Raw genomic sequence first — 72,089 nt, 5'->3', positions numbered from 1 at the left:
ATGTGTAAACTTCTCAAATCACTGTGTTGTACACTTGAAACTAATGTAACACTGTGTCAGCTATACTTCAATAAAATTTTTTTGATCTAAATGGATAACCTATTAAAATAGAATGCAAATCCAAATTCTCCATTTCATTTTCCTCTTAGGCACGAATCCTACAAAACTCAGTATAGAGCAATGTTTGTGATGAATTGTTCTGTCAACAAAGAGGAGGTTCTAAGATACAAAATCCCAGAGAACAGGAAGAAAAGGCGAGGCCATAAGAAAATGAGGTCTAACCATGAAGATGCTGCAGAGCAGGCCGAGGCACAAGTGGAAGAAATCTACCACCCAGTCATGTGCACCGAATGTTCCACTGAAGTGGCAGTCTATGACAAGGATGAAGTCTTTCATTTTTTCAATGTTTTAGCAAGTCATTCTTAAATAGCTGAGTTGGCATTTAATTGCCCAATACAGTATATGAGGCAAATACGGACAGTTATTTTCCTCCTGCCTATTCATATCAAGTGACATTCTGAGTGGTTATTTGAGGACGCAGTGTTTATCTTTTTGAAAGAGAATGGTTGTCAACCTTCATCCCTCCACCCCCTTAAAAAATTTTTTTCCCCCCGGCTCTGATGGGACTGATTATTCATTCCCTTTTTGAGGGGCACTTGGAAATGATGGGGCTTTTTATATATTAAAGCTCTTTAGAATTAAAATGTTCTGGAGTTACAAGTAATCTTTGTTTCAATGTTATTTTTATTTTGGTTATACTTGTGGTGTGATTAAACAAGAAACTATTTCCTGGCTTCTGTGTATATATATATATATATATATATTTTTAAGATTTTATTTATTTATTTGACAGAGAAAGACATAGTGAGAGCAGGAACACAGGCAGCGGGAGTGGGAGAGGGGGAAGCAGGCTTCCTGTGGAGCAGAGAGCCCGATGTGGGACTCGATCCCAGGACTCTGGGATCATGACCTGAGCCGAAGGCAGACGCTTAACGACTGAGCCACCCAGGCGCCCCATGTGTATATTGTTTTTGCTAAGAAGTATCTTTATTTATTTTCTACCCCATAGTATGGAGTGACAATATTTAGTAACTATTACAGTTACATGGAGTTAATATTGCCAGGTGCTTTGAGTAATTAATATAATATAGGTCTTTCCCTAAAAGGATTGCGTAGTTAACAGTATTCTAAATGTAGTGAATTAACACAGTAAATAGAAATTTATGGTGAGGAAGAGCAACCTCACCCTCGACCCTTAGACTTAAAAGTCCTGTTGCTGCCTCTTGTGCCCCCATTTGTTCTGGAATTTCTGTTGCCAGCAACCAAAGTATTGTTTTTCCTTTTTTGTATTAATAATATAAAAATCATTAGTGACAGCTTGGAGGAAATTGCATTGTAGGCATCTGTGCTTTTGAAAAGAATGATTGGACTGTTTCCAAAAACATTAGGAAACTCAGGGTCCTGATATCTAATAGAGATATGGTAGAGTGGAATAAAGTCAGAAACTATATATTTTTTAAAGATCTTATTTACTTGAGAGAATGAGCAGGGGAAGGAGCAGAGGGAGAAGCAGACGCACTGCTGAGCAGGGAACCTGATGTGGGACTCGATCCTAGGACTCCGGGATCATGACCTGAGCCAAAGGCAGACAACTGACTAAGCCACCCAGGTGCCCAGGAAATATTTTTTTTTAAAGATTTTATTTATTTATTAGAGGGAACACGAGGAGGGGAAGGGGGAGAAGAAGACTCCCGGCTGAGTGGGTAACCCAACATGGGGCTCAATCCTAGGACCTTGAGATCATGACCTGAGCTGAAGTCAGATGCTTAACCAACTGAGCCACCCAGGTGCCCCAGGAAATGTTTTTTTTTTTTTTTTTTTTTTTAGATTTTTTCATTTTTGAAAATTAATCTCTAATGTGGGGCTGGAACCCATGACCTTGAGATCAAGAGTCACATGCTCTACTGACTGAGCCAGCCAGGTGGCCCAGGAAATATGTTTTAATTCAGGTTCTATCACACTAATCTTGGTCAAGTCTGTTCCTTTGAGTCCCAGTTTTCTCATCTATAAAATGAAAAGATTGGACTAGAGCAGTGATTACTCACAGAGGTCAGGGCTCAGCAGAGCTTGAGGGGGACCTCTATATACTCCCTCAGAGAATGATATACTTCCAGAAGGGAAAACATGTTCTTCCCACTGCCTTGCCTTCTGTGCTTTCTAAAAGCTACACAGAAGGAGAGCTGGAACCAGTGATGGTGTGGTGTTCGTATGAATTGGGTAGAGGCAGAAAAATGACAGATTTTGCTTCTACGGAATTTCCAATGTCTTAATAGCATATTTTATAATTTTTATAATATGCTGATATCTGATTGGAAGCAGTATGTATATATACTTTTAAAAGTTTCAAAATATTGCCAGATGATATGTTACAAAATATACTACTAGTCTATTTTAACCTTGTTTTTGCCATATTACAGCTTTGGAAGATCTCTTTCCTACTTACTATTGTTGCAAACCCTACTTTCTTCTCAGATCCTACAACCACCCCTTCATTGTATGCTCATCTCTACTTCACTGCAAGGTTCTCAGTAGTCTTATACATAAAGACCACCGGGGGCAGATATGTAAAAGGCCATACTCAGAATGTGACTCAATAATAAAAGTGAGGCAGGAAACCAATATATAAAGATATAACTTCTGGCAATAACATAAAGGGGAGGGACAGAACTGTGTAGAAGCAGAGTTTTGTGTACTATTGAAGCTAAGTTCAAGCTAGTTTGTTAGAAATTTAAGATGGCGGGGTGCCTGGGTGGCTCAGTCGGGCGTCTGCCTTCCGCTTGGGTCATGATCCTGGAGTTTTGGGATCGAGCCCCTCGTCGGGCTCTTTGCTCGGCGGGGAGTCTGCTTCTCCCTCTCCCTCTGATCTCCCCTCACTTGTGCGCTCTCTCTCTTGCTCACTCTCTCAAATAAAATCTTAAAAAAAAAAAGAAAAATTTAAGATGGCAATTGTAATTCCCAGGGTAACCATGAAGCTGTTGCAACAAGAATATTTAAAGTGATCCAAGAATAGAGTATAACATATTTGAGTATTATAAAATATAAAGCTGTACAGCTCTTCTTTATGTCTTTATTTCTTATTTTATTTATTTTATTTTTTGGGAGAGAGAGAATGAGTGAGCAGTGTGGGGGAGGGAGGGGCAGAGGGAGAGATCTCAAACGGACTCCTTGCTGAGTGCAGAGCTTGTGACTGAGATAACGTATGACCTGAGCAGAAATCAAGAGTTGGATGGATGTTTAACCAACTGAGCCACCCAGGTGCCCCATGTCCTCTTATTTAAAAAAAAAAAATTCCTTGAAATATCACTTAAGGAAATTGGTGGTGAACACTGTTCTGGCTTGAAGCACAGTGGGCTGTGATAGTTTTCCCACCTCATTTTTTTTTTTTTTTTAAAGTAGGCTCCATGCCTAGCGTGGAGGCCAACATGGGGCTAGATGACGTGAGCCGAAATCAAGAGTCAGATGCTTAGGCCGCTGAGCCACCGAGGTGCCCCCACTGCAATTTTTAATGCATAGCTTTGAATATATTTTCTGTTCTTCTGTTTTCTTTTTCTTTTTTTTTTTTTTTGAAGATTTTATTTATTTGACAGAGAGAGACACAGTTAGAGAAGGAACACAAGCAGGGGGAGTGGGAGAGGGAGAAGCAGGCTTCCTGCTGAGCAGGGAGCCTGATGCGGGGCTCCATCCCAGGACCTGGGATCATGACCTGAGCTGAAGGCAGACGCTTAACGCATAATGACTGAGCCACATAGGCGCCCCTGTTCTTTTGTTTTCTTAGGATGCTATCTATAATGTGATATCTACAGATTATTCAACAATCCGTGCTTTTCAGCGTAGCCTTTTCACATTTTGTAATTGTAAATGTTTTTCTCTTATCTCTGTTAAAGAGCTACATAGGAGCCTTTAAAGAACCACTTGTGGTTTTAATCTGTCCCCATTCCCTTTATTTATTTATTTATTTATTTATTTATTTATTTATAGTATTTTTTTTTTAAAGATTTATTTTTTTATTTGACAGAGAGAGAGCACAAGCAGGGGGAGTGGCAGGCAGAGGGAGAGGGAGAAACAGACTCCCACTGAGCTGGGAGCCTGATGTGGTGCTCGATCCCAGGACCCTGGGATCATGACCTGAGCGGAAGGCAGTTGCTTAACCAACTGAGCCACCAAGGCGCTCCCCCTTCCCTTTTTAAATGAAGCACAAATTATTTAATATTTCAATGAAGTTTAAATAAATATGTGGGCCTGGGGCTATGGTTTGGTGATCCCACTGAAACTAACTGTTCTTTTTCCTGATCAGCTTGGCTCACTGTATTAGTTTTTATTGCTGTGTAACAAATGACCACAAACTTAGTGCATAAAAGTGGCACATTTATCACCCCATAATTTTTGCGAGTTGGGAGTGTGGGCACAGCCTAGTGTCTTTTACTCAGGGTCTCAGAAGGTTGTAATCAAGTTGTCGGCCAGGTTGCATTCTCGTCTGGAGACTTGACTGGGGAAGATTCTACCTCCAAGCTCCCTTGCAGGAATACTGCATCAGGCTTTCTGAACTATTACCAGGGATTTGGAACTAAAGGAGACAGGCAGTTAGGGAGCGGAAGGAGAAAAGGGAGACCCTACCCTGTCAGATAGTAAGATGCACCTATATCCAATGTTGAATATTTTTCTTCTAAAACCTTTTGAATGGATTATTCTTATTTTTGAAATTATTGGACTATATTGACTCATTTATGATTTGATAGGATTTTTATTTTATTTTTATTTTTTTTAAAAGATCTTATTTGTCAGAGAGAGAGAGAGAGAACACAAGCAGGGGCTGCGGCAGGCAGAGGGAGAAGCAGGCTCCCCGCTGAGCAAGGAGCCCGAGGCGGGCTCGATCCCAGGACCGTGGGATCATGACCTGAGCTGAATGCAGATACCCAGCCGACTGAGCCACCCAGGTGTCCCATGATTTGATATGAGTTTTAAACAGTCATTGTGCATACATGGGAGTTCTTAAGAAATACAAAAATCTAATGTACTAATTTTCAAACATAATGAAAATCGTATATGTTTTAAATTTAAAAATTAATGAAGTTTATATGTGAATTTAATTAAACATCTCTTACTCTTGTAGTTTTATTTAGAACCAGGACCTGCCCATTCCCTGCCCAGATCGCAGACATTTTTTTCCCTGTGCATTTTCTTTTCCGGAAAAGCTCATAGGCCCTGGGCGCTGTGCCTGCAGTGCCAAATGGATAAACTGGTTTTGTTTGACTCTTCCTGTGGATCAGTAAGGGGACAAAAGGTTGGCAGCAGTTTACCAACATCCCATACTCAGAAAATTAAGCAATTTCATTAATTCTTAATAGTGTGACAGATTTTACTTTGACTTAATAGGTGTTAGTTTATGGGACTTAGGGAAGCACAGGAAAATTTTTCTTCATACTAAAGCAATTCTAGGCAGAATACTTTTCATTTAGATCAGTGCATTAGTTTGCTAGGGCTGCCATATAAAATACTACAGATTGGGTGGCTTAATATACATTTATTTCCTGATAGTTCTGGAGGCTAGAAGTTCAAAATCAGGGTGTGAGCAAGTTTGGTTTCTTCTGAGGTTTCTTGCCTTGCCTTGCAGAAGGCTGCGTGCTTGCTGTGTCTTCGCAGGGTGGTTCCTCTGTGTTCACAAGTGTTGTGTTCTAATCTCCTCTTGATAAGAACCAGTCGCAGTGGATTGGGGTTTACCTATATGACCTCATATTACCTTAATTATCTCCTTAAAGACCCTGTCTCCAAGTATAGTCACATGTTGAGGAATAGGGGTTAGTGTAGGGGTTAGCTTTCAGGCAAACAGGCTTGAGGGATGGAATGTAGAGAGGTCCTACAGCGACCCCCTCGCTGAATAGACGGGCCCATCAGGTAACCCACCTCAGAATATCCGCAGGCCCTAACTAACCACTGGGCTTCTTACAACCAGGCACAGTTACCAAAAAAGGGGAAGATTCCATACTCGTCATACCCCTTCACATTCCCCCTTTAAAAACAGTCCCCACCCACTGCTTCCTCGAAGACAGCCTGTCCTCTGCTGTCCTATCCTCTGCTCCCTTGCGGTGCATTCGATAAACTTCTATCTGCTTTGTTCTGCCTCGGGTGAATTCTTCAACTGCCCACGCCACTGCTTTCCACCAAAACATCGCCCCACATTTGGGGGCCCCCATCTGATCGGACAGACACCCTGTTTAGATAGCACAGTTAGGACTTCAACATATGAATTTTGGGAGGATGCAATTAAGCCCCTAACAATTGTCATCCTTCATTTTATGAGATGAGCAAAGTTGATGATAAAGCACATTTCAGTGAAGGTGAACCTTATTTTCCATTGTCTTCTAATAGGACCCCCCCACCCCCCACTGATGAAGCGTATCAATAGTGGGAGTAATAGTGTAAGCTAGAAAGCAGGAACAATTTTTTTATAAAAGATTTTTTTTTTTAAGTTTTATTTAAGTAATCTTTACACCCAATGTGGCGTGGGCTTGAACTCACAATCCTGAGATCAAGAGTCATACTCTTTGGACTAAGCCTGCCAGGCACCCCAAAAGCAGGAACAATTTTGAAGAATTTCTCAGTATATTCCAGAGCCTGGGTGACTGAGCCACCCAGGCACCCCCCCCATTTCCCCTTTCGTGTGAGATCTCAATGAACTCTCCTTCATATGCCTTGCCCTTCCCACTTGTGATTTCTCTCCCTCCTTCCCTTTATTTTCAATGTCACTATGTGCTAAGGCCTAGAGATACAAAGTAAGAAGAGGCAATATTCTTCTTTTCATGGAGTTTACTGTCTCGTGGGGAAAAGACAGAACCTTAAAAAATGCGTTGATTTCAGATAGCAACTGATAGTTGTGTCTTGATGTAAGTGTACCTGCTAGAAGAGAGTGACTGAGTGTGGGTGTGTGTTTTAAATTTAAATAAAGCTTGGAGAGGGATGCCTGGGTGGCTCAGTTGGTTAAGCGTCTGCCTTCGGCTTGGGTCATGATCCTGGGGTCCTGGGATCGGCCCCCGGTGGGGCTCCCTGCTCAGTGGGGAGTCTGCTTCTTCCTCTCCCTCTGCCCCCCTCCACCCCCCAGCTTGTGCTTGTTTTCTCTCGCTCTCTATCTCAAATAAATAAATAAAATCTAAAAAAAAAAAAAAAGCTTGGAGAAGGCCCAAGGAAGTGACATTTGAGCTGAAACTTGCCCATTGAGAAGAGTTATTTTTCTGCTGCTTGATATTTGGGTTGCTTTTATTTTTATTTATTTAACTTACTATTATAGAATTAGTGGAGCCCAACGTGGGGCTTGAACTGAGGACTGACCCTGAGATCAAGAGTTGGAGCTCAACTGACGGAGCCACTCAGGTGCCCCCTGTTTATCTTGCTATTATAAACATTGGTATCATGAACATTCTTATACATGTTTTTTTTAAAGATTTTATTCATTTATTAGAGAGAGAGAGATTGAGAGAACAAGTGCAAGGAGGGGCAGAGGGAGAAGCAGACTCCCTGAAGATAGTGAGCCTGACTTGGGACTCGATTCCAGGACCCTGGGGTCATGACCTGAACAGAAGGCTTAACCGACTGAGCCACCCAGGTGCCCCGGTGCAATTGATTTTAAATAAAAAAGGCGAATTCCCACTTTAATCATTCTGAATTGCTTACTTTTGGGTTAACATCTATGTTTTTATAAGGCACAACTAACTATATTAGGTATTATTAATTCTTAAGGTTAGTAAGATTTGAAATCCATATGTAAGCAATAGATATATTAATTACATATATATGACTAGCAGCTGATTAAAATTCACACCTTTATATAAAATATTTTTAAGTATTTATTGATGATAAATTCAGACCTAAGTTTCCTTAAAATATATTAACTGACATTATAGTAGGGCTAATGGGGTATTAGAGAAGTACTTCCTGTGTCACTGATTTAATATAAAGTGATTATTTACACAGACACACATGGGCATTCACATAGCTTCCTCCCATTCATTGAACAAAAATGCTGATCTCTCAGTTTCACTGTGTTTCTGTTTGAGCAGATGCTGTGTTCTATAGGAAGATGCTTGAAGTTGTTGGGAAACATACCAGTTATCAAGACTTACTATAAGCATGCACAGTGGGCTGCTAGTACCACTACTTCCTGATGCTGCTTGTGGAATCTATTTAGACCTTTTGCTTTTCAGCTGCGGGACTTAATATTTGTTAGTGGTTTCCTTATGGGCTCTGAAGTGAGAGAAACCCATTTTGGTGTGAGCTGATTAATTTATTGGCTGCTATAGCAGCAGCATCTCTTGGGGTCCCCAAAGTACTACATTTTGATTTAGGTGGATTCTTCTCCCTTTCTTTACTGGGGCTTTTCCTTTTCCTTTCACAGAAACCGAAAGACTTTCATTTTCACTCATAGTGAATTCGTCATTTTCTTCGCTTTCACTGAAGTCAGATCACTGATAGAGAGTCTAACGTGTCCACTTGAAAGAATGGTCCTCTGTCCTACCCAAGCATTAACCATCATGAAAATCATCTCCTCTGTTATTTTATCCAAATTTAAATAATCACTACTTGTGCTGCAATTAGAGAAATGGGAAGGCTCATTCATTCTTATTGTTTTGGTGATGCTGTATTTTTCAATTATTTTACCCCAGAGTCTCTGCACACCAGTGGAGACTGTTGATGGTTCCTTCCCGATAATGCTGATGAACTTCTTTTTGTTTTAATGTAAGTCTTTATTTTAATTCCACTTAGTTAACATGCAGTGTTATATTAGTTTGCTGATTAACTTCTTAATCTCTCTGGTAGAGCTTGTCATTTAAGGGTGGAGTTTTCTCTTGAAGTGGAGCATCTTCCTCAGGTTTTTCAATTTTGAACTTAGTGTTTGTCTCCAATTCCAGATTATTTTTGGATTTTTTATTTTTTTATTTTTTTAAAGGATTTTATTTATTTATTTTTGAGAGAGAGAGAGAGAGAGAGAGAGAGAGAATGAGAGGGGTAAGGGTCAGAGGGAGAAGCAGACTCCCCACTGAGCAGGGAGCCCCATGCGGGACTCGATCCCAGGACTCCAGGATCATGACCTGAGCCGAAGGCAGTCGCTTAACCAACTGAGCCACCCAGGTGCCCTATATTTGGATTTTTTAAAGGTACAGTTAAACAATATCACTATCATGGTCTCTGTTTGAGTGCCTTAACTTTAGTAATTGTCTGGCCTAGCTTTTCTATTTCTTTTCTATTTTTACTTGAAGTGTAATTGCCATATATTATGTTACTATATTGGTTTCAGACATATAACATAGTGATTTGGCAAGCCAAGTGTTCAGAAATATGGGAGTTTAGCAAGACGACTAAATGGAAGATATATATATATATATATATATATATATATATATATATATACACACATATATAATTTGGCTTTAATGGTGTGTTGTATGGTATATGAATTATATCTCAGTACAGTTGCTGTATTTAAAAAAAAAAATCTGGTATTTGCTTTTGGATGAGATGCAAAGCCATTCCTGTTGTTAGCACAAGCTATAAATGTTCAGTCACATAGTCCCCACTCACCAAAGCTCTATACTCACCAGCCCTAGTTGATTTATAAAAACATAATGGCTGTATTGAGATATAATTCATATACTGTACAATTTGTCCATTTAAAGCCAATTGATTTTATAAATCAATCTTATATTCAGTCATCTTGCTGACTCTTGTGTTCCTAAACTTTTGTCTTGGCTTTTTTTTTTGGGTAGACAACTCTATCATCTATGCATAATGGCATTTCTTTTTTCCTTTCCAATCCTTATACCTTTTATTTCTTTCTCTTACTGGACTGGTGAGGATCTCCAGTAAAATGTTGAATAGAAGCATTGATTGTAGGCATTCTTTTTTTTTAAATTTTAAAGATTTATTTATTTATTTATTTGAGAGAGAGAGAATGAGAGAGAGAGAGCACATGAGAGGGGGGAGGACCAGAGGGAGAAGCAGACTCCCCGCTGAGCAGGGAGCCTGATGTGGGACTCGATCCGGGACTCCAGGATCACGACCTGAGCTGAAGGCAGTTGCTCAACCAACTGAGCCACCAAGGTGCCTGATTGTAGGCATTCTTGTTTGTCCCTGACTTAAAGAGTATGCTTCTAATGTTTGTTTTTCTAAGATTTTATTTTATTTATTTGAGAGAGAGAGAGAGAGAGGGAGAGAAAGAGCAAGCTGGAGGGAGAGGGAGACAGACTCTGAAGCAGGCTCCATGTGGATTGCAGAGCTGGTCATGGGGCTCAATCTCATGACTGCAAGATTATGACCTGAGCTGAAACAAAGAGTCGGCTGCTTAACGGACTGAGCCACCCAGGTGCCCCTGCTTCTAATGTTTTAAGAAATCATGTTTGCTATAGGGGCGCCTGGGTGGCTCAGTCAGTTAAGCATCTACCTTGGGCTCAGGTCATGATCCCAGGGTCCTGGGATGGAGCCCTGCATTGGGCTCCCTGCTCAGCTGGGAGCCTGCTTCTCCCTCTGCCTGTCACTCCCCCTGCTTGTGCTCTGTCTCTCTCTTTCTCTGTGTCAAATAAATAAATAAAATCTTAATAAAAAAAAAAAGAAATCATGTTTGCTGTAGTTTTTTTTTTTTTGGTGGATATATTTTATCAGATTAATTATGCTTGGCTAGAAGTTTTTATAATTAATGTGTATTGAATTTAATCAAATACATTCTCTGTTTATTAAAATGATTAGTTTCTTTTGATTAGGGAATGTTATTTATAGATTTTATAAATGTTAACTACCCTTACATTTCTGGGATAAATTCAACTAGTTTATAGTATTGTGTGGAAAAGAGTTAACATAGCTGGCTTGACTGCTATCCTTTGAAAGGCCTGTTTACCAGGTTATTTCTTGGCTAGCATCTGGGAACCAGGAATTTTGGGAAGGTTCTAACACCCTAACTGATAAGAATGGCTCACTGTGCCTAAACTGTTTGTATAAACAATGTGATTTATGCTAAACACTTGCTTTCCTTCAGAGGGTCTGGAATTTTGGTACTGCTAGGCAGAGGGTACCTATGTGACCAACCCCAAATAAAAACCTTGGGAACCACGTCTCTAATGAGCTTCCTTGGTAGAGAACATTTCACACATGTTGTCACAACTTGTTGTTAGGGGAATTAAGTGTGTCCTGATGATTCCACTCGGTGACTCTTAGAAGCTTGTGCCTTGTTTCCTCTGGACTTTGCTCATGTGCCTTTCTCCTTTGCCTATTTTGCTTTGTACCCTTTCACGGTAGTAAATCATAGCCACGAGTGTGACTATATGCTGAATCCTGTGAGTCCTCCTTATGAACCAGTGAACCTGGGTGTTATCTTGGGAACCCACCCCTGGCACAATTACAATTATTATTATTTATTATTATTATTTTTTATTTTTAAATAGGCTCCACACCCAGCAGAGCTTGAACTCACAACCCTGAGATCAAGACATGAGCTGAGATCAAGAGTAGGACCCTGAACTGACTGAGCCACCCAGGCACTCCTAGTTTTTTTAATAGATAATTTTTTAGAATAGTTTTAGGTTCATGTTACAGTTTTTATATATTTCTGGATTTGCTTTGCATATTTAAATATTATTTAAAAATTTTTAAAAGATTTTTTTTACACCCAGCATGGGGCTTGAACCTACAACTGCAACATCAAGAGTCATATTTTTCTACTGACTGAGCCAGTCAGGCGTGCCTTGGTTGGCATATTTTTAATGTTTTTATAGCTTTATTGAGGTATAAATGATGTACAATAAATTGCATACTAAAGCGTTCACTTTTATTAATTTTGACATATGTATATATCCATGAAACTATCACCACAGTCAAGGTATTAAAGATATCTATCATCCCAAATAGTTTCCTTATGCCCCTTGGTTATCCATTTCTTTGTCCCAACAGCCCCCCACCCCAGGCAACCACTGATCTGTCACTATAGTTTGCATTTTTGCATTTTCCAGTATTTTACATGAATAGAACTCTTTGTCTGACTTTTTTCACTTAGCCTACTTACTTTGACATTTATCCATATTGTTGCATGTATAAATGTTCCTTTTTATTGCCAAGTAGTATTCTATTGTTTGAATTTCTTATGAATTATTATTATTATTTTTAAAGATTATTTGACAGAGAGAGAGAAAGTACAAGCAGGGGGAGTGGCAGGCAGAGGGAGAGGGAGAAGCAGACACCTCGCTGAGCAGGAAGCCCAATGTGGGACTCGATCCCAGGACCCTGGGGTCATGACCCGAGGTGAAGGCAGATGCTTAACTGACTGAGCCACCCAGTCATCCCTGAACTTCTTATGAATTATATTACAATTTGTTTATCCATCACCTGTTGATAGACACTTGGATTATTTCCAATTATTGGCTATTACAAATAAAACTGCTATACATATTCATGTACAAATCTTTGTATGGGCACATGCCTTCATTTCTCTTTGGTAAATCTAAGAGTAGGATGGCCAGCTAGGTTGTATGGTTGGTATATATTTAATTTTTTAAGAATCTGCTGAACTATTTTCAAAAGTGATTGCAACATTTGGCATTCCTACCAGCTATGTACTAGAGTTTCAACTGCTGCACATCTTCAACATTTGATATAGTCAGTCTTTTTAATTGTAGCCATTCTTTTTTTTTTTTAAGATTTTATGTTTAAGTAATCTCTACATCCAATGGGGAGCCCAAACTCACAACCCTGAGATTAAGAGTTGCACGCTCTACTGGTGCCCCTAATTGTAGCCATTCTATTGGGTATATAGAGATTTCTCATTATGGCTTCAATTTGCATTTCCCTAATAACTAATTGATATTGGTCATCTTTTTTTATGCTTATTTGCCATCTTTGGTGAACCGTCTGTTCATATTAATTGATTCGCTGGTTGATTTTATTTTTAAGTAATCTCCACCCAATGCGGGGCTCGACCTCATGACCCTGAGATAAAGAGTCCCTGACCTTGGAGGTTCTAGTAAATTTATCCTGGATTCTGCTTTAGGCAGTTGGAAGTCTTTCACCTGCTCAGTGAATTCTTGGCAATACTGTCCCTAGTTTGTTTCTACTTCTTGGTTTGTCTTGTTGATTTTACCCTATGCAGTTTTACACACACACACACACACACACACACACACACACACACACACACCCTTTACTCAGACTAAGCGTTTTATGAATTTAGTAACTTTACTAAGGTCTAGGGTAGGATATTTGTGTAGTCTAGGCCTCCACCTGCTTCCCTCCATGGGCTTCTTTGTTAAAAGGAAACAAAGTCCAGAGCTTCCTTTTTGTCTTCCTCTCAGGTCCACACCCAATCTCATAATATCGCATAATAAAAGTCTTATATGAAAAATCCACAGCCAATGTCAAACTCAATGGTGAAAAACTGAGAGCTTCTCCCCTAAGGTCAGGAACAAGACAAGGATGCCCACTCTCACCACTTGTATTCAACATAGTCCTAGAACTCTTAGCCACAACGACCAGACAGCATAAAGAAATAAAAGGCATCCAAATTGGTAATGAAGAAGTAAAACTCTTACTGTATGCAGATGACATGATACTACATATAGAAAGCCCTAAAGACTCCACCAAAGAACTACTAGAACTGACAAATGAATTCAGTGAAATTGCAGGATACAAAATCAATGTAAAGAAATCTGTTGCGTTCCTATACATTAGTAATGAAGCAGCAGAAAGTGAAATGAAGAAAACAATCCCATTATAATTGCACCAGAAAATATCAAGGAATAAACTTAACCAAAGAGGTGAAAGACCTGTACTCTGAAAACTATAAAACACCAATGAAAGAAATTCAAGATGACGCAAAGAAATGGAAAGACATTCCATGCTCATGAGTTAGAAGAACAGATATTATTAAAATGTCTGCTGCCCAAAAGAATGTATACATTTAATGCAATCCCTATCAAAATACCAACAGCATTTTCCACAGAACAAACAATCCTAAAATTTTGTATGGAACCACAAAAGACCTTGAATAGCCAAAGCAATCCTGAAAAAGAAAAAACAAAACTGGAATCATCACAATTCTAGATTTCAAGTTATATTACAAAGCGGTAGTAATTAAAACAGTATGGTGCTGGCATAAAAATAGACATGTAGATCAATAGAACAGAATAGAAAGTCCAGAAATAAACCACAATTATATGGTCAATTAATCTTTGGCTAAGGAGGAATGAGCATGCAATGGAAAAAGACAGTCTTTTCAACAAATGGTGTCAGGAAAACTGGACAGCAACACACAGAAGAATGAAACTGGACGACTTTCTTTTACCCTACACAAAAATTCAACTACATGTGAGACCTGAAACCATAAAAATCCTTGAAGAGGGCACAGGCAGTAATTTCTCTGACATTGGCCACAGCAGCAACATTTTTCTGGATGTGTCTCCTGAGGCAAAGGAAATAAAAGCAAAAATAAACTATTGGGACTACATCGAAATAAAAAGTTTCTGCACAGCAAGAGAAAACAATCAAGAAAACTAAAGGCAGTTTACTGAATGGGAGAAGATATTTGCAAATGACATCTCTGATAAAGGGTTAGTATCCAAAATTTATAAAGAACTGATACAACTTAATACCCCAGAAATAAATAATCCAATTAAAAATGGGCAGAAGACATGAACAGACATTTTTCTAAAGAAGACATACACATTGTCAACAGACACATGAAAAGATGCACATCATTCATCATCAGGGAAACACAAATAAAAACTACAATGAGGTATCACCTCATACCTGTCAGAATGGCTAAAATCAACAACACAAGAAACAACAAGTGTTGGCAAGGATGTAGAAAAACAGGAACCCTCATGCACTGTTGGTGGGAATGCAAACTGGTGCAGCCACTGTGGAAAACAGTATGAAGTTACCTCAGAAAGTTAAAAATGGAACGACACAATGATCCAGCAAGCACACTACTGGGTTTTTACCACCAAAATACAAAAACACTAATTGAACACACGCACCCCTATGTTTATGGCCACATTATTTACAAAGTCATCAAACTATGGAAGCAGGCCAAGTGTCCATCAGTAGATGAATGGGTAAAGAAGAGGTGGTATATTTAGATAATGGGATATTATTCAGCCATAAAAAAGTGAAATCTTACTAATTGCAACAACATAGATAGAGCTAGAGAGCCTAATGCTAAGCGAAATAAGTCAAAGACAAATACCATATGATCTCACTCATGTGGAATTTAAGAAGCAAAACAGATGAGCAAAGGAGAAAAAAGAGAGACAAACTGAGAAACAGACTCTTAACTATAGAGAACAAATTGATGGTTACCAGAGGGGAGGTAGATGGGGGGATGATAGAAATAGGGGATGGGGATGGATTCAAGAGCATACTTATCATGATAAAAAAAAAAACAGGTCAAGGAAAAAGCAAGCCCAAGAGCATTCAAACATTCATCCTAATACAGACACCTGCTTTTGGTCAGGTGGGGTGTGTTTCTTCTACTTCTAGAGCTGGAACAACGCTAGCCCCAAACACACTCCAGGTGTGGAAATTTGGCTTATCAGTCAGTGCCAAACATGGCCTGGTCGTTTTTTTTTTTTTTTCTCTTGATCCCATTTCTTAGCCAGGGCTAAGGGTTTGCTGTATTACAAGACTTTGAGAGGGGTTGTGAAATGTGAGGATGTGCAGTGTGGATTTGCTTACAGCAAGATTGTGGAGAGCATTGATGGATACTTACAGATGATGCATCTGCACAGGGGATGGAAATGTTTTGAGCTAAGGGGAAGAAAAATTGCAATGGCCTTACCACAGATCCAAGGACTGAGGAGGACAGTTTCAAGGCTGGGATGCTTGGGCTCTAGGAATCATGGTTTGTTCAGAATCCTATCTAGCAAGCAAACATTTTTTCTATAGTACAGCCTTTGGGCTTATGGCTGGAAAAATTTTCTACCCTTTTTTTCCTCTTTTATACTTGTTTTATCTGTTTTTCATATATTTCATTGGTCTACCTGGAATTTATTTTGGCTTGAAATTGTATTAAATGTATACATATAAAGTAATACATGTACACACTGTATGAAGTATATACATTAAACGTATACAGTGCCAGGTCACTGACATTTCATGTTTCCAATTCACCAAGCCTTCTCATTCTTAAGATCCTCTTTCAGTTTTTGTAAATTCATAAAAGTCCCACACATTTTCAAAGTTTATCCCTAGATATTTTTGTTTTGTTTTGTTTGCTATTGCAAATGGGATCTTTTGTCCATTATATTTTCTAACAGGTTGTAGTTGGAGGAAAGCCATTGATTGTTGCAGGCAATTGCTTGCTGGATTCTGTAACCCACCACCTTGCTGAGCTTTGAGTTCTAATAGTTTCTCAGGTGATTCTCTTGGGTTTTCTGCCTCTCGTCTGCAGGCAGTACTTCTCCACTGGCGTCTGGGATATTGCACAGCCTCGCTCCTCCACGAACACATTCTTCTTTGCTACCTTTTTTCTTCTTCCGTTCCTCGAGGCCTTTGCGTTCTCCAGGTTTCAGTCCTTCAACTATTCAAAGCATAGTCTCTTCCTCGGAGAATTCATCCACATTTTAAATAGTTTCAGCCTCAATGCCAGTGGCTCCCCAGTCTGTTTTGAGCCTTGACTCTCATTCTGAATGTGCAACAGCATAGTGGATTTTTTGAGGACCTCACAAAACCTCCCTCTCTAAAGCTGCACAAACCGGCTGCCCTAGGATTCCTTTATGCCGGTTGTGGTACCCGCCTCCTAGCTGTGTAGGTTTAGAAGTTAAACACCTTCATGGTGATTCCTTTTTCTTTGTTTCACACTTCCCCTTAGTTAACAGATCTTTCTAAATTTTATTTTACTTATTTGAGAGCAAGAATGAGAGAGAGAGAGAAAGAGAGAGAGATCATGCAGGAGCACACAAAGCGGGAGGGGCAGAGGGAGAGGGAGAAGCAGGCCTCCCGCTGAGCGGGAAGCCGGACGCGGGGCTCGATCCCAGGACCCTGGGATTTTGACCTGAGCCAAAGGCAGGTGCTTAACCGACTGAGCCACCTAGGCGCCCCAACAAGTCTTTTTTTCGTCTCACTCTCAAATGGCCCATATTCATCTATCTTTTCCTTCTAGTCACACTGAGTGCAGGTCATTTTCATCCTTTGTGGACCATTACAACTGCCTGCCAACTGGTTTTCTTTCTTCCAATCTTCCTTTCTTGCATTGGTTTGTCTACTCACCGGTAACCGAGCTCCTTCCATGTGCAGGGACTGTGCCGGGTGCTAGGAATTTGCAGGTCAGTGACGGGCCTGCTGTCAACGAGTTGAGTGAGATGAGATGGGTCGGGGAAGCAGGTAACCAGCAATCAGGGTCTTGTGTGACAGGTGCCATGGCAGCAGTGTAACAGCAGGTGCCACCAGAGTATAGAAGAGGAAGGACTGGGGACCGCGCTGCATGGGACCTGAGTCCTAGGGCATTAGTACCAACTGGCCAGGGATGCAGCCCTTCGAGGTTGTTAACTCTTTGTTTGACCAAACTCTTCTTTGGGAAATTCTTTTGTCTGAATGCAAGTTTTCCATATATCTTTTTCTTTTTCTTTCTTTCATTCTTTTTTTTTTTTTATAGTAGACTTTAAGGTTCTTAAAATGCTATTTTCAGGTTTCAATCATCGTAATCCAGGTACAGGACCAAATTTCAAGCTACCAAATGACTATATTTACTAAGAAACTAAACGTCAGGTATGGATTTGCTAATTACCCCCAATACTATGCTATCTAGAGTGTAATAATGGCATTTTGGATATCAGCAAGGTTCTCACAGATTCGATGCTGTCCTAGCTCATCTACAGACCTACAATCTGACCAAGTCAGGTTTATTAACCCACTGCAATGGGGGAGGCCACACACCAGAGGGCCAAACAGAAGATAGGAGTTAATATAAGATATGGGGGAAGGGAGGAAATAACATTTATTTATTTATTTATTTATTTATTTGACAGAGAGAGACACAGCAAGAGAGAGAACACAAGCAGGGGGAGTGGGAGAGGGAGAAGCAGGCTTCCTGCTGAGCAGGGAGCCCAATGTGGGGCTCTATCCCAGGACCCTGGGATCATGACCTGAGCCGAAGACAGATGCTTAATGACTGAGCCACCCAGGCGCCCTGGAAATAAAATTTAAATAAAGCAGTATTTTGATAGGCTAGAAGCAAAACAGACTCATGTAAAGGGATCGATGTTAGTTCTAAACTGCTGTGTTGTTTTCTTGGAAACCATAGAGTTTAGATGTGGAATGCTGCATCCACAACCCCTTTTCTGAAGCTTTGCACCTAGGTTGTAAATCAAGACTGCTTCTCTGTGTCCGGGAATGGACGTTTCCTTTTTACTGATAAAATTTTAAATAGCAAAAATTTTTTTTTAAAGATTTTATTTATTTATGTATTTATTAGAGAGAGCGTGTGAACGAGCGTGAGAGAGAACACAAGTGGGGGGAGGGGCAGAGGGAGAAGCAGACTCCCTGCTGAGCAGGGAGCCCAACGTGGGACTCGATCCCTGGACTCCGGATCATGACTTGAGCCGAAGGCAGACGCCTAACCGACTGAGCCACCCAGGCGCCCCAAATAGCAAAATTTCTGATAATCTATGATTCTGATAATCTATCTAATCTCTAAAGAGAACAAAAGCTTTCAGTGAGGTGGAAAGCAGTAGTCAGCCAAAGAAGGGGTTTTGATACTTTAAGAGCTATAATGTGTCCTTGGGAGAGATACTTTTCTCTTTATTTTCTGGCTGCCTTCATCTGTAACTGTTACCCTAGCCTGGGCAATGGCAAGGCAGATTTTTAATTTTCACAGTCCTACCAAACTTGGGCTTTTTCAGTGCTCACATTACAATAAAACAGGATCTGTAGACAAAAGGCAGAGGGGTCCGATGAAGGCAGGCTCTCCTCAGTGAGGCCTGTGCTTGGGGGCTACTACTCCTGGCATCAGCTGCTTACCTCTGCACTCATAAGGAGGTGTGTGTCCTCACCTGTTCTGTGTTTGGGCGGTGAGCTTCTTGAGAACTGAGCCTTTCAACGATTACCTTGGGACGGCCAGTTCCTGGCACATGACGTTGAGTGAATTCACACATGAATCATCAGGATTGCTCACCTCCAAGTTTTCACCAATCTGTCACTCTTTCAACATATGCAAGGTGGAGGTAGCAAGTGCTACCTCTCTTCTGAGCAGTGTGTCTCCAGAATCCCAAGGACTGTAAGAGTGCTTTTGACTCCCCCTATTGCTTAATCAGTGAAGGAGGAGGATAGGTGAGTCATTTGCATATGTGTCAAAAGCAGCTAACCCAGAGTCTTCATGCAGAGCCTTAAGTCATATTCTGAGCTTCTTGCAGAATCTCTGGCCTGGGCCTTTAAAAACACCTCCTGTCCTTCAGCTGTGGAGGAGGGGCACCAGCGCTGGCTCCCGGTTTGAGCTGCTCTGGGGAAGTGTGACCATGCTCTCTCCTGGAACATCCTTAAATAAAATGCAAATAGGTAAGCAACAGTCATGAATTTGTCAACCCACTGAGTTTAAAAGAAGTAGTATCATATTTAGATGAACTCTTAGCCTCTTAAACCACCTTCACTGGGTGTGTAATCTGTCTGTATTGTTGTAGGAGCAGTCAGCATGAGTCACTTTAAAAAAAAAATTTTTTTTTTTTCCAGTAATCTCTATACACCCAGTGTGGGGCTCAAACTCACATGCTCTTCCCACTGAGCCAGCCAGGCAACCCTAACATGAGTCACAGGCCCTCAAACCGAATCACTTCTTGGGTTTTTATTATATTTATTTATTTATTTATTTTTAAAGAATTTATTTATTTATTTGACAGAGAGAGAGACAGCGAGAGAGGGAACACAAGCAGGGGGAGTGGGAGAGGGAGAAGTAGGCCTCCCGCTGAGCAGGGAGCCCGATGCGGGGCTCTATCCCAGGACACTGGGATCATGACCTGAGCTGAAGGCAGATGCTTAATGACTGAGCCACCCAGGCGCCCCTATTTTTTTATTTTTAAAGATTTATTTATTAGGGAGAGAGAGAGAGAGCACAAGCAGGGGTAGTGGCAGGCAGAGGGAGAGGGAGAAGCAGGCTCCCTGTTGAGCAGGGAGCCCGATGCGGGGCTTGATCTCAGGACCCTGGGATTGTGACCCAAGCTGAAAGCAGACACTTAACTACCTGAGCCACCCAGATGCCCCATTCTTAGGTTTTTAAATTGCCAGGTGGGGTGTGCTTAACCCAGGGCTCCTATGCATATGCAGAAATGCCAGCTTTCGTGGGGCTCTAGGTACTAGGACCAGAGGGATCTTTCTCTTTTTACTGTAGTAACCTGCTTTATGAAGTAACTTCAGCTTTCAAGTTTCAGCTTTTGGTTCAGAATGATTTTATCAAATCAAATATCGTGGTCCCTGCTTATTAACCATGTGCTTCCGTAGCATGACCATAATACACCCGTTGCCAAGGCAGGTTTCTGCTATATAATAACATGATAAATAATTCGTAGGGAGGATCATAGTCTGTCAAAATATACTTTGTGCCTTTGTTAGCTTTTACCTGGAGATCTCAAGAGAGATTTATTATACAGATGATCTAGACTTGCATGAAAAGTGTCCTTTGCCAATGTGTCTTGAATAAAAGAATGATCTCCGTCTTAAATGCCTAAAATTTTGCCCTTTATCATTGCAAATCTTGGAATTTAAAAAAAATTTGGGAATTTTTAAATTTTAGTTTTTATCAAGTTAATATATAAACTGTTTTAAGAATAATACTAATGTACACAAAACCAGTGTTTCCTCCTCCAGCTATGGTGTTGTACCTAGAGACACCTCCTTCCAATTTAGCTGTTTTTTTCTGGTATTTACTTCTCCTACCTATATGATATGCTTATACCATGGGTTCTTGATTCATCAACTTTAGATAATAGCGTTTACTTTCTATCTGGTCAACAAAGACCTAGAGCAACAAAGAACCCCTCCCCCCCCCCCGCCCTGTTCGTGAGTGCGTGCACATGTGCTTTCTCTAAAATAAATAAATAATAAAATCTTATAATGTATTTTTTTGAGGGGGGGCGGGGCAGAGGGGGAGAGAGAGAGAGAATCTTAAGCAGGCTCCACACCCAGTACGGAGTCCTATGTGGGGCTTGAGATCATGACCTCAGCCAAAAACAAGAGTCAGCTTAACCGACTGAGTCACCCAGGTGCCCCTAAAGATAAAATCTTAAAAAATATGGGCGCCTGGGTGGCTCAGTTGGTTAAGCGACTGCCTTCGGCTCAGGTCATGATCCTGGAGTCCCTGGATCGAGTCCCACATCGGGCTCCCTGCTCGGCAGGGAGCCTGCTTCTCCCTCTGACCCTCCCCCCTCTCATGTGCTCTCTCTCTCTCTCATTCTCTCTGTCTCAAATAAATAAATAAAATCTTTAAAAAAAAAAAAAAAAAAAAGTAAAAATTACCTTTATTCATTTGCTTAATTTTCTTGAACATCTAAGCAAGTCTTCCCACATCTTTAACTGCTTTTCAATGAATCATTCCATGTGGTCAAACCTGTCAGATAATCTAATCTATCCCTTCTAGGTTTTCCTAGAACCCATGCTCCTGGAATCCTTGATCTTACTCTATCTCTCTCTAGCTCCGTCATACACTTGCCATTCTGGGACTTCCCTTTTGCCATAGTATGGGGAATTCTCTTTATTTCTCTCCTTTGTTGGATCTTGCTTCTGGGATTCTATGTCTTAATCATTTTTGGTTTAATCCCTCATTTTTTTGCTAGAGTATATATTTCTGAGAAAGGGTATATGGGACCTAATATGTAAGAAAGTTTGGCCAGGGGCGCCTGGGTGGCTCAGATGGTTGAGTGTCTGTCTTCGGCTCAGGTCATGGTTCCAGGGTCCTGGGATCGAGTCCCACGTCGGGGTCCCTCCTCCTTGGGAGCCTGCTTCTCCCTCTGCTTCTCTCTCTCTCTCTGTCTCTCATGAATAAATGAATAAAATCTTTAAAAAAAAAGAGAAAGTTTGGCCAGTTAAGAATTTTGATGAGAGGGGCACCTGAGTGGCTCAGTTGGTTAAGTGTCTGCCTTCGGCTCAGGTCATGATCTCAGGGTCCTGAGATGGAGCCCCATGTCATCGGGCTGTCGGGCTCCCTGTTCAGCAGGGAGTCTGCTTCTCCCTCTCCTCCTGGCCCCCCTCCCCCGCCCCCTCCTCTGGCTCGTGCTCTGTCTCCCTCTCTCTCATTCACTCTCTCTCAAATGAATAAACAAAATATTTTATTTTTTATCTTATTTTATTTTAAAGATTTTATTTATTTATTTGATAGAGAGAGACACAGCGAGAGAGGGAACACAAGCAGGGAGAGTGGGAGAGGGAGAAGCAGGCCTCCTGCTGAGTAGGGAGCCCGATGCGGGGCTCGATCCCAGGACCCCGGATCATGACCTGAACCGAAGGCAGTCGCTTAATGACTGAGCCACCCAGGCGCCCCTAAATAAAATATTTTAAAATAATTTTGATGAGAAATAATTGTCACTAAGAATTTTAAGGGCATTGTTGTCTGTACTCTAGTGTCTGGGGTTGCTATCAGATGCCATTTTGATTTCTTTGTACATGACGATGCAGATACTGTTAGTGCCCATTTGTAACCCCTCCACTATGCCCTTTCCCCTCATTCTAAATGCTTCTCCCTGTACATGCCTGGGAAGCTCTGCCTCAGAAAGCTCTGCTTTCTCTAGTGCTTGGATCCCGCAAGGCCCATGCCTACTGCATGATGAAGTGCCAGGCAGATTTAATGGCTTCAGAGTAGCCTGCAACCAATGATTACAGGAGTGGGTGGTTAGTACCCCTTGGGTGGGACAGCTCTGAAGTGTGTTCTACACTGTCTCCAAAAGATCCCTTGTGGGACGGAGTTGTCCACATTAAAGCTTCTTTCTCTCTCTGTCTCACTGCTTCCCTACTAAGGTTTTTTTTTTGGATCATCTCCCAAATAAACTACTTGTACTCAGGTTCAAGGTGTGCTTCTGGGGTTACCTAACCTACAACAGCCCGTATTCTACCCCTCTTCTTTTTCCCATGATATTCTGAAATTTCACAGTGATGTGTCTTTAGTTTAGTTGCTGTTGTTGTTTTTAATCTGTAGAGTGGGTCACTCAGATGGCCCATTCATTCTGGATCTTCAGCTGTAGAAGTGTTTTATTTCTTTATAATTTCCCTCCCACTAGGCTCTCTTCTCTTTTAGGATCTCTTGTCAGATGTAGGACCTTCTGGATTTTTTCTTATTCTCTGAGGTTCTATTTATAAAATGAATGGATAAAAATTTGTTCATCTGTTTGTCTTTATTCCAGCCAGGATAAGGATTGTCCATCTCTTTTTTTTTAAATTTTTTAATTATGTTCAGTTAGCCACCATATAGTACATCTATTGTCCATCTCTTTGTCATTTTGTTCTTTCTGGGAGATTTCCTCAACTTAATCTTCTAGTACACCCATATTGTTTTCTGTTTTATACCTTAGTGCCTTGCCCGGTATTAATAGGTGTTCTATAACAACCATCACCATAACAGCAGAGATGCTTTGGTCAACTACGTTTGGGACACTCTGGGTTGAACAAAGGACTTCTAAGAGCAGCTAATATGCTAATGTGCATTATAACTGTCCAAGAAGGACCCACCCCCCCCACCCCTTTCTTTTGAGAATACCAGTATTCCTTGGAACATGTTGGGCAATCCTGAACTTGGTCATTTCAATAACTTCCTAATGGGGTTTTTCCTGCCTCCATCTCTCTTATCCTAAATCCACGATTTATAGTGTTGCCACAATTTTATTTCTAACTCAAAACCGATCTTGGCACTTCAGTTCTCAGAAAGCTTCCCCATTTTCATGAAAAATATGGTCCATACTCAAGATCTTCAAGACTTTCTATGTTTTGACTCTAACAGGTTTTCCTATTCATTCTTCCACCATTTACCTTATGCATCTGCACGTTTTAGCCATATTAATCACGAGTTTTTACCTTGGGCTCACAGAGTAACTGAAAGGTCTTGCTCCTGTTCTTCCTTTACCCAGAATGCTCTTCCCTTACCTCCCACCATCTTCCATGAAGCCCTCTGTGATCTCCTTTCCCATTTGCCACACATGTTGGAATGACTTACTCCCTTCTCTGTTCTTCTACCATTTTGTTCATGATTCTGTTAGACCTATTGCATTTAGCCTTCCAGCTTGTTGTCTCTCTGGTGGAGTCTCAGGGCAAGACACTGTCTTTCTTGTCTCATAATTCTAGCATGTCTTGTATTGGGTACTCAATGAAAACTCATTCTGAAAGAATTAGAAATGGAGGGGCACGTGGTGGCTCAGTCAGTTAAGTGTCTGACTTTGGCTCAGGTCATGATCTCAGGGTCCTGGGATCAAGCCCCACATTGGGCTCCCTGCTCAGCAGGGTCTGCTTGTCCCTCTTCCTCTGCCCCTCCCCTGACTCGTGCTCACTCTCTCTCTCAAATAAAATCTTAAAAAAATAAAAAAAAATAGAAATGAAAGTACTCTTTGGGGATCTAATGTTATACAATAAGAGGTTGCTATACTTAACATTATTGAGGAGTTGATTTCTGAATTTCTAGGTTATCTGGGCACCTTATTAATTTTTCCCCACCTCAATGGTTTTTTAGCAGCTTCATTCTTTCCAGATCAGGGTGAAAGGGAACTGAGAATGAGATTACTGTCAGTTTTGCTATTTAGCAATTTTTAAAAATGTAAGTATTTAATTGGAAAAAAGGTTGAACTTAGGGTTTTAGATTCCATTAATTTTATTCATGAATTCCTACCCCTCACTAGCACAAATTGTCAAGGTCTAATTGTATGTTGCCAGATGCATCTTTATTTATTAAGCTACTGAGATGCTAGCCTCAAACTCTTTCTCACTGATGCCCTAACCTGTAGAACACTGTGACACTAAGGCCTGAAAAGAATCTAAAATTAGGTAGACTTTGTTTTTTTAAATGAGCATGATAAATTTGAGTGTCATAAATGAAAACACCCACAAAATCTAATTCTGATTGATACTCACATCAATGTGGCTAATTTTGAAGTGGAAAATTCATCAGGAAAAGATTTTACACTAATTCAAAATATAAAAGCAGTACTTTGTTCATCCTATAGGATGCCTGTATAATTAGTTTAGGCTCTTCACTTCCTAGTGCTGAGGAGATGTGGACAGCAAGAGGATGGGCCTCCTGGTCAGTCTTGCAAGTTGGCTGTCCTTTTCTTGAAAAGCTTTCTTGGTTTTCTGCCTGTATGTCTGGCCTCCCCTTCTCAGTTTCTTATTGGTTCTTCCATCCCTTTTGACTTAGCATGTTGGAGTCAGAGTTTCCTGGGTGTGGTCCCAGCCTCCCTGTCTGGGCTCCAGACATAAACCTCTAATGGCCCATGTGGTTTCTCCACCTTAAGGTCTCACTCATCATGGCCAACTCAGCTCCCCTGATGTCTCCCCCCTGCCTCTGCACACTTTAGCTGGATAACTTTTATTTATCCTTCAGGCTTCCCCTTTATTTATCTAATAAATACTGAATGCCTAATATGTGGGTTTTTAAAAAACATATAATGTATTATCAGTTTCAGAGGTAGAGGTCAGTGATTCATCAGTCTTATATCATATCCAGTGCTCATTACATCACGCACCCTCCTTAATGTCCATCACCCAGTTACCCCATCCCCCTACTTCCCCTCCAAGCAACCGTCAGTTTGTTCCCTATGATTAACAGTCTCTTATGGTTTGTCTCCCTCTCTGATTTCATCTTTTATTTTTTCCTCTCTTCCCTATGATCCTCTGCCTTGTTTCTTAAGTTCCACTATGAGATTATATGATGATTGTCTTTCTCTGATTGACTTATTTCGCTTAGCATAATACCCTCTAATTCCATCCACGTCATTACAAATGGCAAGATTTCATTTTTTTGATGGCTGAGTAGTATTCCATCATATATATATACCACATCTTCTTTATCCATTCGTCTGTCAATGGACATCTGGGCTCTTTCCATAGTTTGGCTATTGTGGATGTTGCTGTTATAGACATTGGGGTGCAGGTGCCCCTTCGGATCACTACATTTGTATCTTTGGGGTAAATACCCAGTAGTGCAATTGCTGGGTCGTAGGGTAGCTCTATTTTCAACTTTTTGAGGAAACTCCATACTGTTTTCCAGAGTGGCTGCACCAGCTTGCATTCCCACCAACAGTGTAGGAGGGTTCCCCTTTCTCCGCATTCCTGCCAACATCTGTCGTTTCCTGAGTGGTTAATTTTAGCTCAGTGGGGGTCTGCTTCTCCCTCTCTGCTCTCTCTCTGAAGTAAATAAAATCTTTAAAAACAAAACAAAAAACAAAAAAACAGTGCTGAGTGGACATCCCAGCCGTGTTCCTGACCTTAGGGGAAAAGGCTCTCAGTTTTTCCCCATTGAGAATGATATTCACTGTGGGCTTTTTGTATATGGCTTTTATGATATTGAGGTATGTTCCCTCTATTCCTACACTGTGAAGAGTTTTAATCAAGAAAGGATGCGGTACTTTGTCAAATGCTTTTTCGGCATCTATTAAGAGGATCATATGGTGGGCGCCTGGGTGGCTCAGTTGGTTAAGCGACTGCCTTCGGCTCAGGTCATGGTCCTGGAGTCCCAGGATCGAGTCCCACATCGGGCTCCCTGCTCAGCAGGGAGTCTGCTTCTCCCTCTGACCCTCCTCCCTCTCCTGCTCTCTGTCTCTCATTCTCTCTCAAATAAATAAATAAAATCTTAAAAAAAAAAAAAAGAGGATCATATGGTTCTTGTCCTTTCTTTTATTAATGTGGTGTATCACATTGATCGATTTGTGGATGTTGAACCACCCTTGCAGCCCAGGAATAAATCCCACTTGTTCATGGTGAATGATCCTTTTAATGTACTGTTGGATCCTATTGGCTAGTATCTTGGTGGAATTTTGGCATCCATGTTCATCAGGGATATTGGTCTGTAATTCTCCTTTTTGGTGGGGTACCTAATGTGTGTTTAAAAGTCCCATCCTCAGAGAAGCTTTGTCTGATGCCCTGGATCAGTTTAGGTGCCTCTGTTATCAGGTAAACCATGTTCTTCCTATTAGAGCATTTATTACAGTGGAAGTTACATGATTTTAAAAAATAGGTCTATCCCACTAAATTTAAGATCCACAAGGGTAGAAATAATGTCTGTTTATCATTGTATTCCCCAGTGCCTAGGATACTGCTTGGTACAGAGCAGGTGCTCAATAAATGTTTGCAGAGTGCATGAACATAGAAGGATTTAATGGAACTGCTTATAATCTAGTTGAAGAAAGACAAGGTTTTCACATGCAACAGAGGCTCATGAGGCAAAGTTGGTAAGGAAGTGGTTAGACTATGTGACTTTTAAGTCCTATCTGATTTTGAGACTCTATGATTCTTTTTTTTTTTTTTAAGATTTTATTTATTTGACAGAGAGAGACACAGTGAGAGAGGGAACACAAGCAGGGGGAGTGGGAGAGGGAGAAGCAGGCTTCCCACAGAGCAGGGAGCCTGATGCAGGGCTCGATCCCAGGACCCCGGGATCATGACCCGAGCCGAAGGCAGACACTTAATGACTGAGCCACCCAGGCGCCCCGAGACTCTATGATTCTTATCATATCCGAGCTAATATAGAGCACTCTATGCATTCTGAGGTAATGGAGAGCAGAGGCATAATCAGGGTTGGCTATGGTTGATTTGGGAATATTTCTGAATTGAAATAGACTAACTTAAAGCAGGATTTCTCAATCTGGGTACCACTGGTACTTTAGGGCCAGATGATTCTTTGTGTGGGGGGGTTGTCCTGTGCACTGTAGGATATTTCGTAGCGTCCCTGGCCTCCATCAAGTAGCAACGAGATGTCAGTAGCAGCCCTTAGTTCTGACAACCAAAAATGTCTCCAGATATTATCAAATATTCCCTGGGCAGCAAAATCACCCCTGGATGAGAACCACTGACTTACAGGAGGAGAATACATTGGATTGCCTGAGGGAGACGCTTTCTAGAGGATGGCATTTATAGAGGCACTAATTTGGGAATGAGCAAATTGTGCTTAGGGAATGGCAAGATTCTCTTGGTTAGAATGGGAAGTGCTAGGATAGAACGTTGGTCAAGCTGGGGAAAAGAGCTGAATTCTGTTCATAAAGGGTTGTTTGGGGTCATCTTGAAAAAAATGCAAGTTCCGTGGAAGCAGTAAGTATGAAGTCTAGGGCAGCCTACTGATGATTTAATAAAGTGACAAAATGAGCTCCTTGGGGAATGGGTGGTGCTCCTTGCTGGACTGGGTGCCTCCCATCTGGGCCCTGGTGGCTCCCAAGTAACCCTGCGTCATCAGAGCAGTTATATCTGGGAAGCATCTCTCAGACCGGACTGCAGCACAGTGCCTGCCCAGCACATTGATGAAGTTCATTAAATGAGCTCTTGGCTGGGCTGACCTGCGCAGGAGGAAGGAAAAAGCTGACAGAGAAGGCGAAAATCTTCCAGTTTGTTGGTTTGATGCATATCCAATTAAGTACTTAGAATGATATCAGTAAATCAGACACTTACTTTTTTTTCTTCCAAACAGCTCCTTGCTAGTCATCAGATTTTCATACCTTCTGATTTCTATCTTTATCCCAGGCTGGAACAGAAAGAAGAAGGTGATAATTTCTGGCTTCATTAGTCATGACTATTAGGTGTTTAAGTATGACACATTTTTAATATTTTTTAAGTCAGGGGATGGTATCACTGAAACCTTTGTATTAAAAAAAATGACTTTTCCCTTGCAAGATCCAGTGTAAGTAAAATATGCCACTATTTTTATTTTTACTTTTTTTAAAAAAGATTTATTTATTTATTTATTTGTCAGAGAGAGTGAGAGAAAGAGAGCGCATGAGCAGGGGGAGTGGCAGGCAGAGGGAGAGGGAGAAGCAGGCTCCCCACTGAGCAAGGACCCTGATGCAGGGCTCGATCCCAGGACCCTGGGATCATGACCTGAGCTGGAGGCAGACGCTTAACCGACTGAGCCACCCAGGCGTCCCAGTATGCCACTATTTTTAAAAATTAATTTTATTCTTTTTTTCTTTAATTTTTTTTTTTTAAGATTTTATTTTATTTATTTGACAGAGAGAGAGACAGCGAGAGAGGGAACACAAGCAGGGGGAGTAGGAGAAGGAGAAGCAGGCCTCCCGCGGAGCAGGGAGCCCGATAGGGGCTTGATCCCAGGACCCCGGGATCATGACCTGAGCCGAAGGCAGACGCTTAACGACTGAGCCACCCAGGCGCCCCTAGTTTTATTCTTAATAGCAGTGACTTTGTGAAACTGTGTGCTTATTTTCCTGATGCTATTGTTGGTAAAATATTTTAAGAGCTCTTTATTCTTTTGTTTATTCTGTCAACAAACATTTGTTGAGAATGTGTTTTGTCCAAGGCATTGCAGGGGACATAAAGATGAAAAGGCCTATGGGGGGGCGCCTGGGTGGCTAGTGGGTTAAGCATCTGCCTTTGGCTCAGGTCATGATCTCAGGGTCTTGGGATCAAGCCCGCATCTGGGGAGCCTGCCTCTCCCTCTCTGCCTGCCCCTCTCCCCCAACCTGTGCCCTCTCACTCTCTCAAATAGATAAATAAAATCTTAAAAAAAAAAAAAGATGAAAAGGTCTAGGGCTGATCCTTCAGGAGCTCACCGAATGGTGGGGTGACCATGACAGTGCAGCGACAGTGACAATGTAGATAGTAGGTGCTCCAGGGGAGGGGTGAGCTAGGTGCTGTGTCATTGTGGTGGGTGTGAGGGGGGAGGGCTGCTTGGGGTCTGAAGGAGATAGAGAGGCAACATGAAGGAGGAGACTGTGGAGCTGACCCTTGAAATGTGAACTGGAGTTCAGCAGGATGCAAGGGAGTGGGGACTCACGTGTTTCCTGGCAGAAGGAGTAACAGTGCTTTTATGTAGGCACAAGGGAGTGAGAGGGTGTGTTCCACAAAGAGTTGTACTCCTTCAGTATGTTGGGGAGAAACAGGGCAGAGGAGAACCTTGCCCGTCACGCTGAGATAATGAAGAATCCTGGAATGATTCTTAGAAAGCTCACTTCTGCAGTAGTGAGGAGGTAGGACTGGGTTCGGGGACAAGATAGGGAGATGAGGTATGGAGGCTACTGCTGCTCATCTGCACAAAGTTGGGTGACACTGTGGGAGGTGCCCGAGGGAATACGCTATGCACTGCCTCCCCAGATTCCTGGGGGGGTGAAATACTTTTGTGACTCTGACAAGGGTGTTAGAACTCTCCAGTATGTGAACTGTTTATGTGCATGGTAAAATGTAGCCTGCGGTTCCATGTGTCCTGCAAGAACGTAACAGTTAAACATTATTTATTTATTTATTTATTTTTAAGATTTTATTTATTTATTTGACAGAGAGAGAGAGAGAGACAGCGAGAGAGAGAACACAAGCAGAGGGAGTGGGAGAAGGAGAAGCAGGCTTCCCGCTGAGCAGCGAGCCGATGCAGGGCTCGATCCCAGGACCCCGGGATCATGACCTGAGCCGAAGGCAGATGCTTAATGACTGAGCCACCCAGGCGCCCCTAAACATTATTTTTTAAGATTTATTTATTTGAGAGAGAGAGACAGAAAGTACAAGTGGGAGGAGCAGAGGGAGAAGGAGAGAGAATCTCAAGCAGACCCATGCTGAGCTCGATGCGGAGCTTGATCTCACAACCCTGAGATCACCACCTGAGCCAAAATCAAAAGTCAGTCACTTAACCGTCTGCACCACCCAGGCACCCCTACACATTAAAAAAAATTAAAAAAAATTTTTTTTAAAAGTAATCTCTAAACCCAGCATGGGGCTTGAACTCACAACCCAGAGATCAAGAGTCTCATGCTCTGGGTGCCTGGGTGGCTCAGTTGGTTAAGTGCGTTTGGCTCAGGTCATGATCCCAGGGTCCTGGGATTGAGTCCCGCATCGGGTTCCTTGCTCAGCAGGGAGTCTGCTTCTCCCTCTGCCCTTGCCCCTGCTCATGCTCACACGCATTCTCTCTCTCTCGCAAAAATAAATAAAATCTTAAAAAAAAAAAAAAAAGAGTCTCATGCTCCACTGACTGAGCCAGCCAGGCGCCCCAACATTTTTCAATATAGAAAATGATGACCTGACTTCCCCCACCTTCTACCCAACCAGAAAACATGTTAATCATGTTGCACCTTTGGTTTATCCAGGTGAGAATCAATGGCTAACCTAAGTTAGGGACTCGAAGGAAAGGAATGAGGTAGCCAGGACAACGGAATCTTTCAGTGGTCAGGGAAAAGATTACAGATCTTGGCTCGGTCAGTAATTTATTTATTTTATTTTATTTTATTTTTTTAAGGTTTTTTTATTTATTCATTCGAGACACAGAGAGAGAGAGAATATGAGCAGGGGGAGAAGCAGAGGGAGGGGGAGAAGCAGGCCCCCCACTGAGCAGGGAGCCCGATGTGGGGCTCGATCCCAGGACCCTGGGATCATGACCTGAGCCGAAGGCAGATGCTTAACTAACTGAGCCACCCAGGCGCCCCTCGGTCAGTAATTTAAGGTGAAGGTAGAAGCAGAGGGAGTACCTAGGAAAATTCCTATATTTCTTGCTTTGTCACTAACTTTTAAAATTGCCTTCTGAGGGGTGCCTGGGTGGAACAGATGACTGAGTGTCATGATCTCGGGGTCTTGGGATGGAGCCCTGCGTCGTTGGGCTCTGTGCTCAGTGGAGAGTCTGCTTGAGAGTCTCTCTCTCCCTCTCCCTCTCTCCCCACCCCTCCCTCTCATGTGCACACGCGCTCTCTCTCTAAAATAAATAAATCTTTAAAAGAATTGCCTTCTGAGACCTTTCATGGGCCAAGATCAGTGTCCTTCCTTTTTTACTCAGTCTATAGAGCATAAAGATGACTCATTTAGTCTACCTTTTTACTCATTCCATAGTGCATGAACCAGTTTGGTAACCCACATGAATCGTTAGGTTATCCTTTAATTGACTTTGGGATAGTTACAACAAACGATCTACTTTCAAAGGATAAGGTTTATTACCCCCCAGTAAGGATTTGCAAGAGAACATGCCCAAGCTCTGCCCTGTTCTTTAAAATGTTTTCTTTTATCTGGAACTGGGAAAACATATCATAACTGGAAAGATTTAGTGCAAACTCAGTCTTGAACTGAGCTAGTATGTTTGGTATTTTGAAGAGGCTTGGGCCTTTCATGTTTTCAATGCCTCTGGCTCAGGCAGGTTCTTCTGTCTGGACTGTCCCCACATGTTCCCTCCAGCCCCCCATTTTCCAACTTCAGGCTGAGGAATCATAACACACCCTTTGAGGCCCAGGTCAAGTATTGCCCCTTCTGCTTTACTGACACCCTCATATGGCAGGCAGGAAAAATCACTGCCTCTTCTGGACTGTTTTCTCCAGTACACTGTGTGCTCTTTTTTCTTTTTTTTTTTTACAAATCTACACCTTTATTTACTTTTCATTAAATTTAAATCCTTGAGGGGTACAGCATCACACGGATTCTGTGGCCAATGGCTTTAGCAGGAAGGTTGCTTCGGAATTTGGCACGAACCATGCCACTGTTTCCATGAGCACGAGTTACTTTTCCCCAGATTACTCTGGTTTTGTTTGGTTTGCCACCAGGAGTCACTGTGTTGTTCTTTGCTTTGTACACATAAGCACATCTCTTGCCTAGATAGAATTCCGTTTCATCTCGAGCATAAACACCTTCAGTTTTAAGAAGAGCTGTGTGCTCCCTCTGGTTCCGGAGACCCCGCTTATAGCCAGCAAAAATGGTCTTGGACCACAGCCTTCCAGACATTATTTGGCGTTATAGGAGTCCTGTTCCCAGCAGGCCTCCACAGACTCCAAGATGGCGGAAAAAGCCACTGTGTGCTCTTTTAACAGAGGCTCCATAGGCCTATCTTTGAGTTGCCGTAATTCACGTACCTGGAAACAGCATAAGTTTAATTCATTTGGTTGAGGTGTCCAGGATTCAGAAATGTAGTAACCAGTGTTCTCTCTGCCTGGGAAGGTTGGAACCCAGAGCCCACCACGAAGAGGCTACATGAGGGTGCCCCGCCAGGGGCCAGACCCCCTGGCCCCGGGCAGCAGCAATAGGTGGGCATCAGGGAGGACTGACATGAAAGCAGGATGGGGCTGGGGTTCAGGGCCAGGATCATTGGAAGGCCTGGAGGGACAAGGTAGACAGGGACCAAGACAGGGACTTGGCATGGCGTTGGGGGAGTGGGAGAAGGAAACACGCCACTGGGATGGTTTCAGAGGGGGCTTACAGACCAGAGCTAAGGCATGACCCCAAATCAAGAAAAAAATCAAGCGACCAGCCAAATTGTTAGTTAGCATAGACTGCCGCTGTCACCTCATTCTTGAAGAGCAGGGAATCATTACATTTGAGAAGGGAAACTTAAGCTGGGTCTGGAAGAACATGAGTTGGACGTTTAGAGGTGAGTGGGAAAGAAATTCCAGGCATAAAGGTGGGAGCAAGCAGGTAGTGTTTATACATGGAGAGGCCATTTGTGCGTGTGGGACCACCAGCAGGTGTGGGCACTACAGGAACCAGGAGGGTGCAGTCCAACTATGGAGATTCAGGGAAACACGACAAAGGAGTTTGTGCCAAATGCAGAAGGAAATAAGAGGACCCCTAAGCTTTCTGAGTAGAAAAAAGGGTGATAAGGACAGCCATGTGTGTGTGTGGTTGACTGAAGCCTGGGAATCCTGGAGTCCTGGAATGGCCTGGAGACTTTGATAATCAAGTCTGAGCTGAAGGTGAGGTAGGACAGGCTGCCGTTAGGTTTTCAACTCAAATCTCAGTTGGTGTGTGTGTGCTGGGCATACTTGAAACCACCATCTACACAGGTTCCATCTTCCCGGAACAGAGGATTTATTTGGGAGATTTTGGGGGGAAAATACTTGTATACTTTTATATTGAAGCAAATGCAGGGGTGCCTGGGTGGCTCAGTCAGTTAAGTGTCTACCTGCTCCTTGGCTCAGGTCGTGATCTCAGGGTCCTGAGATTGAGCCCCATATCAGCTCCCTGCTTGGCAGGGAGTCTGTTTCTCCCTCTGCCTCTGCCCCTCTCCGTTGTGCTTTCTCTCAAATAAGTAAATAAAATCTAAAAAAAAAAAAAAAAAAAAAAAGAAACAAATGCAGATATACGGTTTTGAGTAGAATGCAAATTTCGAATGGGGTTTCAAATAAATGTTGTGCCAGTGTGTTCTGGCTGGCCCCTCTCTCGCCTCAGGGATGAACTTGCCTCCCCCCACCTCTGCCGCACCTCAGTGGTAAAGGGTGGAGAGGGCAGGTGAGATAGTCTCCGTGGGGTGCTGGGAGAGTTAAGGAAACTCACAGACTTGTGATGGGGATGCCCTAAGGTCCATGGCTCCCACCGACTGGGGCAGCGGGGCCAGGAATCCCTCTCTATTTCGTGTCAACTTTTCTCCCACTGTCATTGGGTCAGCAGCACTCCACTGAAGGTAAAAAAAGGACACTCTCCACTTTCCACATCACCCATGAGTGTCGTTTTCATACCATCCCTGGATATTAATTTATGCCACATTAAAAGCTTTAGCTACTTTATGTGTTGGAGGAATGGGAGTTTTGAGGTATCCAAAATTCCTATTACTCAAGACTTACCCTTGTGGACCTAGAAATAGATGTGGAAAGGATTGTTCATGTAAACGGGCATAGTCAGGGAGTCATACAGTTACGAACTGTAAGTTTGTCCTGGATCACTTAGAGACCTAGAACAAAATGGCTGGAGTGACGTAGTTAAAATAAGAATAATTTGAAGGATAACAGATTGTAGGACATACACTTATTTTACCCATGTTTTTCTTTTTTTTTTTAATTTAAATTCAGTTAATTAACATATAGTGTATTATTAGTTTCAGAGGTAGAGGTCAGTGATTCATCAGTCTTATATCATACCCAGTGCTCATTACATCACACGCCCTCCTTAATGTCCATCACCCAGTTACCCCATCCCTCCTCCTCCCCCTCCAGCAATCCTCAGTTTGTTTCCTATGATTAAGAGTCTCTATGGTTTGTCGCCCTCTCTGATTTCGTCTTGTTTTATTTTTCCCTCCCTACCCCTATGATCCTCTGTTTTGTTTCTTAAATTCCAGATATGAGTGAGATCATATGATACTTGTCTTTCTCTGATTGACTTATTTCGCTTAGCATAATACCCTCTAGTTCCATCCATGTCATTGCAAATGGCAAGATTTCATTTTTTTATGGCTGCATAATATTCCATTGTATATATATATACCACATCTTCTTTATCCATTCATCTGTCATTGGACGTCTGGGCTCTTTCCATAGTTTGGCTATTGTTTACCCATATTTTTCTAAAAACTTCAAGCTTTCTGTCCTCTCCCTCTACTATATAAATGATTACCATTGTGTTACGTGCTTTTAAGAAAAGCTAAAGAATATAGGAACATGTAAAGTAAAAAGTGGCCTCTTTTCCTTCTTCCTGCAGTCTTCCTTTTCTCAGGGTTAGCTGCTGTAACTGTTGTGTATTTTTTAAAGACATACTATGGGATTACCGGGCTACCAGGTAATTTTCCAGCTTCTAGGAGACTACAGGGAATATGGTAGACAAGATTGTAGACCTTCTAGATTTTTCTCTTTACAAACATGCATCCATTCAGCTGTCAGCACCTCAAAGGAGGTACTCTATTATCACTGCCTTTGTTTGAGACATTGTTTCAGGCATTGGGGTACCTCCGTGTACAAGCAGGCAGGTATCCTGTTCTGCAAGTCTTTTCTCTTTAGTTGTATCTCTTAGACATCATTCTATTTTAGTCTGAAATGGATCCTACTCATTCCTTTCAAAAGCTAGTCCATTGGATGACTGTATCATAATTTGTCTAATCCCCTATATGAGCACATTTATACTTGTGGCCTAGTTTTTCACTGTTACAAACATAATACCAGGGACATTTTCCGGTTCTTAGTAGCTATTGCAAGCAATCCTGCCTGCTAGGTAGAGGTGGTCTGGTAAGCTGTGACTGTGGGGGGAATGCCAGTCCCTGGGCCTGGCTTTTTAAGAAGGGCCACCAGATTTCCTGAATAATAGTGACTTGGGAGGAGCCACAGGGTTGGCCAGAGGCCCAAGTGAAGAGGCAGATCTTTGGAGGATTTTTCAGTGAAATGCCACTGGGAGATGTGACATCTCACCTGTGTTCTTACCCAGCCCAGAGCAGCTGCAGAAATCCCTGTGTTCTCTTTGTGCCTGGATTCCTGGTGGGAGCTGCTGAAGGGGCAGGTAATGTGTGCTAGTTGGCACCTGGGAAACCTGAGTCAGTCTTCATGGATGAGGCTGGCAGCCACATCCTGGGTCCTGTAAACAATGCTCATGGACATTTGCTTCTCCTTGTGGCTTTATTTCCTTAGGGCAAATTCCCACAAGTGAAATTTCTGGTTCTCACATAGATGGCCAAAATCACCCTCTTTTGGAGGTTGTAACAATTTACACCCTCATTAAGAGGGATTAAAGTCTTCTCCCGCCCCCAATCCCCACCTATGATAATACTGGCTATCAGTCTTTATAGGTTGTATTTCTTTCGTGGAACACTTTTTCATTTCTTTTCTCCCTTTAAAAATATAGTTTATCTTTTTTCTTTTTTTTTAAGGATGTAAAGTGGATTTTACTGAAGATTCTATAGAGAGAAGGATTTATATCACTAGCTTATCTTTTTTATTGTTGACTTGTAAGAATTCTTTGTGTATTATTAGGCAAATTGGTTCTTTGTCATATATGCTGCAAATATTATGAAGGAAAAATTATAATTGGTAACTAAACCAGATTATTTTAATGACTATCCTTCAGTTTCTTTTCCTTTTCTATAACTTTCTCCTGTTTCTTCTGTAATCGTGTTTAATGTATTTTTCATTGTATTTGAAATAGAGCATCATAAAGATATTAAGTCATACTTAATATGCAAAGTTTGAAACAATGAAATTCCTCCAAAATTAAAAAATAATCAAGAATCATATATTCTAAAAAAAGTTGGCTTAGTAAATGCCATTTAAGTATTGCTACATGACATTTCTTCTTTAGAAGATAAGCAGAAATAAAGGCCACCCTTTGTCAGGCTCTGTCTGGAATTAATGTTGTAAATTATATAAAGTCTTCAGGAACACATACCCTGCATAAAATCCAACAGCACTGTATCCTAAATCACATTTTATTTCTTTAAAAAAGGAATATCTTATGAATCTCTTAAGCTTCTCTTATTTTTGAATTTTGGGAGAAAGATTTATTTTTTTTTCCTTCCTCCGCTTATCTAAAGACTTTGAGACGACTCTGACATGTCTTCAGAATGTGTTGATACTGGTTGAATTTCAGTATTAATAGTCAACTAGCTTAAGGATTTATTTTGGTAGCACATCAGAGACACCGAAGATCCCTAGAACTTCTTAGGGCAATGTCAGATAATCCAGCTTTTATTGTACAAATAATTTATAAAATTATAATGAAATGACATAATAATTCAAGGCAGCTGCTCCTAAATCCCTGGCCTGAGTAATATATCCTCCAAATGGGACTGAAATTCAGCAGTAGGAAGCTCAGCATTCTAGCATAGTCAACAGAAAACACCAATTAGCTTTTACGAGCAGATGTGCATTTTGAGCAAATAGTTGGAAACCACCTCCACCTTAAGTTTTGGACAAGCTCTTCCAGGACCTTAAGTTAATTATGTCTGGATTAAATAGCACAGTCCAAAGCCTATTTGATATAATTTCCAGAGTCATAAAAGGGAAGTTATTTTACTTTATCAAATGATTATTTTGTAGAATCTTGTCTTATAGGTGAACTACTAATCAGTTCAAATATCTTCCTAAGTAGTCAAATCCCCTGCATGTGAATTTTAGACTTTAAAAGTACAGCATCCTAGGGGCACCTGGGTGGCTCAGTCGGTTAAGCGTCTGCCTTTGGCTCAGGTCATGATCTAAGGGTCCTGGTGACGAGGGAGCAGAAGGCAAGCTGAGGACAAAGCAGAAGCTGACACCCCACAACCCTCCCCCTCCATGGGATATTTGTGACATTCCTCAGGCACTCCTGGCTGCCCTAAAGGGAAAACAAGTAGTTAACTTAGAGATCACAATCCTGCAAGACCTGAGTCTCCCACTTTACAAATGTCCTAGTGATTTACGAGGAAGAAGCTTTCTTATCAATAGCCTAACTTCCAAAGACCCATAACTCAGTTTCCCGAAGCCCTAACATCACCCTCCCCTCCATAAAATTGAGGGAGGCTGAGGCAGAAGGAAATGCAAATAAAATTGAATTTCTTTTAAACCTACAGCCCATTGATAAGGATGTGTGATAGGAGGAATGTAACATTCCTCCAGGAAGCTCCCAGCTATCTTACTGTTAATGCCTTACTAGAAGGAAAAACAAACTTTTTTTTTTTTTAAGATTTTATTTATTTATTTGACAGAGAGAGACAGCGAGAGAGGGAACACAAACAGGGGGAGTGGGAGAGGGAGAAGCAGCCTTCCTGTTAGCAGGGAGCCCGATGTGGGGCTCGATCCCAGGACCCTGGGATCATGACCTGAGCCGAAGGCAGACGCTTAACGACTGAGCCACTCAGGTGCCCCAGGAAAACAAACCTTAACTGGAAAAATAGCAAAGCCTCCGGTATCCTGTGTCCTCCTTTAATACATGAAAGTTCTTTCAAAACCTCCCTTTTTCCTTACCTCCCCCAACCCCATAGTATAGAATCAGCCACCCCTCACAACCCCGGGGCAGCAGCTTTTCCTGCCCACGGGTCCTGTCCCCGTGCTTTAATAAACCACCATTTTGCACCAAAGACATCTCAAGAATTCTTTCTTGGTCATCAGCTCCGAACCTCATCTATATTCCAAAACCACATCACTGGGATAGAGCCCCATGTTGGGTTCCCTGCTCAGCGGGGAGTTGGCTTTGCCCTCTCCCTCTGCCTGTCTCCCCCCTGCTCTCTCCCTCTCTCTTTCTCAAACAAATAAATAACATCTTTTTAAAAAAAGTACAGCATCCTAAAACTGTTGATCACCTATCAAAATGATTCACTGAACAGCAAAATTGTAAGGTAAATTATTTTATATTCTATATTTGCTCCATCAGAGGTTATTTTAAAGGCTACAAAGAATGCCACAATAGGAATGGCCTGCTATTTATTTGTTTATTTATTTATTTATTTTTAAGTTTCAAGATGTCTTTTACTTTTTTAAATTTTTATTTATTTTTTATTATTAACATATAATGTATTATTTGTTTCAGGGGTGCAGGTCTGTGATTAATCGGCCTTACACAACACATAGCGCTCACCACAACACATACCCTCCCCAGTGTCCATCACCCAGCCACCCCATTCCTCCCACCCCCCTCCCCTCCAGCAACCCTCAGTTTGTTTCCTATGATTAAGAGTCCCTTATGGTTTGTCTCCCTCTCTGGTTTCCTCTTGTTTCATTTTTTTCCTCTCTTCCTTTATGATCCTCTGCCTTGTGTCTTAAATTCCATGTATCAGTGAGATCATATGATAATTGTCTTTCTCTGATTGACTTATTTCGCTTAGCATAATACCTTCTAGTTCCGTCCATATTGTTGCAAATGGCAAGATTTCATTTTTTGATGGGTGAGTAATATTCCACTGTGTGTGTATATATATATATATACACACATACATACCACATCTTCTTTATCCATTCATGTGTTGATGGACATCTGGGCTCTTTCCATAGTTGGGCTATTGTGGACATTGCTGCTATAAACATTGGAGTGCAGGTGCCTCTTTGGATAACTACATTTGTATCTTTGGGGTAAATACCCAGTAGGGTAATTGCTGGGTTGTAGGGTAGCTCTATTTTCAACTTTTTGAGGAACCTCCATACTGTTTTCCAGCGTGGGGCCTGCTATTTATTTGAGACCTAAAGGAGACTAAGCATGAAATCACTATTGTGTTTGTACTTGGCAATCAGGCAGAATGAGTTGGAGGAAGTAGGACCTGTTAATGTGAGATTTGTTGAAGTGGGGCCTCTTGTTTCTATATATTCCCTAAAGAGACAGGCAGGTTTGCAACTGATGACCTCTGAAAGGGCACATTTGGCCCTTGCTCTTGGATCTCCCTGTAGGATCCTCCCCTTGCAGCCAGATACTGCTCCCTGCCTTCCTCTTCTCCCAGTAGCCTTGGTGCCTCAGCTTCCACAGCTTTCCCCACGCCCCTAGCCTCCTTGCCTCCTTGTTTCCTTCCCTACTTAGCTTCTGACTTCTCAAGATTCAGCTTCCTCGGTTCTCATCTCCTTTCATTCTGCATCTCCCTCCCCAAGACCCCCTCTTTGGTTGGTCTGGGGATGTGGATGAATTCTTCTCATTTACTTCTGATGGGAGGAGCATAAGATCATGCCACCCTTCTAGTCCCACAGGTCTGTGGACCTGCATGTGGGGGGCATGGCTTCGCAAGGGAGAGCAAGCTTTCATTTCCTTGAAGACCTGAGGTCAGAGTAGGGACTGATGGTGCTGACCATAAGGGATGGTGGGGGAAACTCCTCACTTCCTGCTGCTCATCTCCCAGGAAACCACCTAGAGCATTGGCATCTGGACTACATGTCAGCCGATAACAGGGTTCCTGGTCTACCAGTGCCGCCTCATTTGCTCCTTGGCATTTCCCAGAAGTTTCCAGTAGTCAGTCAACTGGTGCCAAACACAGTGGGAGTATTACAAATCAGGCCTCGGTGCCTAGCACTTAGTAACCATTCAGTAAGGATTTGTTAAATACACGTCTGGATATAGTGGTTAGATCAACTTTCCTGTAGCTCCTTTATCTTCAATCAAATTACTTGCCATAATTAGCCACATTTTAACCAATGATAAGGCATATGTACCTTGGAAAACTGAATAAAAGAAACCTCATTTAAAATGGAGTTGGGAGGCCAGAAGGGGAGCCCTTGGGTCCTACCACTGATTGCAGCCCTTTGTAGACCCATCAGGAAGAGATGTACCTTGCATTCTCAACAGGAGGAAGCCTACTTTACTACCCCGGAAAGAGAAAGAAAGGTTGTCTCCTTGTCCAGTAATGGCCCCCACAACGCAAGACTGTCACAGCTGGGCCAATGAAAAGCCACTACACTTCCAACATGAAGTTTACGTTAGTGGACTTTTTGTTTATAACAGCCCTTCCCAACTCCCCCCTTCGCTCTATAAAAGAGCATTACTGTCCTTTGTTCTCTGAACTTGCCTGTGGCTTTTGCTATAGCTTGCTTGTCCTGAACTGTAATTCCTGTTATTCCCAAATAAACTCATTTTGCTGATAAAATTTGCTTCTAAGGTTGGCAACTTTTACACATAACATTGCTGAAGGAAACTCCAAAATTCATTCTACCCCATTTGGAAGCACATCCATTTGCTGAACTCTCTTATTCCATAGAAACAATCCATTTGAATAAATTATGTATGGCGGAAATGTTGGTAGTCATTCTATCATAAATAAATGTTTATTTTCTTTGTGCCTTTCTGTATTTTCTATAATAAAAAATGCACAAAGGTTTTACTGAGCATTTACTGTGTTTTGAGACACTGAGCGACATGTTTGGAGGGTTTTCCTTTGTTTATGTACTCAAATTGACTAGCCTCGGTTGAACCCTTTCCTCCCATACCAGCCCACCATATACCAGTACTTTCTCTACCCTGGGGACCAGCTCTCACCCCTGCTGTCTCCAGAGCCCATCTGCTTTTCACCTTCTTTTCTTTTTCCTTTTCCTACAAATGTTTCCCTCATTGTTCCTGGAATAGCTCAGCCTGCAGAGGCTCTGCCGGCCCCTGCAGGAGAGACTTGGGCCAAGAACCCTGAGGTTACTGTGGCTGCTGGTCCAGGAATATCATGAAAACCTAGTGGGCAGGACGGATCCCATGTTTCACTGCCATTATGTTCTTCCTGTCTCTTTGGCTGGGCCATGAACTCCTTAAATGCTGGCTCTGTGTGACCTGCCCTACCACTCCCATGGCCCCTGGCAAAGGGAGGTACTCACTATGGTTAGACTTAATTATTAACATTCTTTCTGAAGGACATATGGACATGTTTCTTATTAGACCATAAACTCTGAGGGCAGAGGCTGTGTCATGTTGGTCTTTCTGTGACCCCACACATTGTGGGCATATAGCAGTGGGAGGTGAGTGAATGGGTTGGTAAATGACTGGCTCATTAAAAAAATTTTTTTTAATTTTTTTTAAAGATTTTTATTTATTTATTTGTCAGAGAGAGATGCAGAGAGAAAGGGAACACAAGCAGGGGGAGTGGGAGAGGGAGAAGCAGGCTTCCCACAGAGCAGGGAGGCTCGATCCCAGGACCCTGGGACCATGACCCAAGCCGAAGGCAGATGCTTAATGACTGAGCCACCCAGGCGCTCCATGACTGGCTCATTTTAACTGAAAGGATGATTTAAGTGAAAACATTCAGGAGGTAAAAAACATGGGATAGTTTCTTGAAAACGTGTTATTCTTTTCTCATAAATTAAAAGGATTTTCAGGATGAAAGTTTTCTTGGAACTCAAGTATGTAGTTAGCAAGCAGGAATAGCCAGTGGTAGCTGGTAAGCCAAGTTGGGATGACAGTAATTGGTTTGTTATCTTGATAGAGTGAAGTTGTGTGTGGATCTCTAAAATGGCAGATCCGACCAAAGAAGGCAAACCTGAGATACTTGGGAGAATGACTCCATATTACTTAGGGACAGAAATCAGGGGTGGGGAGAAGAGAGGGGAATTAAAACTGGTACAAGGTTTCTGCCCTGGAGATTGAGATACTTTTTGCCTTTAACAGAGATTAAGAAAGTGAGGTAAGAAAGAAGGTGCAGATTAGTTTGGACTTGAATTGGTCTCTGAACTCCAGCGTCCATAATTATTAAATAGGGGTTGTGCTTGCTCTTTCTGAGGAAATGAGATGATGTGAAAGCACTTTGAAATTTGAAAAGGGAAGGACTAGACAATTATGTTAATGATAACCTTTATTATTATTTTAATTATATTTAGATATATTCTGCCAGCAGTTAGAATAAAGACTTGAAGTGACATTTGGGGTCTAAGTGGGATGAGACGACTGAGGAAGCAGGCATCAATGGAGAGAGCTAGAGGGGTCAGCAAGTCTTTAGGGATGGGAGAGAAAATAGGGTTTATCAAAGAGTACTCTGTGAGAACTCCCCAGAGAAGGTTGGATAAGGCAGGGTGGTAGAAACCAAGACTGTGGAGGAGTTTTTGAAGCTGGAAATGTTCAGCAGTGTCAAATGCTACAGAGAGAGAGGCTGAGTAAGAAGAGGAATGATTAATTTGCATTGGATTTGGTAAACTTGAGTAACCTGTCTTAGTGGAGGGTGGGGGGTAGAGGTAGAGCCCAGACTCTATATTTTGGAGGGGTGGGTGAGAATAGGTGTTGAGATACTGGAAGAGAGGAAGTGATGGCCCAGGGTATCACCACAACTTAACAGCAAAGGGAAGATAGCTTGATAGATTTTTTTTATACTATTATTCCAAAAAGGATTTGAGGGGAAAAATAGGGGAAGAATGATTGCCTGAGAATGTAATGGAGGTGCAGGGAAGCTGGGGGTGTGGGGAGAGAGGAGACTCCTGAGGAGCTGTGACAAAGAGTGACATTCAAAGTCTAAGTGGACAGAGTAGCTTTACAGATTAGGTATGACTCTGTTACACTTGATCTTAGCCAAAAGGCTGAGAAGCGATTGAAGCTAAGAGGAACTCTGACCCAATTCTCACAGCCGCTATTAGGATTGTTCCCTCCCCACCAACCATCTTGCTTCTTTGTTTCTCTCTTGTACTCAGCCAGCAAGACTCCACCTTGGAGCAAGTCTCCTAATTCATCCTCTCCGATTCTTTATCAGGGTCCTTGTGGATCGCTGGTAAAAATTATATGATTTTTTTGCTTGCCAATCCCTAAGAAGCTTTAGAGAGCTTCTCCCACTCCCCTTTTTCTGTTTCAAACCTTCCACCTCAATATCTTGCTCACTCTCAACAGAGGACCTTACTTTAGAAAAGGCCTTTCTTTTTCTCTAAGAAAACTGACGCTGCAAAGTAGGGAGTTCCTTAACTTACTCTTTTGTGTTTATGTCCCTCTGACTCCCAGCTTTCCCTCCTTCCCCTCTCAGGAAAAGAGCTATTGGCTCCAGTTTCTTAAAGCTTTAGATCTGATCCCCCAGCTCACCATCTTCACCTGTATCTTTAAGCCCATAAACTTGCTCACACCTCTCCCATCTGAAAATCAAACCAAACAAAATCAAACCAAACAAAAACCCTTGCTACCATCCTATCTTTTTCTCATCACAGGCAAGCTTCCTGCAAAGATAAATCTGATTAGCTCACTTCTCTTCTGACTTCCCCCGCTCGCTCTCTAATCCGGTTTTTGCCCTTATCATTCCACAATGAATGAGTCATCAATTGAGCCCCAAGTGGACAAAACAAATTGGTCTTTCCCTTCTTCCTTTCTTTTGCCCTCCCTGAGCCACTTGATCTCCTGGCTGTCTCTTCTTTTTTTGGCTTCTCCTATAGGTCCCTCCTCTTTGCTACCAAATCTCGGCTCCTCTTGAGTGCCATTTATTGGCTCCCTTTGGACTCTCATCCCCTAAATGCCTGAGTGGCTGGGTTTATTCTGTACTCTGTTCTTCCCATGCTGTGTGCTTTCCCTGGGTGAACTTATCTGCAATCACAGCTGCAATTACTAGGGGCTTATTGAAAACTCGCAAGACTCTAGCTCCTGTTCGGGCTTCTCTTCTGAGTTCTGGGCGCATACGCCTAAATGCCCACTGGACACCTCCACTTAGATGTCCCTCAGGTCCCTCAGACTCAGCCTCATCCTAACAGAATTCATGTCTTTTCAGCCAAGCTTCTTCCCCTGGATTCTTTGTGAATATTGTCAGCATCCAGGATCCTAGTCTCTTTTCCCCATTTCTAGTCAGTTGTCAGTAATAGTAAGATGAAGGAATTTTTGTGCCCTAGATTCCCAAGGAAGTTGAGGGATGCAGATTGGCTTGGTAGGGCTGTACTCCCAAAGAGAGGCCGTGGATTGAGGAGCTACATACACTGGGGAGAACCATGTGGTAGGAATGGCAATTAGGGAGCTGGCCCAGTGAGGGAAGGGTAGCTATGGATGATGCTTCCAATCCTGGGTAAACTTAATTCAGCATCACTAAGTGCTGAGGTATTTGGAGTTCTTGAAGAAAAAGGACCAAAGCTTGCATATACCCAAACAGATCTGAAAAGAAATACTTCAGAGAGGAATGAGGACAGAGAGAAGCCCAACACAGTAAGATTCGGAAATGGGAAGGCCAAATGTACATAGATCTCTTAAGGGTAAGGAGACCCGGAGTGAGTATGGGTTATAGTTGCTCCATTTACAGGATCTACCTCTGTAATGTCTCCAACCCGATTCTCTTTTTCTTAGTATCTTCTAGGCTTCTGTACACCCCCAAGTCTTGTTTAATCTTATTAATCCATTGGCTCTTTTAACTTTTGTATATCCAGGTAAAAATTCCTTTGCTTCTTACACAAGGTCCTTCAGGATATGGTCCCTGTTAATTATCCAGCTCCATCTCCTGCTATTGACTACAAATTCTTTTTGCTTCAGCCACATGAAAGTTCTTCCAGCCCTTTAAAAGCATCACACCTTCCTATAGTGGTTCCATGTGCCTGTGCTTGGAATATCCGTCTCACCCTCTCCTCTCTAAACTCATTCATTCTGCCATTTCTACTTTTCCTTTATACTAAGCTCAAGTACCATTTCCCAGAAGTCTTTTACACCCCCAATCTGATTTTCTCTGGGCTTTTGTGGCAGCCTACACATAACATAAAAATACCCTTTACTACATCTCACTGTAATCAGTTAACTTGCTTCTTATCCTTAGTAGACTGGGTACTTTATGAAGGCAGATCTCAGTCTAGCCGGCTATCCCCAATATTTAGCTCATAAACAGCAGCTGATATTTCTAAATGAATAAATAAAAAGTTATCAACCATGAAAGTTTTAAAGTTTAAGCAGTAGGATATTTAAAAGAAACTTTTTAACATTTAAACAGCAGGCCATTTAACTGTCATTTCACATGCTCTTTATCTTGTTCCTGAAGGTGAGTGCAATAGTGCTGGCCCATTTGCCAGTGGGAAGATCTGGACATTTAAAAGTGCTTCTCCAGGAGGTATCATCAGCCTAGAGACGGATCTCAAGCAGCCTGTCATCTACAGAACCCACCAGACCAGCGTCCTGTTCCTGGCCTTCACCTACAGGGTGCCTATAGCCACTGAAAGAGGTATGCGGATAGACATACTTAAGGTAATCTCTCCTTGTCTTTAGGTTAAGGAGTGCATGGGGTGGGTATGTCGGTCGACGTGGGTGTGTTCATGTGGGTGTGTTTGTGTGTGTGTGTGTGCACGCGCGCGCGCCGTGGATGGGGGAAGGAGGAAGGAGGCAATGTGTGCATCGCTTCTTCAGAGACGCCTTCCCTGACCTCCCTGACTAGCTGACGTTCGCCTCGCCACCCTCAGAGCACCTTATTCTCCGTCTCTGCACCGATCACAGCTTGACTTGCATTCGTGTGGTTAGTGACCGTCTCCCCCGCTAGATCGTACACTGCGCTAGGTAAGGAACCTCCTACGTCCCTCTTCACCCCTGCAATCCCCCTGCCCAGTAGGATGCCAGATATTCCACAAATATGTCTTCGACGAGCGCTTCCGGGCCCGACTGCAGGTACCGACCACCCCGGGGCGGCCTCGGACGGCTCCCGCGCCGCGACCCCACCGGGGACTAAATCCCCGCCCACCAACGGCCTGGCGAGGCGAGGCGCGGCGGGCAGGGCGCGGCAGACAGCGCGCGGCGGGGCGCTCTCGCGCGGAAGGTTCTCCCGCTCCCCTGGGCGCGGCCCGGCTGGGGGGAAACCGGGGAGCGGGCGGGCGCGACGCGTGGCCGCGGATGGGCCAATGAGCGCCGGCCGGGCGGGGCTCGCCGCCGACTGCCCGGGAGCGCGCGGGGCTGGGCGTGCCCACGGGTGACGCGCCGGGCCGGACCCGCCAATGGGCGCACGGTGGCGGGCGGGCGGGCCTCGCGGCCGGGGGCTGGAGGACGCTAACCGGAGGCCGGCCGGACAGACTGACGCTCGGCCTCAACGACGGAGGCGCGCGGCGGGGATGGCGCTGGCGCGGGCCTGGAAACAAATGTCCTGGTTCTACTACCAGTATCTGCTGGTCACGGCGCTCTACATGCTGGAGCCCTGGGAGCGGACTGTGTTCAGTATCCTGCCCAGGCCGCGGGGGCCGGGGTGGGGGAGCGGGAGCCCGGGCCGCATCTTCCCGGGCCCAGGCGCCAGGGGTGGAGGGGTGGAGGCTGGGGGGCTGAGGGCGGCCCTGCAGGGACGGCGCGCGCGCGCTGACTCGCCTCTTAGCTGCGGGCACGCGGGGCGGAGGTCTCGGGCCGAGGGCGGGGCTCCCGCGGTTGGGGAGAATGGGGGGCTCGAACTCTTGAGATCCGAGGGGCCTGTGAGTCGCTGGAGCGGAGGTGGAAGCGGCTTTACTGTTGGAGGAAATCCCCTAGGGCGATGTCTAACCAGGTTTGTCCTCGCTTGCACTTCGGCCGCGCCTGCCTTGGGTTCAGTCCCCTGGTCTTTGGGAGGCAGGGACCGTGTTAAGTGGAGCAAATCGTTCCCGGCTGGGACGCCTTTGACCTTTAACTGTCCCTGAGTTAGCTGACTTTGGTCCTAATGAGAATGCTAACCAGTTTACCAGACTTTTAATCATGTGAACTTGTGTTTGTGACACCCCAGTTTTTTGAAAACAGTTTGTTGTACCTTTTTGCTTTTCGGGATGGGGAGTTTAAAGACTGTGTTTTATTCATTAAGTTGCTGTTTTCACAGTCCATAGAAGTCGAGCCAAGAAAGGAATTTGTGGTTAATTATAGACAGGGTTTGAAACTGTGTTTTCATAGATAGCTGATAGATACTTGTTAATGATACTGAAGGTTCACTATGAGCCAAGCAGTTGTGCTAGCGTTTTGCCTGTACCTCAACTCATCTAACTTCATAACAACCTCACTTAATACGCAAGGTTGTGAAAATAGGCTTTCTGAAGTCTGTGATGTTTGTGTCATTTGTCTGTGTTGACATCCCTTGATATTATTGTTGCAGAATACATACTAATAATGAGCTGTAACTTTCTTCTTCTTTTTTAATTTGGGGGCCAATATGGAACATTTCACACAACATGCTTACTTCATACAGGCTCCCCCCTTTTCTTTAAATTGAAGTGTAGTTAACACAATGTTACTTTTTTTTTTTTTAAGATTTTATTTATTTATTTGACAGAGAGACAGTGAGAGAGGGAACACAAGCAGGGGGGAGTGGGAGAGGGAGAAGCAGGCTTCCCGCGGAGCAGGGAGCCCGATGCGGGGCTCGATGCGGGGTTCAATGCGGGGCTCAATGCGGGGCTCGATCCGAGGACCCTGAGATCATGACCTGAGCGAAGGCAGACACTTAACGACTGAGCCACCCAGGCGCCCCAGTGTTACTTTAGTTTTAGGTATACAACAGTGATTTGACAACACGGTATGTTACACGGCCTCCTTTTCAAGGTGGTAGAGTTTGGAGTAGCTTCAGAACAGCTTTGCAAATGCATTGTTGCATTCAGGTGGAGTGACTGAGATGATTTCATTCCAGGCATTAATAAGTGTGTTTATTTGTATTGAACTAGGATAAGATTGTACTCAAAGCTGTTTTTTGTTTCAACACTTTGGAGGAATCTTAAGCTGCTTACAAGGAAATTTATTTATTTTTATTATTTGTTTCCAAAGCTTTCCAGAACTTAAGAACCATAATTCGTATTTTGGATTTAAAGTCTGAATGTAAAGTATGTTCTGAATTCCTGCACCATTTATTTGTAGTTGCAGTTCTATAGGTTAGAGCTCCTGAAGTTATCTTTCTAAAATGTATACTAAAATATAGAAGCACATATTCTTGACTCAGTTAAAATCATATTTTTTTAAAGGGGGGAGGTGCAGAGGGAGAGGGAGACTTTTTTCTTTTTTAAAGATTTTACTTATTTATTTGAGAGAGAGAGCAAGCGCACAAAGGGAGAGTGAGAGGGAGAAACAGACTCCCCTTTGAGCAGAGAGCTTGATGTGGTACTTGATCCCAGGACCCTGAGATCATGACCTAAGCTGAAGGCAGACACTTTAAGCGTTAGAGCCACCCAGGCACCTGAGAGAGAGTTTTTTTTTTTTTTTTTTTAAGATTTTATTTATTTATTTGACAGAGAGAGACACAGCGAGAGAGGGAACACAAACAGGGGGAGTGGGAGAGGGAGAAGCAGGCTTCCTGCCGAGCAGGGAGCCCGAGGCGGGACTCGATCCAGGACCCTGGGATCATGACCTGAGCTGAAGGCAGATGCTCAACTGACTGAGCCACCCAAGCGTCCCAAAGATTTTATTTATTTGTCAGAGAGAGAGAGAGAGAGAGCGAGCTTGAGCACAAGCAGGGGGAATGGTAGATGGAGGGAGAAGCAGGCTCCCTGCTGATCAAGGAGCCCGATGTGGGGCTCGATCCCAGGACCCTGGGATTACGACCTGAGCTGAAGGCAGACACTTAACCAACTGAGCCACTCAGGTGTCCCCTTTTGTCTTTTTAAAAAAATTTGTGTATTTATTTACTTAAGTAATCTCTACACCCAACGTGGGGCTCAAACTCACAACCCTGAGATCAAGAGCTACATGCTCTTCCAACTGAGCCAGCCAGGTGTCCCTCAGTTAAAATCATCTTAAAAATGAATTTAAACAATGTTGCACTAAATTGACACTCTTTATGTCAGAAGTTGAATGTAGAGCCCACTGCCAGTCTATTAAATCTTTTACACTGAAAAGCTTTTGTTTGCATGTGGATACATGCTACAGTGTCGATGGTATTAAGGTTTTTCTGTACTACATAGTAATAGTAACAGTGTCCTATAAATAACCTAGATGATGGCTTTTTTGGGGGGATGGAGGAATAAATTATGTACTGAAATTTAGTGCTTCTATAGATTTTTCCTTTTGAAGCTTTTGACTTGTCATTGGTTTATGTGACCAAGTGATTTCAGTTTTAAAAAAACTAGTAAGAACAGCAACCAACTAGCATTGGGTCCTATAGAATCCTATGGTTTTAAACCTAAGATTAAAAAAAAAAATTATTTCAAGGATCACATGATTGAATTAACCCAAGGTAGAAATGTAATCCTTTTGACATAAGATGATCGTAAATTACTATAAGCTGTTATATTATTCTAACAACTTCTAGAGTTAAAGTCAGGCATTTATTTATTTATTTATTTTTTAAAAAGATTTTATTTATTTATTTGACAGAGAGATAGAGAGAGAACACAAGTAGGCAGAGCAGCAGGCAGAGGGAGAGGGAGAAGCAGGCTCCCCGCAGAGCAGGGAGCCCGATGCGGGACTCGATCCCAGGACCCTGGGATCATGACCTGAGCTGAAGGCAGCCGCTTAACCGACTGAGCCACCCAGGCGCCCTAAAGTCAGGCATTTATTATTGTATAGTTTGAAACATCTATTTGAGATGAATCTGTATTCTAGCTTGGAGGAAGGAACTGAATGAGAAAGCTGGATTCCCCCCCACTCATTAGGAGCTTTAATTACTGCGAAGTAGTTTGAATTTCATAAATTTGTTAATAATTAGTAAGCTTCACATAGAACAATTTTGTGGCTAGTTACATGGTTTTGGGAAAGAGACATACTTTCTTAAAAATAACATTGAATATGGTTATCACTGCTAGCAACCTTAAATTTCATGTAGGAAAAATTTGTCTGGCTATCTGAGAAATGGTCTCTGAGTTAGAAGGTCCTAAGAGAAAGACTCTAGAAGAAGGTAATCGCTGCTATAACTCCTTTAATAAATTGAAGTCCCTGTTTTAGAGAACACTGATAGCTCGCTATTAACTACTTCTGCACATTTTCTAGGGGCATCCTTGAACATCTGAATTTGCTTCTCTGTTTCTCCAGATCAAATAGCTAGAAGTTAATTATCAGTTGTTGTAAATTGAAAGGTCAATTCCAGTTGAATATGAGGGTTTTTGAAATTATCTAAGTAAGGAAATTGTGAGTCACAAAAAATAATTTTCAGTATGTTTTTAAGGAAATGCATCTGTGTCAAGTCAGGCACACTGTAAATGGTTCTTGAAACAGCAAAATTTAAAAATCCGTTTTGTAAATCCTTCCATGCTAGGGCCCATATCCTATTTTTTTCTCTTATCATCTGCTTTCTGTTACCACATTTGAAATGATACATTAGCTTTTTTTTTTTTTAAAGATTTATTTATTTATTTGACACAGAGAGATAGAGAGAGCAGGAACACAAGCAGAGGGAGAGGGAGAAGCAGGCTTCCCGCCGAGCAGGGAGCCTGATGCGGGGCTCGATCCCAGGACCCTGGGATCATGACCTGAGCTGAAGGCAGTCGCTTAACGACTGAGCCACCCAGGCGCCCTGATACATTAGCTTTTGCTTTGCAGCCAGTATTTGAACTTTTTCCATGTGCAGACATGGTTTCTATAGTGCAGGAAAAGGGGATGTGACACGTGATTAAAACAGAAGGCAACAATAAAGTGAAATCAAATAAGTGGAGTAGTATTACAGTGAGTGCTGCAGCAGACCTGTGCAGACTGAAATCCATTGAGCTCTTGCTCCAGAGTAGAAGTTGTAACACGTTTCTAAAGCCCCCTTTCCCTACTGGCAGCCATCAGTGGGAAAGGAGACCAGGTTTTGTAACCAAGACAGGTTTTGTAACCAGTGAGACACTCCCTGTAGTGCCTCACTGAGTAACATTGTAACCATGCTATTGAGGAGAGGTGTGGAAAAATGAAAAATACCCTGTTAAAATTATTTGAAGCAGGGGCGCCTGGGTGGCTCAGTCGTTAGGCGTCTGCCTTCGGCTCAGGTCATGATCCCAGGGTCCTGGGATCGAGCCCCGCATCGGGCTCCCTGCTCAGCGGGAAGCCTGCTTTTCCCTCTCCCACTCCCCCTGCTTGTGTTCCTTCTCCCGCTTTGTCTATGTCAAATAAATACATAAAATCTCAAAAAAAAAAAAAAAAAAAAGATTATTTGAAGCATAAGTAAGAGTTATTAACCTTTAAAAATTAAATTTATTCTGTAGTCACTGAGCTATATTTGCTATCTCTCTATGGCTTCTTATGTTTCCATGGCATTTTATACTTCTATTTATTTTAAGCCAAATGTAGGCAATTTTTGGTTTTTGTTAGGAATTAGATTCTCCCTGAAAGACAATCTATGTTTATTTGTTTCTTCAAGGAAATAAAAAAAAATATTATTTTTTTTGGGAGAGAGAGAGCACGTGTGCACACACACACCAGTGGGGGGTGGGGTAGGGCAGAGGCTGAGGGAGAGGGAGAGAGAGAATCTCAAGCTCAGTGTGGAGCTCCATGCGGGGCTCGATCCCAGGACCCCGGGATCATGACCTGAGCTGAAGTCAGACGCTTAACCAGCTGAGCCACCCAGGTGTCCCAGGAAAGAATTTTTTTAAGACCACAGTGCTGGGCACAGATAGTGCTTGAGAAACATTTGTTTGTGTATTGATTTGTCATTTCAAAGGAACTGCAGAAGTATTGGGGAATGGTAAAAGAGACCTGATTTTAAACTACTTTTGGGGTAGCTTTGGAACTTGGCCGTTTCTGATGAACAGAATTCAGTTCTTAGAATTCAGATTTTAAGAAGTAGAAAATGCTATAGATGGAAAGAACTTCTTTGATTTATTTTAACAGATGTTAACAAAATTGGCATTTTTATGTCTACTCATTTGTAAAATATGTATGCTTGCTGAATTCTGCATTTCACAAATATTAGGTACCTCCTAATTGCCAGATACTATTCTAGATAGTGGGGGTATGACTGAACAAAACAGATAAAAATATTTATTCTAATGCCACTAGATAGGTTAAAAATATAGACTATTAGATTGTTTTAGCTGTTACGGAAAAAAATAAAACAAGAGGATAGGAAGTAAGGAAGAACGAGTGTTTTTCAATTTTAGCTAGAGTGGTCAGGAAGGGCATTTAGAAAGATTTAAGCAGGGAGAGAATTCCGGGAGAATGAGCATTGTAGGCAGAAGGGACAGTAAGTATGAATGCCTGAAAGCATGTCTGACCAGCATGTCTGTCCTGTTTCACAGATAGCCCACAGGCCAGTGTGGCTGGGGCGGAGTGAAGGAGGGTATCCGCGTAGTAGGAGAGAAGATCAGATCCTGTAGGATCTCCTAGGCATTGGATTCAGAGTTCAGGAGATAGGGGAGGTACTCATACCTTTTGAGTAGAGTCACTCAAATCCAGTAAGAATTTTCTCATTGATATTTTAATATTTAATAAACTAGGAAAATAAGCCACAAAAACATACATTTCTCCATGAGACTTGAAATTCTTTTCATTTTGAATGGAAAAAAAAAAAATTACAACCTGGAAGTGTTTTGTTTTGTTTTTTTCATTTTTAACATACTGAGTTCTAGAACAAGTTTTCAAGAAGATGGACTTCAAGGAAATTAGAGCCAGGTTTTAGGGAAAATTAGGATTTATACGTGTTCTCAGATGGATCCACCCTGGGGTCGTTGCAGTAGAGTGAGCTGGGCAAAAAGTGCCTTCCTTGGGACACAGGGCAGGAAGAACACGGGGACTGGGAGTGCTCAGAGAACTTTCAGGGAGGTATTTGAGTGTTTTGGTTTTTTTGTTTTGTTTTTGTTCCCCCCAGTGGGAAGAAGGTGTGGACTGGGGTGCAGAGGTGTGCTGGGATGATGAGGATGCCAGGCTGACTGCCTGGAACAGGGCTTCTTCAAGGTGGTTTGGGTGTGAAATAAAGTTGAAAAAACAGGTTAGGGCCATTTATGAATTCACCAGATACTTCCGTGTGCATACCTGGTACCAGGTGCTGGCGTAGGTGCTTGCCGTGCATCGGAGCAAATGAGACAAAGATCCTTGTCCTTGTGGAACTTTTATAATTGAATTATATAGTATGCTAGGTGGTAAGCATTATGGAAAACAGAAAAGTAGGTCAGTGCACATTTCTTATCCCACTGACCTACTTTTCTGTTTTACATAATGCTGTTTTTAAAGAGGATATTGGGAGAGGCTCTGTTGAGAAGGGATATTTGAGTAAAACATAAAGGAAGTGATGGAGTTAGCCGGGTAGAAATCTGAGGGAAGAGCATAGCTGGCAGAGGGAACAGCCAGTGCAAAGTTCCTGAGTCCAGAGCCTGCCTCGCATATGTGAAGGCCACCACTGAGGCAGGTATGACTGGAGCAGTAGGTGATGAGGTCAGAGTCAGTGAGATCCTGGAGGATTTTTTTTTTTTTTTTTTAGATTTTATTTATTTGAGGGAGAGAGAGAGAGCGTGTGTGTGCGCATGGGAGGTGAGGGGCTGAGGGAGAGGGAAGAAGACTTCGCTGAGCTGCGATTCCGATTTGGGGCTCGATCCCAGGACCCTGAGCTAATGACCTGAGCTGAAGGCAGACGCTTACCCGATTGAGCCACCCAGGCGCCCCTTGGCTTTTAATCTTAGTTGAAAAGGATGCCCTTGGAAGGTTTTTGAGAGAGGAGTGATCTGATCTGGTTTCAAGTTTGAAAAAGTTTACTTTGGCTGCAGATTTGGGATAGTTTAAGGGTGGTGAGCGGAGGCAAGGGTAGAAGCAAAGGTAGGTATTTTGGATTGAGGTGGGCTTTGCATGGTAATGAAAACGAGCATTACAAAATTCATGGTGTATGCTATTTCAGTAGCAGCTAAATTAATTTATTTTCTTAGATTTTTGCTGTATCCTCAAGTGCTCACAGCTAGAATTGAGAATTTTTCTTTGCATCTCAATATACTAAAATATTTAAGACTGAATTCTTAAATAAAAATAGATTATACCATCCTCATGGTTCAAAACTCAAAAGGCACCAAAAAGGTAGCTGGTCAAAGTCTTCTTTCCACCCCAGCCATGCCAGGACAACCAGTGTCACCAGTTTCCTGCGCCTCTCTCCTGAAGTATCTGTGAACACCTGGAAAATGCTCTTAATCCATGTTTAGTAGTGCCTGGTTTGGCGAAACCAGAGTTTTTATAAGGCAGTAGAGAGGTGTTTGAGGAATATATTTTGCTCTGCCACTTCTGGAGGTATTAATAATTAAGTTAGTATCTCTTTCTGTGTATTTCCTATGTAACATATTTTTGTAAATAAACACAACAAACAAAACAAAATTGACTAATAAGAACCCTATATTTTGGCCCCGGGGGTTTGGGGGAGTGGGGGGGGGTGGGGACCTTTAGATCACTTTCTCTGTCTTTGGCAGAGCTTCCTCTGAGCTATTCACCATAAAAACTCCAGTTCACCAGAGTCTTCTACTAGAACTTTCTTCTTAGTGAGTGCCTCTTGAAGAAAATGTACATACAGAATTCTTTGACACTTTAAATAGAGTTCCAGTAAAAATCAGCATGTGGTTTGATGATTAGGCAAAATTCCTAATATCAGAGAAAGTTACTTCTAGAAAAATATTCTTAGCAAATCAGCTTAACAAATATGATTTCAGAATAATGTTGAAATAACCTGAACATTGCCTTCAAACTTAAGAAAAAAAAAATAATTTCTTCTCAATAATCTTCAGTCTTCTATATTTCATGCCATTTCCTTTTGAACTTCCTTTTGTAGAAATGAATGCAGTCTCTGTTACAAGGGAGGGGTGAAGGTGGGCGGGGGAAGCAGAGGTAAGAATAATTGTAACTGAGAAATTAAAACTTGCAAGCCCCGCCCCCCCCAGAGGTACTCAGACGTTTTGTTTGTGTAGCCCCTCCAAGAACAAAAAGCATGTTATGTTGGCGAACATCTTATTCATTTAAGTTAACATCAGAAATATTTCATAGTAAATTTAGACAGTTAAAAGGATTTCATTCCTTGCTTATGTGTATTTTATTATTGCATATTTTTGTTAAAACCTTAAAGCTGTTTTTTCTTGTACAATTCTTAGAAAATGTTCATCACATAGCCTAATTGGCAAAGCCAGCCCTCATTGTGAAGCCAAATAGGCTAAGCCAACCTTAATTCCTGTCAGAAAAAGTTCAGTGCTATTTTTCTGCTCAAAAAATTGTTACATAAACACTTTTACTCGTCTCCCCCCCACACTTTTTTTTTTTTTTTTAATTTATGACTTGATTTGACAATCATTGGTTAGTTCTCATCCATATTGACTGTGGATTTTTGTAAGTGGTAACAGGTACATAGATAACCAATGTATTAAGCTTGTTTGGTGAATCTTCATCCTCACGGTTTCCTGGACCACCACACATGGGTATGCTATGGGACATTTCTCACTCCTTTGACTCAGACAGCTTTGTTGAGCCTGATCTCAGTCTGCACATCTGGAGTTCCCATCTTGTTCATGGCTAATTTCCAGATTTTTTTTGAGTGCCTGAAGGGCATGCTTCTTGAAGCCCACTCCGTGAGTGCACTTGTAACTGTTGACAGTGTATTTTCTGGTCAGTACCTCACTGATGGCAAAAGGCCCTTCTTCTCGCCATCCTTCTTTGTAGGAGTCATTCTGTCAGACCCAGGCTGGAAAGGTGTCTCACTTCTGAATTTAAGTTATTAGATGAATAGATAGGTGAGGCTTATAGCTGTGCCAGGAGTTTATTACCTGAATGCAATAAAGTGCAACTCAAGTTAGTTATTATTCCTTTGTTTGCTGTCCTAGAAGTTATTTTATACCCTGGGGAAATGCATAATTGTAAGATTCAGGAAGTAAAGTGGGGGAAATGAAGTTGTACGGGGTATGGGAAGGGAAACTAGCAGATCACCATAATTGTCAGATCAGTTTTAGGAGAGGGTATATTGGTAGCTGAAGCTCTGTAAACCCTTCCCCTGACCCCATCCGAACCTTCTGGAAAGTCTTCTTTGTCTATCAGGCTCATGGGCTTTAGTTCAAAGACAGCTGCTCTAGCCTGTTTTACCCTGTCTTGATGTTTGGTGGGCTAAGTGAAAATGTTAGAATATCCCTTATCTATACTCCTTAGGATATTGTAATTTCTTCTTTAGTAGCTTTCAGGAAAGGTGGAAGATGAAGAAAATGCTACACAAGAACTGAGTGGTCTGTAAAAGGATGGGCAGGGGAAGTCGCACAAGGTTGGCAGTGGGGACGGAACACACAGAGAGATTCTGCAGTGTTTCAGCATGTGTACCAGTGATTTGTCAGTAGAGGGGACTGTGGCTCATTATATATATAATTAATTAATTAATTAATTTTTAAGTAAGCTCTATGCCCAGTGTGGTGCTTGAATTTGTGACTCTGATAAAGTCACATGCTCTACAGAAGGGGCCAGCCAGGCGCCCCTTCCACTATTTCACATTCTTAAGGACTTTGTGACCCACTCCACCCCCTAGGCTGTGAGTGTTGTAACATTTATGGTACTTAGGAACAAAGAGAAGATAGATTCTTTGGCTTAAAAAAAAAACAAAACTCCAATGTTCAAATTTAATAATTAAAACTATATGTTCCAGAAGATCTACTTAATCAAGCATATATTCTTTTCATAAATCGAAATGCTTAAAAAATAGTAGTTAAGAAATGATAGATATTATTTATGATCAATAGCTATGAAAATTAGAATTACTACTAAAACAAGACTTCTGGCCATCATGTGTTCCTGGAAAATCCCCAAATAACAGGATTTATGGGAAAAGAGCACTAGAGCAGACCACTCAAAATCAGTGCAACTTAGTCACCAAGCACTAACCAAAACAATAATTGGCATCTTGGGGGATAACTTGGATAGCCCAGGCAGGCAGGCTGGAGGCTGCCTCAGGGGACATTAAAAATGTCTGGACAGAATTGACCGGAAATGCTTCGGTAGGGCAGATGGTGTGGGCTGCCATTGAGGAGGTGCAGGAGGGCTGGGCTGGCCGGGAGGTGTGCCTTTCTGGAGAGGGAGCCTGGCTGCAGATGCTGACTTAATTTTCTTAAGATAGAGCTCAAAGGATTCCTGTCTGTGCAGCAACCGAGCTAAAAGATGTTTCTTGAAGAAGATTATAATTCTCCCACTAATCTGGCTCCCCTAATTTATGAAAAATCCCATAGGAAACAATGCAGCTCCTATGCTATACTAGTGTGAGCTAGTATGATGTGAGCCAGCTGATGTTGCAGAAATGTATTACAGCAGAACAGATTAGATTTCAGAACAGACTGGGATTCTGCCCCCTCCATCTCCCCCGACCCTGGGGCTTCAAATCTGCATGAAATTAATAGACACTTTAATTATAAAGGTGCACAGTGAAACGTAGCCTTGGTGTCTCTGGGCTCAGAGCTGCAAACCATTTCCAGGACTGGTTCGGAGTTGAACATGATCATTAGTGGTTTCAGCAGCATGCTTTTTTGTTTGTTTAGTTTTTAAAGAGTTTGTCATCAAGTTGTAGTTTCTAAAATGAATTTCTATACTTTGGTATAATCAACACACTACAGAAAGGCTGGAGAATGTGTTTTGCTTGCTAAACACTAACTTCTGATGCTGAGGTGATGTCCTTTAATATGACCCACAAATACCAAATTAGTTAATATATACAGACTGTAACAGTATCAGTATCTTCTACTTGCTTTCATTTTAAGGCAGTTAGAAAAGTATCAAGAGATAGTTGATATGTTTGGTAACAATATACTTTCTTAATACTTCTCTTGGTGATGATTTTTTTTTTTTACTAAGTTTTTTTTTTTTTTTTAAAGATTTTATTTATTTATTTGAGAGAGAGAGAATGAGAGACAGAGAGCATGAGAGGGAGGAGGGTCAGAGGGAGAAGCAGACTCCCCACTGAGCAGGGAGCCCGATGCGGGACTCGATCCTGGGACTCCAGGATCATGACCTGAGCCGAAGGCAGTCGCTTAACCAACTGAGCCACCCAGGCGCCCTTTTTACTAAGTTTTTAATTTTGATTTGAGTATAGTTAACATACAGTGTTACATTAGTTTCTGGCCTACAATATAGTGATTCAGTAATTCTACACATTACTCAATGCTCATCATGATAAATGTACTCATTTTAAGATTTTGTTTATTTATTGAGAGAGAGTGAGAGAGAGTGTGTGTGATTGGGGGTGGGGGGGAGGGAGAGAGAATCCCAAGCAGATTCTGCTCTGAGCACGGAGCCCGACGTGGGACTTGATCCCATGACCCGGAGACCACGACCTGAGCTGAAACCAAGAGTTGGCCAACTGACTGAGCTGCCCAGGTGCCCCAATAAATGTACTCGTTAATCCCCATCACCTATTTCACCCATCCCCCACCCACCTCCTCTCTGGAACAATCAGTTTGCTCTCTGTAGTTAAGGGTCTATTTCTTGGTTTGTCTCTCTCCCCTTTTTTGTTACTCTCCTTTGCTTGTTTGATTTCTTAAATTCCACCAATGAGTGAAATCATACAGTATTTGTCTTTCTCTGATTGGCTTATTTCACTTAGCATTATACTCTCTAGCTCTACCCATGTTGCAAATGGCTAGATTTCATTCTTTTTTTTATGGCTGAATAATATTCCATTGTGTGTGTGTGTGTATGCAGACACACATATATACATACATGTACATACACACACATGCACATACCCCACGTCTTCTTTATCTGTTCATCTGTCAATGGACACTTGGGCTGCTTCCAGAATTTGGCGATTGTAAATAATGCTGCAGTAAATGTAGGGGTGCATATATCCCTTTGAATTAGTGTTTTTATATTTTTTGGGTAAATTCCCAGTAGTGCAATTACTGTATCATAGGGTACTTCCATTTTTAACTTTTTGAGGAATCTCCATACTGTCTTCCACAGTGGCTGTACCAGTTTGCATTCCCACCAACGGTGCACAAGTGTTCCTGTTTCTCTACATCCTCGCCAACACTTGTTTCTTGTGTTTTTGATTTTAACCATTTTGACAGGTGTGAAGTGATATCTCGTTGTAGTTTTGATTTGTGTTTCCCCGATCATGAATGATTTTGAGCGTCTTTTCATGTTTCTGTTGGCCATCTGTATGTCTTCGGAGAAATGTCTGTTCATGTCTTCTGCCCATTTTTTAATTGGATTATTTGGTTTTTGGGTGTTGGATTGTCTAAGATGATCCCCAGTTTTTTGAGGTCAAGGGAAAAAAAATCACAGTAGTAAGGAAGATTTCCTTTTTAGAGCTTTATTCAGTAGTTGACAGTTGTTTTCACTTAGGGTTTTGATTGCTTTTCACAAAAGAACCTATAATAATACTTTATCAAATGATTTTCCTTTTTTTATTAAGATGGTTCCTTAAATTAGATTTATCAGAACTTTTGAGTATTTCTAAGGATAAAAGTAAACATTCAGAATTGACATTACAAAAGAAATTTGACTAATAGAAGATTGGATTATTTTAAGTGACGTTTTAGCTTTGTTTTTTGAGTGAACAGTGCAGTCAGAGACTTAAAGCTTGAAATTATTTACTTATTAATTTTTTTTTTTTAATTTATTTGACAGAGATACAGCGAGAGAGGGAACATAAGCAGGGGGAGCGGGAGAGCCACCCAGGTGCCCCAGCATTGAAATTATTTAGATTAGTGAAGAGGTGTAAGTCATACCTGCTGGAACAAAGGTCCCTGGCCTTTTTCCAATGAGAAACTACTTTTGATTTCTCCAAAGTCTTGCTTTGGAGGTTACTAAGGTAGGCGGTGATAGTGCAGTTACTGATTGGGACAGAAAGTGTTAGTTACTGTGGTCTTGCTTCTGATGTACTGTACTTATCTTTAAAGCATTTCCTCTCTTTGTTGTCAGGACTTTTTTTTTTTTTAAGTTGCTGGGGAAAGGGTTGGGGATGGCCCTTGTATGGGCAAAAGAAATCTTTTTATTTTTTCCTATCTAGCTGGAAACTTACCAGCTCATGATTAGTTGGGGATCCCTGTTAAAGAAACAGCGAACCTACAGATATATGGTTTTACGTTTGCTTTTAAATTCATTTGCTTTTAAATCCATGGAACCCATAAAATATTTATGTTATATCCAGGTTATAAATAACATCTGATTGTTCATTCAGTCCTTGAATAAACATTTATCTTCAGTGCCTGCACATATCTTGGCACATTATCTGCTCAGTTCTTGAATGATTTATGAAGTACCCACTTTATCTAGCAACACACCACAGCTGGAAGCAAAGGAGCAGCTGAGCCAAGGCACTCTCACTCTTAAGCACTTAAAATTCAGTGGTAGAGGGGCGCCTGGGTGGCTCAGTTGGTTAAGTGTCTGCCTTCGGCTCAGGTCATGATCCCAGAGTCCTGGGATCGAGCTCTGCATCGGGCTCCCTGCTCGGCTGGGAAGCCTGCTTCTCCCTCTTTCACTCCCCCTGCTCATGTTGTGTCTCTCTCTGTCAAAAAAATAAATAAAATCTTTAAAAAAAAATTCAGTGGTAGAGATAGTTATAAACACACAAAACAATTTTTTTTTTTTAGTTTTTGAGGTTTTTTGTTTGTTTGTTCTAGATTTCACTAACTTTATTCTATACTTCTCAAATCATGTAGCCCCCTCTAGAATGTCATCCTGGTTAATTTGTGTACAGCTGCTGATATGTATATTACAGACAACCGTAAGAGTTTGGCAGATAGAAAGATTATTATTTTGTGTATTACCTTCCAACGTATGTGTGTTACAAAACATTGATTGTTTGCATTTTTTCTCTGTGTGTGTGAAACAGGAGATTACATTAAGGGTGACTGCAAGGTGGTGCCTAAGTGCCCTCTCCATGCAGGTGGGATCCGAAAATGTTAATGCAGGAAGCGGCCTCATTTTATGGAGAAGAAACTTGGTTCCAGAGGGGTTGTGATGTCCCAGAATTGTACTATAAATTAATAACAAATTAGTAGTAGGGTGACCTTGAGCAATTCCCAAGCAATTGTCTAAGTCATGATGTTAAATGCCTGAGCCCTCAAACAATAGTTTTAATAAGGATTATATTGCCTTTTGTTGCTGAATGGATTTGATTCATAATTCTCATGTCAGCCCTGAAGGGTAGGTGATGTGTGTCCTTATTTTATAGACAAGGAGACTGGTGATCTGAGAGTTTTGACACAATCAGGGATTGGCAGAGTCACAACTCAAACCAGGGCCCTGGTGTTCCCAGTACCCATTTCTTGTACTTCCCAGTGTGTGAAACTTCCCAGTGTGTGTGTTCAAGAATGCAGTGGATTGAGAAATCCACTCAAGTACCAGATAAAATTATAGGTAGTATATACTCTAAATGGTATATGTTTAGCTCTGTGAGAACACTTCTAAGGAGATAAACCTTGCAAATGTCACAACAAAACCAGTGCCTACGAGTTTCAATAAAACTACTATTTTAAGTGGTGCCAAGCATAATCTCAGGGAATATTCAGCTGAGTTACATGGGAGCTATTTCAACTACATTGCTTAAATTCCATTTGTAGAAAGCTACTTATAAAAGGTGCCTTCTTTTTGCATTTTTTGGAAAGGTGATTATTAAGGCCAGTAGAAGTTCCTCATGGTCCCAGTGTCTACTTACTCACCTACTGTATAGTTAAGTTGGTTTAAATATTATGTTTCAGAGCTTTAAGATAATTTTTGGAAATAATTTTGACATTTAATTGTACAGAAAACTTACTGTTAGAGGCTTACTTAATTATTATGATTCTGGAAATAATTAGGAGAAATGGGATCAGAATATAGAAACATTTTTTTGGAGAGACACAGGATAAAGTTAAATGTAGTAAGTGGCTATGAGTAAAAGGTTAGGTTAAGTTTTTTTATTAAATATTTTTTTTGAGCAGCTTATAAATTGGCATTTTTGCATCTAGGTTCAAGTGACTTTCAATAATTTTCTGTTTATCTTGGCCAGAATCAAGAATTCTTTATTCTGTTTCTGAGAGCTGAGACTTTCTGTTTATTTCTTAGTAACAAATTAGACCCAATGATGTCTAACTCCAGTTTTGTAAAGGGGAAGAATCCTTCACACACAACAGTTTTTAGTCTAGTACTGTATGTGGTTTAATTTTCCTTTACAGTTCTTTTTTTTTTTTTTTTTAAAGATTTTATTTATTTATTTGAGAAAGAGAGACAGAGAGCACAAGAGGGAAGAGGGTCAGAGGGAGAAGCAGACTCCCTGCTGAGCAGGGAGCCCGATGTGGGACTCGATCCCGGGACTCCAGGATCATGGCCTGAGCTGAAGGCAGTCGCTTAACCAACTGAGCCACCCAGGCGCCCCATACAGTTCTTATTAAAAAAAAAAGTTACTGAATATTCAGGCATACAAAAACTCCATAAATAATAATACAGTGAATGTGCATATACTACCAGCTAGGTGAAGAAAAGCATTACTAATACCTTTGAAGCTTCATTTATGCCTCTTCTCAGTTAGTTCACCTTTCTTCCTCTCCCCATTTCACCTCACCAACTAACCATCCTGATTTAGCATATATTATTATCATTTATTTCCTACTGCTTTTATTCCACATATATATGCATCACAGCATAATGCTATATAAAGTCATGAACTCTAGTACCTTATGATTTTTTTATAAAGATTTTATTTATCTGAGAGAGAGAGAGAGAGCATGAGCAGGGGGAGGGGCAAAGGGAGAGGGAGAAGCAGGCTCCCTGCTGAGCAGGGAGACTGATTCAGGGCTCCATCCTAAGGACCCCAAGGTCATGACCTGAATGGAAGGCAGAATTATAGTGTTTGTTTATTTATTTAGTAGAGAGAGGGGGAGGGGCAGAGGGAGAGGGAGAAAGAATCTCCAGTAGGCTCCCCGCTGAGCACAGAGCAGACTCTGGCTCGATCCCATGACCCAGACATCATGACCTGAGCCAAAATCAAGAGTCAGATGCTCAACTGACTGAACCACCCAGATGCCCCAGTGTGTACATTTATGACTTAAATAAAAGTGTAAAAAACCTTAAAAACATTCTGAAAATATAATATTGCCCAGAAATGGATTTTGTTTTTCTTTCTGTAGTCACTATAAAGTTTTTCATCACCGTAATGTGAAATGTGTAGAAAGTGCCACAACGAAGCTAGAATCAAATGTTTCTTGAGGAATTTCGTCATTCATTAAATATTTATTAAGCATGTGTTATTTTAGATGTTGGAGATACAAAAAAGAGAAGACATTGTTCCTATGCTCAAGAAGTTGATAATCTGGATGAGAGTATGAGATACATAAAAAATAGGTAATGTCAAGTAATAAGGGCCAAATTCTATGAGTAAAGAGCTTTATGAGCAGTAGGGCCAGGAGGCTGGGTAAGAATGGGAAAAATATGAAAGCTAGGGAAGGCCTCATATGAGAGAGGATAACTAACCAAGCTCTAAGAATGGGTTTTATTAGAAGGAATAGGATTTTTCACATATAGGAAGGTATTATGCATAGTGGTTAAGAACACAGATTTTTGGTTTGAGTGATTTGGTTTGGAATTGGCTTTATTGCTTCCTCTGATTTCAAGATTCAGGATTACTTGAACTTGCTGAAGGATTTAACACCGTGCTGGGCACACACTGGACATTCCCAGAATGAAAGCTATGGTTAGTACTATTATTCTTACTCATATTATTATTAAACCATAAGCAAAAGCAGAGCAGTATGAAAATATAAAGCATTGTTTTCTGAGACTCACATAATATGGCTCTGAGTAGGTTGTGTTTGTCAGGGGAATTATTTGGAGCGTTGAAAGTTAACAGTGGGAAAGTAGTGTAGTAGGTGATACGCTTGGTCTCTACCTCAGCCCCCTCTGCTAGCAGATGTATCTCTCCCCCAGTCTCTCTTGTCTGCTCATCCCATCTAGCTGCCCCCTTCTTCAGAGTATTGGCCTTGGCCAAGGCAGCTGTCTTACCCAGGTGAGTTTTTCTCACTTAGTTCAGCCAATGATTGACAGATAAAGGGATACTGAAAGTCAGGCCTCTCGCCTCAAAGCAAAATCAACATGTGGTATAATTCAGGCTCCAGAGCATCCTGTGGGAGCTGAGCCCCTGAACCTACTTACCTTTTTCTCCCTGCTCAGTTCTGCTCTACTTACTCCTCTTCTGCTAAAACTCCCTTGTACAAGAATCCCTGTCCCAGTCTCTCAATTTCTGTCTACTTTTATGGTCTCCAACCTAAGGTACTTTGGACTAGATTGGGAAAATTCTTGGATGTTTGGCTTAGAATTCCAGGTGCTGTCCTATTGCATTGGGAAGCCTAATGTATTTTAAAAGGATCACTTTAGTAAAAGAGTGGCATGGAAAGTGGCTAGAGGCCTAAGATGGGAGCTTTGACATAATTAAGGAGTGATAAATACCTCACTCATTTATCATTGATTAGGGTAGGGGAACATGAGATAGGAAAGTCATTTGTCGGGGTTGGGAAGAACTGAGAAGTCTTAGATAATTTGAATCTGTGGAGGAGGAATCAAAGAAGTTTCTAGATTGAGTGATAAGGCAAATAGTGAATCAGTAGTAACATCAACTATTTCAGATAGTTGAAAAAATAAGACTCCTAGAAAGAGGTAGTTTTGGAGAAAGTTAATGAGTTCAGTTTTGACTCTTGAATTTAAAGTACCTCAGGAATGTCATAGGTGCAAATGATGAGGAAGTTGTAGGAAATCCTTGTCTGCAGTGCAGAAGGTGGGTTCACGTCAACAACATTAAGGTCATTGTTTAGGCTACAAGAGTTTGCAGGACCCAAGACAAAACATTGGGGATTCCATTTTGTCATTTAGAATGCTTTCAGCTACAAGTATAACAAAAATTTAAAACTGGTTTACGAGTAAAGGAGGTTTATTGGCTTCTGTATCTGAAAACCCAGTGATGGGGTGGGTTTCAGGTGTTTGGGTGAGGTTTCTGGTTTCGTTTTTCTGTGATTACTTTTGTTCTGCCACCTTCATGTGTCAGTTTTGTTCTAAGTTTTGTTTTTTTCAATGGAGGCAAAGTGACTCTGGTGATGCCAGGATTCCATCAGCAAGCTGCATATTCAGAAGGAGAGGGAGAGAATCTGTGTTCCTTAATTCCTGGTAGAAGTGCTAAACTTGGAGCTGGTTGATCGTTTTTTTTTTTTTTTAAGATTTTATTTATTTATTTGACAGAGAGAGAGAGACACAGCGAGACCAGGAACACAAGCAGGGGGAGTGGGAGAGGGAGAAGCAGACTCCCCGCGGAGCAGGGAGCCCGATGTGGGACTCGATCCCAGGACCCTGGGATCATGACCTGAGCTGAAGGCAGACGCTCAACGACTGAGCCACCCAGGCGCCCTGGTTGATCGGTTTTGAGGGGGGAGCACTGTTACAAAGAGAAGGGTTTTCTGATTGGTTACAATCAGTCAGGGCTGGAGATGGGATAGGTTAGGTCCATCTAAAGAGCGTGACTGTCATACTGGGTGGAGGGATGGAGTGAGTGTTTGGGACAAAAGCACAAAATTCACTCTAATTATCTTACATATGAGGGACAGATAGGGAAAAAGAGCCAGTGACACAGGAAAATGGTGAGAGAGATGGGTGAAGAGTCCTAGAGAAAAGTACCTTCTTAGCTCAGAGTGGGAAGGGTTTTGAAGAGGAAGGACTAAAACTGTCAATTCAGATAGCCATTGGATTTGATAGGTGACCACTGGTGACCCGAAAACAGCGTCTCTAGCCCGCAGGGGTAGAATTTAGATGGTTGTGTGATGGGCAGTGATATGGAAGCAGTAAGTGTATGTGTGTATTTAAAGAAATTAAGGGGTAAATAGAAGGTGGTAGTTTTAGAAAGAACTGGATTAAGGGAGGCTAAAAAGTAAATGTAAAAAATAATTATGGGAGACTTTCATCCATGTTTGGGGGTTTAAGTCAGATGGCTTCAGTCTGTGCTCTGGCTGTAGAGATGACTTCTTGTAGGTCCCCAGACTTAGTATTTGGTCAGGCTCTGAGGAGTAATGGTCATGATGAACATTTCACAGGAAAGCTGTTAGGGTCAAGCGAGATAATATATAAAAGAGGTTTGTCAACTGAACTGTTATACAAATATTAGTTGGTAGTAAGCACATTATTTATTTAAACCCTATCTTCTTGTGAAAGAATGTCACGCATTGTGGAACTACCAGTATGTAGAGTCGAAAGGTTTGAAAGTTAGGAGCGGGGACAGGGGAGAGAGAGAGGATGTGAAGGAATGGATTAATAAAATGTGGTCCCAGTCCAGAAGTGGTTATTCCTTTGAACATGGCTACATGACAGCAAAGCAGAAAGCCCTTAGGGTTTACATAATTTTTTTGGCAGTATTTTGTGTGGCCCAAAAAGAGGACCCCTTGCTGATTTGCATGTATGCCATTTCAGTTCCTTTGGAACGAGGAGAAAGGAACACAATACAAATGTTTATTGTTTAGGTGGTCAGGATGACTTTTATTTGATGTTGCAAAGTTTAGTGATAATAATAATAAATGTTTAATAGCAGTAGATGCTGTCAGTTTATATGTCATTAGGTATGTGACTGATCTTGGCTTAGACTCTAAAAGCCAGTGCTTTTAGCCAAATAGTCTAAATAATTTAAAAATTCTTGGATCATACATTCTTTTTTTTCATACATTATTGTTGAAGGTGGTAGACCTTTTGAAGTCATTAAATACAATTTTGTTCTTATACATTTCTGTTTCTTAGGTTGAACAGTGTCGCTTTCTTCATTTTAAGCTCTCTGATGTTTTGAAGTAAAGCAGGGAGAGTAACAAACAGGTGCCTATCTTGGAAGGTGATAGTGAAGGTCAAGTGAGCTACAGAACTTAGAATGGTGTCAGGCATAGTTAATGTTAGTGGCTATAATATTCGTTTCTGACACATATGAGAAAGCATTAAGTGAATGGGTACTTCAACATGAAACAGTTGAAAAAATCGGGGGATTTACTTTTGAATCAATTAAGAGAATGTAAATTGTTTCCTTAACTACAACTCAGATTCCATGCTGGTTTCCATCGTGGGGATGGCCCTGTACACGGGATATGTCTTCATGCCTCAGCACATCATGGCGATCCTGCACTACTTTGAGATTGTGCAATGACCAAGATGTGACCAGAACTGAGCGGCTCCTTGGGGAAGAACCACCCTCTGAAGATGGAATGAAACCTCATCAGCTGTCATAAGAAACTCTACTAGATGTCAACATAACCAACCCTATGAATATAAAGACTAAAATTCATGAGTAGAACAGGAAAATACTCCTGACTCATGTGTTGTGTTCTTTATTTTTAATTTTAAAAGAGGCTCTTGTATAGTAGTTTTTGTCTATTTTAACATTGTAGTCATTTGTACTTTGATATCAGTATTTTCTTAACCTTTGTGACTGTTTCAATATTACCCTGTGAAAGCTTTTCTTAATGTAACTTTGAGTACATTTTAATTGCCTTCTATTTCTAAAACCCAAAGTCATTAGTTGGGCTTTACTGTTCTTGCTATTGTATGGCACATACATCTGCCTGGATATATTTCTACTCTTGACCAAAGTTTTGTAAGAAACAATACAAGATTTGGGGCAGGGGGATGGGGAGGGGAGGATATTTTATTGAGAACTATTTACAAAAGACTTACCTGTAAGTTTGAACTCAGGAGTACAGTTTTAGCTATCTAGACTCTACTCTTAACAGCTTTTGCTTTAAAACTAAGTATTTCTTAACAATGAAAAAGAAAGATCTTGCTAAAGTTAAAATAAGGAACATTTCACCTTTTAAATATTTAATTCTTATGTGGACTCATTTCCAGAAAACTTTGGTGATGGTTCTTATGACAAAAGGTGGTTAAATAGCATTATTATGTAATGCTTATATACCATAGAGTTTTTAGTAGAAAGTAAATCAGTTTCCTCTGAGGGTTATTAGTAACAATGTACTTCCTTAAATTTAGTTTTCATGATTGTAATGGGTGCTGCAAATGTATTTGCACATTGCAATAAGATGAGATGAATTGTTAAAAACTATAGCAAAAAGAAATGTAAACTTGGTTAAAATCCTTTCACTCTTTGTATTTTTTTTTAAAGATTTTTATTCCTTAAATGTAAAATGACTACCTAATTTTTTGATGTAAACTCATTAAATTCAAAGAAAAATCAGCTGATGTAGTGGTATATTTTTTCCTCGATTGTTAAATATTGATCTAGTATTTAAATTTCTGAATTGATTGCTGTGGATAAGTAAGCAGTTAAGTATATTTTAACATGTCTCTCAACATAAAAGTATTGCTAATTTAAAAAACTAGACCTATTTTAACATGCCTCCCGTAATAAGTTTTGCTATTTTAAAAAATGTAAGTATTTTTGGCTCTTAACTTTTAAGAACTAGCCTTTTGAAGTGTTTTTTAGTCTAGAGGTATGAAGTAATATATAAAAGTTTGGTATTTTCAGAGTCAATTTATATCATCACTATTAAATACGGATGGTGAGGATAATTTGTAATTATTTAGTTTTAGTATTCAAGCAAATTAATGAATATGAGGAATTAACTTTGAATTTGTTCAATTAATGCTCAAGTTTGGCTTTGCCCCAGGGACCCCCCATAGAGAACCATTGATAAGTGGATGTCTAATATCTGAATCTCTGGTGAGTTGAAGGCAGGAAAAGTTGGGAATCCCTAGTTTAGATGGGTATACAGATGACCTCTCCTAGCCCTCTACTCGGAAATCTTTAATTCATCCCCACTCTTCTCTGAAATCCATTAAATTGCTGTTGAATAGACTGGCCTGTGAGATAGATGGAAGAGAAGTTTAGCATAGGATGCTGACAGAGACATGGTCTCTGGAAGAGGAAGGGTAATGGCCCCACAGGCCAGACTGAGGGTGGAGACTACTCCTTGTGATCCTGTAGTAAATGCTGTTTCCCAAGTATGGGGTGGGTTATGGGAATAAGGGTCCCCCACTATCCTACCTGTTAATTAATGAGTAGAGTCTGAGTAGTGAGAAGTAGGATTGAAACAAGCTGCCTAAAAGGTGCCTTTGTCGCTGGGCAGGTGGAAGAAGGAATCTTAGGGTAATGGGACAACTCTAAAGACAATGTAGCTGTGGTTGCTCAGAAAAAGAATCTCAAAAACGGAAATAAATGGCCTCAGCAGTGAGGGACATTTTGCTTAGTAAAGACCTGAAAGCATTAGAAGTTCATTCAGGTGAGCCATGGACGAGTGCCCCTGAAATCGAATGCAAAGCCTTGCATATTGGCTTAGAGCTGCTTGCTCTCTCCGTGACCCTCTTCTCCCTTCTCTGCTACCCTGACTTCAGTTTCATTAAGGAGAAAGATGATGAAGGCTGGTTGGCCAGGTTATTCACGAGAACCATCTGTTTTATTCTGTCCTCAAGGAGGGAAGGCTAGGTTAGTAGTCGGTGAGAAAAATAGGATAACTTGGACCAGGGTGGTGGCGCTGGAGGTAGGAATCACAGGATATGGTGACTACTTAGATATAGATGGTGATGGGAAGGAGAGAGGCCAGACTTCTGTCTTGAGCCACTTGGTAAATGGTGACATTCACTAATACAGCGACTGGGGGGAAGGGATCCGAGATAGGGTGATCATGCAAGAATTAAGTGGGTTGCAGTTGGTAAAGGACTTTGTAAGCCATATTAAGGAGTATGGACACTCTCCCTAGAGCAGTGGGGAGTCACTGAAGAGTTTTAAGTGAACGAGTGTTATCAGATAGGCATTTTAGAAAAGTGGTGAGGTTGAACATGGATTGGAGGGGATAAAAACTCTGGTAGGAGGGCTATTTAGGAGGCTGTTAGGATAATTCAGGCAATGCATGGATAGAAGTGGATAAATTGAGAGATACCAATTTGAGAAGAGAGAAAATTAAAGATAGAGGAGAGATGGACGTCATGGTTGCTGACCAGATTTTTGGCTGACTCAGTTGAATGGTTAGTGGTTCCATTCATTAAAAACTAAAGAGATGAATGAGTTTGGCATAGGAGGAAATGATTTTAGTTTTTGATATGTTGAGTTCGATGTTAGTGAAATACTTGAGTGGAGATATTAGTAGTCTGATGAATATGGAGATATGATAATCAGGAAATGGATCTGGGCTGAAGCTATATATAGGTATAGATATGTAAATAGATAGAGATGTCAATATGTATCATATATATATTTGCCTGTCTTGGATAGATGATGATTGAAAAGGATCATCCCTTGGAAAGGATGAAAGTTCCTAGGAAGAGCATAGAAAGTAGAGGTTCATAATCTGGTGCCTAAGCCTATTAAAGCTCTTGAAAGTATATGCAAAATTATATGTAAATTTTCTGAGGAACTTTCCCATTACTTTAATCAGATTTTCAAAGTCTTTACTGACTTGAAAGGATTAAGACCCATTGTCATAATCTGTGTTTGCTTTTTTTTTCCCAATGGACATCAATTAGTAATTAAAAAACCTATGGTACTATAAGCTAGATTGGAACATGACAAAAAAGGGGAAAACTGGCAAAATCTATGAAAAAGGGTTTACTTTCCTAATCTACAAAAATGTTTTAGAAATCAATAAGGAATAGAATTCCATAACCCCTTATCGAAAACCCCTGGGAATATAAATATTTCATTTTTGGAGTATTTAGGAAGGTAAATGGTATATATTATTTAATATTCCCAGGGCAGTATTTGGCTTATCAAATACATTTTTAAAAAGATTTTATTTATTTATTTGAGAGAGAGAGAGAGATCACAAGCAGGGGAAGGGGCAGAGGGAGAGGGAGAACAGCAGGGAGCCAGACGAAGGGCTCAATCCCAGGACCCTGGGATCATGACCTGAGCTGAAAGTAGATGCTTCACTGACTGAGCCACCCAGGAGCGCCCCCCCCTTTTTAAATTAAAGATTTTATTTTCAAGTAATCTCCACACCCAGCGTGGGGCTTGAACTCACAACCCTAAGATCAAGACTCACATGCCCCACCAACTGAACCAGCCAGGTGCCCCCATAAGCCTTTTCTTCTGACTCTCACCCAACTCCAACTCCCTTCCCCAGCCTTCTTTCCACCTCAGGGCTCAGGGTTTTTACGTAGGCTCTTTCCTCCACCTG

At 41.6% G+C, this 72,089-nt stretch overlaps 2 protein-coding genes and 1 pseudogene across 4 annotated transcripts in view; 2 read left to right on the top strand and 1 right to left on the bottom strand.

The window, feature by feature from the left end:
• The window catches only part of EAPP (E2F associated phosphoprotein), a 20,845-nt gene extending 20,052 nt beyond the window's left edge, over positions 1–793 (top strand). For 2 of the 3 annotated variants that reach the window (XM_078053556.1, XM_036072548.2), the window contains one exon: positions 150–793. In XM_078053556.1, coding sequence (XP_077909682.1) covers positions 150–426 — 277 coding nt within the window. In that variant the 3' untranslated portion in view covers positions 427–793. The remainder of the gene's footprint in view (positions 1–149) is intronic. The other variant, XM_036072550.2, reaches the window with a different exon arrangement.
• A 31,739-nt stretch (positions 794–32,532) lies between these two features.
• On the bottom strand, positions 32,533–32,938 carry LOC118523121 (large ribosomal subunit protein eL33 pseudogene; annotated as a pseudogene).
• Positions 32,939–47,140: 14,202 nt separating this feature from the next.
• SPTSSA (serine palmitoyltransferase small subunit A) lies at positions 47,141–69,151 on the top strand. Its single transcript, XM_036072552.2, has 2 exons — positions 47,141–47,352; positions 68,004–69,151. The coding sequence occupies exons 1-2, from the start codon at positions 47,250–47,252 to the stop codon at positions 68,105–68,107; spliced, it is 207 nt and encodes a 68-aa protein (XP_035928445.1). The 5' UTR covers positions 47,141–47,249; the 3' UTR covers positions 68,108–69,151.
• Positions 69,152–72,089: the final 2,938 nt, after the last annotated feature.

This window comes from Halichoerus grypus, chromosome 8 (genome assembly GCF_964656455.1).
Source record: "Halichoerus grypus chromosome 8, mHalGry1.hap1.1, whole genome shotgun sequence".
Taxonomy (NCBI): domain Eukaryota; kingdom Metazoa; phylum Chordata; class Mammalia; order Carnivora; family Phocidae; genus Halichoerus; species Halichoerus grypus.
Note: the sequence above shows the minus strand (reverse complement) of the source record. Positions and strands in the feature narration are given on the sequence as shown.

Coding starts and splice junctions, on each gene's coding strand:
- SPTSSA (XM_036072552.2), top strand. CDS start 47,250: ATGGCGCTGGCGCGGGCCTGGAAACAAATGTCCTGGTTCTACTACCAG. Junction 47,353..68,003: donor CTGGGAGCGGACTGTGTTCA/GTATCCTGCCCA, acceptor ACTACAACTCAG/ATTCCATGCTGGTTTCCATC.